Below are 72,089 nucleotides of genomic sequence, written 5' to 3' on the forward strand. Positions count from 1 at the left end.
AACCATGCTCATTTCAAACTGAGATTTCATCAAATCTGCAAACTCAATAGTCATGTCAGTACAGGTAGATCCATAAATGATATCATCAACATAAATCTGTACTATTAAAATGTGATCATTATGTTTTTTAATAAACAGAGTCTTATCAACACATCCCATTTGAAAATTATGGCTTAATAGAAATTTTGTTAGTTTCTCGTACCATGCCCTAGGAGCTTGTTTTAAACCGTAAAGTGCCTTTTTAAGGCGATAGACATAATCAGTGTTTTTGGAGTCTTCAAAACCCATCGGTTGTTCAACATAGACTTTCTCATGCAGATCGCCATTTAAAAATGCACTTTTCACATCCATTTGGTAAATCTTAAACTTTCTAAAACATGCAATGGATATAAAGAGTCTAATTGATTCAAGACGTGCTACTAGTGCGAAGGTTTTATCAAAATCAATACCTTCAATTTGAGTGTAACCTTGCACCACTAGCCTAGCCTTGTTTCGAATTATATTGCCAAGCTCGTCAGACTTAGTTTTGAAAATCCATTTGGTTCCAATGATGCGTTTATCTTTAGGTCTAGGTATGAGATATCAAACATTATTTCTCACAAATTGGTTAAGTTCTTCTTGCATCGCAACAATCCAGTTTTCATCAGCAAGAGCTTCTTTTACGCTAGATGGTTCTATCTGGGATGTAAAACATACGTAATTACATATATCCTCAAGTTGTCTACGAGTACGAACACCAATGAGAGGGTTTCCAAGAATCTGTGTGGTTGGATGATCTTTAATAGTCCTCAGTTCAGAATCAGTCTAATTAGATGAAGTATCAAATTTATCAATTACTAGAACTTCATCATTATCTGAATTGAGACTGGTGTGTTTAAGCGATCATCAATGACTACATTGATAGACTCTTGAATCACACCGGTCCTTTTGTTCAAAACCCTATAAGCTCGACTGTTTAAAGAGTATCCCAAAAAGATCCCTTCATCACTCTTCATCAAACTTTTCCAAATTTTCACGATCTTGTAAAATATAGCACCTGCTGCCAAAAACTCGAAAGTATTTGACAGTAGTCTTTTTATCGAACCACATTTCATAAGTCGTTTTATTATTACCTTTACTAGTGTAAACCCGGTTGATGATATAACAAGCTGTATTGACTGCTTCAGCCCAAAGATTCTTAGAGAGCTTTATACTATTCAACTTGACATTAGCCATTTCTTGAAGTACTCTATTTTTCTTTTCAACTATACCATTTTGTTATGGAGTTTTGGGTGCTGAGAATTCATGTAATATTCCCTGGTCGCTATAAAACTTCTCAAAACTACTATTCTCAAATTCAGATCCATGATCACTACGAATCTTACTGACTTGAGAACCTTTTTCAGTTTGAATCCTTTTAAGAACCTTTTTCACTTCTTCAAGGGTTTCTGATTTGTCCCTTAAGAAGACAACCCATGTATATCTGGTAAAGTCACTACTATTACCAAAATATATCTTTTCTCACCTCAACTTTCCGTCCTGGTAGGTCCTAAAAGATCTATATGGAGAAGCTCGAGTGGTCTTAATGTGGTATCGGAATTCACCTTTTTGTGTGAGTTCCTCGTTTGTTTGCCAATCTGGCATTCACCACATATTTTATCTAATTTTTGTAATTTGGGTAGACCTCTTATAAGTTCCCGTTTGCTCAATCTATATAGATTTCGGTAGTGTACATGTCCAAGACGTTTGTGCCACAAATCGGTCTCGTCTATATGGACCGTGTAACACAATTGATTAGATGAGCTGGATTGGCTAATAATATAGCAGTTTTCAGACGTTCTACGTCCAGTTAGTATTACTAAACCTTTGTTGTTTAGAATCTCACAGCTTTGATTAGAAAACCGTACACTATGGTTATTATCACAAATTTGAGATATGCTTAGAAGATTATGTTTCAGTCCTTCAACATACAAAATATTTTTAAACAAAGGAAGGTTATAGAGTTGAACTGTACCTTGGCCCATAATCTTGCAGTTGCTTCCATCACCAAAAGTAACTGACCCATCAATCATATCTTTAAAATCGGTGAATAAAGCCTTGTCGCCTGTCATATGCCTGGAGCATCCACTATCTAGGTACCACTTTAAATGACTTATAGCTTTGAAAGCAGTGTGGGCAACCAAGCAGGCAACCTTAGGAACCCATTTCAGAACTGTTTTGGGTTTGGAAATAAAGTTGGTCTTCTTCTGTCTGTTGTTATAAGAATGACCTAATGAGTTAGATTTTAAGAGCTCCATGAGTAAATCAACTATTTTTTCAGCTAGTGGGTTTCTGTTCTGATTTATGAAGTTGACATAACTGCTTTTTGGTTTTTGAAAAGCTTTTGTATTTTTAGAAAAACCTTGACTAGTATTTTTCCCTTTTAAGTTAGAGGACTCTCCTTTCACAAACTTAGGAGGAGTATTCTTTTGTCTAGGAGGAACATTTTTATCGTAGCCCAACCCGGATCTGTCGCCACATTTTTTAGATTCAGATAAAAGTTTTTCTAACTTTGGATCCCCTTGGACATACCTCCATGTATCCTTTAAACTCAGAGGAAAATATACTTCATTTTTAAGTTTCTCATTTTCGGATTTCAGATTTTCAATCAGGGAGGTTTTGAATTCTAAATCGCATTTTGATTTTTCAAAACAATCTGAAATATGAGATTTTTCTAAAATAAGAGATTCATAAATTTCTTTGAGTTTAGAAAACTTCTCTTTTTGAAGTTTCAATTTCACAGCAATTTTACAACTTTCCTTGTATAAGGCATTGTAAGCGTCTTAAAGATCATCTTCATTTTCATAATCACTATTCAGATTTTCTTCGCTAGTTGAATCATCATGATCTGAAAAAGTGAATTTGGCTAGAGTCATAAGGGCTTTAACTTCACTGCCCGACTCGATTTTAGAATCTTCTGATTCAGAAGAAGCTTCAGAATCAGACGATTCATCCCAAGTAGCTAACATACCCTTCTTTTTGGATTTGTCCTTTTTAGGACACTTGTTCGCTAAATGCCCATATTCTTGGCAGTTGTAACATTGACTATCTTTTAAAGACTTCCAAGTTTTAGGTTTAGGTTTTGATCTTTTCTTATCATTTGATTTTTCAAAATCATCCCTCTTTTTACTCTTGAAAATCTTGTAAAACTTTTTTTGCTAAAAGAGCCATATCATCTTTAAAATCAGAGTTGTCTTTAGAAGATTTAAAAGTGATAGATTTACTTTTAGGAGCTTTAAAATTTAACCGATAGGTTTGTAAAGAACCAACTAGTTCTTCTACCCTTATATTGTCCGTATCACGAAGTTCCTGGATCGCGTTTACCTTAGAGTTGAACCGTTCAGGAAGTGAGCGTAGTATCTTTGCACACACTTTACTTTCTAGGATTTTATCACTAAGACCTCACGTTAAGTTTACAATGTCATTTAATCTAGTGTAAAAGTCCATAAACATTTCATTTTCCTCCATATGAATTTCTTCAAATTTGGTTGTGAGGAGTTGGACTTTAGATTTTTTAACAATTATAGTACTCTCGTGTGTTATTTCTAATATATCCCAGGCTTGCTTTGCAGTATCACAGGATATGATTCTTTTGAACTCATCCGATGATAGTGCGCAAGTGATTGCATTTAGTGCTTTTGCATTGACACTACTCTCATTTTTCTGAAGGGTGGTTCAAGAGAAATAAGGAGTTACTTTCATTGATTTTAAACCATCGATATCAGTCACTTCAGTGGTAGGTGGGTTCCATTCAGTCACCGTGGCTTGCCACACACTCTCATCCATTGATTTGAGGAAGATCCTCATCCTGGCTTTTCAATAGGCATAGTTAGAGCCATCAAAAGGTGGAGGCCTAATGACTGAAAGGCTATCAAAATTTGACATCTTATATAAAGCTTAGATCGTTAGCTCAGAAATTAAATCCAAATAAGAAAGAAAGCTATTAGGCTTTGATACCACTTGAAATGGCCAAGCTTATATGTGGGGGGGTGAATAAGACTATGCCAAATTTAAGATAAATACAGCGGAAATAAAGAAAGTGAGATAGCCAAATAAATAAATCAATATACAATGCCGAATGTAATCTCAAAATATTGATTGTTCTAAGGACAACCGTGCACCATAAAAATGACAGGGCAACCTTACTAGAACAATTAGAGAAACTGAAGCTCAAACTAATAAAGAGATAGCAAGGAATAAGTTGCAGAAATATAAATCTAAACTATTACAACATTCCCCACTGAGCTTTGAAATAAAATGATTACAATCATTCACATTCACATATACATCCCACAAATGAATAATTAAAGATATGAAATATAAATCACACAACCACAAAACACAAGGGATTATAGTGGTTCACCTGTGTGTACACCAACTGTTAATAAACAGCCACACAGCGCTACTCCACTCCTAATATCCTCACACAGGGGATATCAGCGTTCACTATCAAAGATAGGTTTTCCAGGTTCACCCAAAACCTTCACAATTGTAGTTTTCTCTGTGGGCTTACACAATTAAAAAAAAAATGCTCTTCTGAGTTTTCTTGGCTCTCCTTAAATAACCAATACAATGAAATTTTTCTGGCAAATTCTAAAAGAAAACCAAATGACAGTAAATTACATAAACGTAAAATACCTGAATTTCTCCTTCGTTGTAGCAGCCCAGAAGAACCAAGTCGGAGTAGAGATTTGAATGTCAAAGTTCAATGTCCAATACTCACTTTATAATGGTTCTAGGTTCTAATAAATTTTAAATTAAACCAAATGGGGCGTAGCTCTATTTGATTTTGATTCCAAGAAGACGGAATACAGCAATTCCTCTTTTCAAATAAGATTGGAATATAGGAACAAAATCAAATAAGAAAAGCTAAAGAAAGAGAATATTAAATATGCATACTTAGCTTAAAATGGAGCACAGACTTATCTCTCAGAAGGCCGAATTAAATTAACTTGAATTTCATGTTTTATTCTGAGATTTGTGCTCTATTTATAGGTGAGCAAATCACGTCTTTGACTAGTCTAAAGAACTCTACGACTGGTCGTAGAACCAACAGATATTTGAAAATTCGGGCGCGATAAGATCTGGCAGTTTCACAACTAGTCGTAGGTAGTCTACGATTGGTCGTAGGTCTCCTTCGACTGGTCGTAGGTTGCTCACGACTAGTCGAAGCTAGCCGAATTTCAATACTGTACTTTGAGTCATAGGTCTACGACTGGTCGAAGTAACAGTCGATATTGTTTATACGACTAGTCGAACAGTCCCTAAGACTAGTCGAAGCTTAATAGAAAATATCCGAATTTTGCAACAAACTTACGACTGATCTAGGAAATTCTTAGACAGGTCGAAGCAGTGCTAGGACTAGTCGAACAAAGTCCAGGACTAGTCTTAGAATAGCCTAAACTCACTTATATAAAACATCTGAATTATGTATCCAGAATGGCCTACTATAAAGGTCAACCTAAGGTCAGTCATACCTCAATAGTGAAGTAAAGACATTGAAACTTAGAGACGAGTGACCTTTGAAAGTAATGAAGCTTGAAGTCTTGATGTAGCTTAAACTTGAAAGCTTCTTGAGATCTTGAGGTTGAACTTGAAAGCTTCTTGAGATCTTAAGGTTGAACTTGAAAACTTCTTGAGATCATGACTTGAACTTGAAAGCTTCTTAACAGTGTCTTTGGCATCACAAATTTAACAACAAAAATGGGCTATAAACTATAGCACTTACACACTTCAATAGCTGAGTATCGCTACTCAACCTGATCCGCTCCCCCAAATCTAGATGTGGGTACTACCCCAACTCGGTAATAGGTATAAATAGAAATGGACGGTCCTATCAAATGGCTCTACGTGGCATACCGTGATGTATATGTTTTATCTACACCGTCCATTCATTTTCCAAATCACTTTAGGGAAAAGTACAAAAAACAAGCCAGATCTAATGCTTAAGTGGGCCACACTACAAGAAACAGTGAGAGTTGGGTGCCTACCATGAAAAATTTCTTGAGGCCACATAAGCCTCTGATCAAGCTGATTTTTATGTTTTCCCTTCATCCAAGTTTGTGTGACCTTATGAAGAGTTTAGGTGCCAAATAAACTTCACAATGGACCCTAAGAAGGTTTTAACGGTAGTCATTCCATTCCCATTGCTTTCTATGGTGTGGTCGACTTGACGTTTGGATGTGCCTCTTTTTTGGGATCATGATCGAGGATGATATAGAAAAGTTGATGGGCGGTGTGGATCTAACACATAAATCATAGTGAGCCAAGAGAAGTGTCACGCATTAAAAGTTGGGTTATGTTTCACGCAAAGGAGAAAGTGCAGGTCAATTTTGGAATTAAAAAAAATACACGAAGCGCATTCTCCATTCACCATTAAGCTAGATCTTCATTGCTGAAAACATTCAGCCAAAATACGCGGAGCACTTTTCATGTTCCATGTTAATAAACAAAACTAAATGCCAATTGCTTTCCAATTCCACATTAAGTCAAAATTTTCAGCGTTACCAAATAGGCCCTTAATGCTGGATGAGGCCCCTAATAGTGGAATCCACCTTGATGTGTGTGTTGTATATCCATACCGGTTGGCCATTCTTCCAACTTGTTTTAGGGCATGAGCCCAAAAATGAAGCAGATCCAAATATCACGTGGACCACACCATAGGAAACAGTGGTGATTGAATGCTGACGCTGGAATGGGCGTGATGAGGTTAATCATCATCTTCCTCAAGGATAACTATTCTGAATCCACGGATCTTATCTGGACTCCTCCTGGAGACTTCTCAAATCCATGAGGAAAAAAAAGCAAGGAAAATAAAAAATAAATTCTGTAAAATTCATAATTTGATTGATGATTGAAATAAACGAGTCTACAACCCTTTAAATTGGGATTCCAAGCCTTAGAAGAATTTTCAGAATTAAATTATAACTAAAACTCCCTAAAATTCGTAACTTACTATAAATAGTACATTTACTATAAGTGTCCTATGTGGCTTAACCACGTCCTTCTCCTAATTTTTCTAAATACTTTTCATGTTGGACACAACTTCTAAAGCCCAACGGATGAAGAGTTACAATCAAACCAAAACTTACTAAAAATAGTAAAAACAGAAATAAACATGGAATTCAACTATCAATCTGATGAAATCTCGCAAATTCGGTGTGGGCAACCCGGCGTGGCCGAGTTGGTTGGCTAAAGTAGCTCGTCCTACCCAAAATCACATATGGTATGTCGAGTAACTCATTTCAGTTTGCGAGATATGCATGTTTTAATGTTCTGACGATCTTGATGACTTCTACCTCCGATCGGGCCTTCTCTGATCCATCTTGGACATGAAACTGTCTGCGACCTACTCTACATTAGTCCTTCCACTTCAAAAGAACTCGTCCTGCTTCGGTTCTTGGTACTCGGTTAGGTGCGCCATAACGATACGTGGATAAAAAGTTATGATCAATTTATGGTCCACCTTCTTTTGGTCCAATCATGCTAGGAATGTATTTGTGACACGTTCTACATCAGACCCCTCCACTTGAAAAAAACTCATCCTCGAGTTAATCAAGGGACTTACCTCATGATTCTCAGATAACTGATGACACCTGTGAGACCCGTATCCTAGCCCGTACTATTCCGTAGGCTTTCCCGGTCCTCCTGGTCGAATTTCGACGACCCACGATCTGTTATCGGCAATTGCGCCTAACCTTGAGTCGTGTCCCATATTCCAGAGTCGGCTCAACCCGAGACTTGTACCCTAGGGACCGCGCTATCACCACGGTTCCGATGCCGCGTATTACGCACCGAGGCGATACCCAGGCCAGGAGATGTGGGCCTGCGTTTAGTTCGAGGATAAACGCTGCGTGTTGCAATCCATAGAAAACATCACATCAATCTCATCAATTACATCAATCAAGTACACATTACTCCCATCACTCACACCCATCCCCAAGTACAACCACCCCCCTTAAAGTCAACTCTCTCTCTTACACAAGTATTTCCATCACTCACATCTCTCACCTATCACCTCTCTCTCTCATTTCTCTCTCATTTCCTCCCAAGCTCCATGAGAGCAACCCACGTCCAAGCTCCATGGGAGAGAGCTAGTGTGGCCCACCTTTCTACCACCCGATCCCACCATCCTAAGCCCATCTCAACCGTTGAAATTGTCCCTTTGGGACTCTATCATGCATTGGCGGAAGAAGGAAGAAGAGATCTCGAGGTGGGTGATCTTATGTTTTGATTTTGTGATTTAAGGGCCCACTTATGGTGGGACCCATCTTGATGTATGATTTGTATCAAAGAGGGGCCTATAGTGGCGGGGCCCCTCTGCTGCTCCAACCTCTCTCTCTCTCTCTCTCTCTCTCTCTCTCTCTCTCTCTCTCTCTCTCTCTCCTTTGTGGTGACCCTGTGGCCCACCTGAATTTTGTGTTTCATCCAGCCGTCCAGCTGGGACTGTGGAGTCCACTTGATTTATGTGTTTCATCCATACCGTCCAGACTGTCTGGACAGGGTTGATGGATGTGTTGTTCCATGCCGTCCATCTTAAGGCTATGTGGGGCACACCGTGATGCATTTGTGATCCACACCATCCATCTATCAAGTGGACCACACTGCAAAAGCAGCACTAGATTTAACGTCTACCATTGATACCCCTTTTGGGTCATAGAATTTCTGGATCCACATGAAGTTTGTTTTACCCCTTTACTCAGGTCTTTGTGACCTTATCAACAGATTGGATGAAAATAAGCATTATGGTAGGCCCCACGTGGGACCCACCTGTGTAGAAGATTGGTTGGTGTACGCATACACCGTCCATGTTTGTGGACCCCAGCGACGATGTATGGGTTTTAAATCCACACCGTCCGTCCTGGGCATCCAGACCCTCTGGATGCTGCTTTGTTTTTTTTTTTTTTTATAAATATAATATAATATTATATTTACTCATGTATGCACGTGGTGGTCCCCATATGGGACCCACCTACTGGACAGATTGGCTGAGTACGTCACACCACCTATTAGCTGCTGAGTGACGTCACCAACTTTGACGGTCCCACCATGTTGTGGTGTTGTGTCCACACCGTCCATTACACGTGGGCCGCTTGATGCATATGCCGTATATCCCTGCCATCCATCTGTCCACCACATGGGACCCACATGACGTCAACACGTGCTGGGTCTGATCACACCGTCCATTGGTTTTGGATGATGGGGCTCACCTTATGACGTTGTATCTGAGCCGTCCAGCAGCTCATGCTACTGTTGACGTTAGCAGCTGTGGGCTGACCTTGATGCATGTGTAATAACTGGACCGTCCATTCGCTGGACGGTCAGCAGCCTCAGCTGCTGTGTCATGTCAGCGGTTCCGTGGGTCATCCAAACCATCCAGGTCATGGCCCTGTGTCGCGTCCATCCCTCCCCGTCCATCTCTGTGAGGCCTACCATGTGGATGTGTTGTATCCACCGTCCAATTACTGGACGGTGGGAAGCAGCTTGGCTGGAGTACCTCACACCAGTTGTATGGCTGTGTATTGACGCAGCAGGTCCGATCAGGTGGGACCCACCTTGTTGTATGTATTTTATACCCACTCCGCCCCTTTTTGCACACCGTCTGTCTGATGGGTCCACCTTGATTCATGTGTTTTAGTCACGCCGTCCAGTCCGTTATACTTGTGACCCGCTTGATAGATGTGTTGTACATCCATATTATTCATCTGGTGGGCCCATTTGGGAGGTGCAGGCCCACCTGCTGGTTGTGCAGGGCCCACCTACTATAAGGCCCTTGTATAGGGCCCAATGCGATATACTATGCGGCCCACTTGATAGAGTTGTGGCCCAACCATTGAGGCCCACCTCGATGTATTTGTGGCCCATCCGTTAAGGCCCACCTTGATGCAATTGCAGCCTATGTGATGAGGCCCATTGTGGTGTGTATTAAGCCCATGGGCCGTGGCCCATCATGATGTATATTAGGCCCATGTGCAGGGCCCACCTGTTGTGTATTTATGGCCCATTTGGTGATGCTCATTGTGATGTATTTTCAGCCCATTCGGTAAGGCCCATTGTGACGTATATGCGGCCCGTGATTGAGGCCCGATGTGATGTATTTATAGCCCATGTGTCGAGGCCCATTATGATGCATATAAGGCCCATTGGTGCGGCCCAATGACGTGGCCCATTGTGATGTATTCTCGGCCCATATGGCGAGGCCTGACATGATGTATATGAAAGGCACAAGTGCAGGACCCACCTATTGTGTATTCAAGACCCAATGTGATGTGTGATTTTGCCATGGTGTATGTAATGATGTTTACGTGGGTCACTCCTTGGGAGCAATGTTAGTTAAATGTCCACATTGATGAGCAATGATGGTTGAATGTCCATATTGTGACCTTCCCTTAGGCCTTGTTAGGCTCATTCTCATTGATTCCGATTTTGATTGTCGATCCCGATCGTTGATTCCGGTTGTCGAGGCCGATTCCGTATGTTGAGGCCCATTCCGTTTGTCGAGGCCGATTGTCGAAGCCGAATTCAATTGTCGATTCCAATTGTCGAGGCCGAGTCCGATTGACGAGGCCGATTCCGTTGGTCGAGGCCAATTCCGATCGTCGATTCCAATCGTCGAGGCCGAGTTCGATTGACGAGGTTGATTCCGTATGTCGATGCTGATTCCGATTGTCGAGGCTGAGTCTGATTGACGAGGCTGATTCGAATTGTCGATTCCGATTGTCGAGGCTGAGTCTGATTGACGAGGCCGATTTCGTTAGTCGAGGCTGATTCCGATTGTCGAAGTTGATTCTGATTGTGGAGGCTAAGTCCGATTGACGAGTCCGATTCCGTTTGTCGAGGCTAATTCAGATTGTCGACGCCGAGTCCGATTGACGAGGCCGATTCCGTTTGTCGAGGCTGATTCCGATTGTCGAGGCCGATTTCATTTTTTAATTCCGATTGTCAAAGCCGAGTTTGATTGACGAGGACGATTCCGTTAGTTGAGGCCGATTCTGATTGTCAAGGCTGATTGTCGAGGCTAATTTCGAATGTCGAAGCCTAATGTAATGTATATGCGGTCTGTATTTGAAGTCCATTGTGATGTGTATTCAGCTCATATTTGAGGCCCAATGTGATGTATATTAGGCCTATGTGATGAGGCCCATTGTGATGCATTTGAGGGCCAGGCGATGGAGCCCATTATGATGTATCTTAGACTCATGTGAGAGGCCCATCGTGATGTGTATTGAGCTCTTGAGTAAGGCCCATGGTGTTATATATTAGGCCCTTGTGCGAAGCCATGGGTCCACTATATATTAGGCTCTATATGGGCCATTCCTTGGAGCAATATTGGTTAAATTTCCAAATTGTCGAGGCTGATTGTTGATATTGATTATTGATACCGATTATGATTATGTGACAGCATAACATCATGATATATGCGCATACGCATCATCTGCATGTTTGTTATAAGATGTGGTTGACCATTGCATATGTCATTGGGCAGGTTGTTATGAGACTCCCTGATAGGCGGAGGTTATCTCACATGAACGCACGGTATGCGCAGGATTAATGCATGACTGGATTGTATGACTCATGCATCTTGCATTGTGTGTTTTGATTACTGTACGCCTTAGCGACATCAGGGCCGTAGCCTCCACAGGCATATCGTGGATGGCTAGATGGGATACCGAATATGTTTGGTTCGAGCATTGGGCTGCCATAGATGGCCTTGGGTGAAAATTCTTAAACCCTCTTGGTATCAGAGGACGCCCCAACGTCGAGACCAAGTAGATATATATGAGCGCATGAGGGCTGTATACCTGTAGATCGTGTCTCTCACTGTGTCGTGGTCAGTTAAGAGGGAGTGTGGCCTTATCCGCCTGAGGGAGTAGGTAATACTAGACTAAGTTTAAGCAGCTCACGAATGGGTCTGCTATCGACGTGCCGGGTAGATATTGGCTGACTACTGGTTAGGCGGATAGTGAGGTCTCTTCCACTTACCCATTTGTGCGCTTGATGGGGTGGCAAACTGGTGTAGAGTGTACTAGACCCCAGTGATGATCCCAGAGATGTACAGTACTGATTTGTGGAGTAGGAGTTGTATATTCATTCATTCATTCATTCACTATCCACTCGAGCTGGTGGTGCACAACTATTTGTTACTTGTACTTTAGCAATGGCCGGGATTTCGGTTGGGGCGCGCAACTAACTTGAGATCAGGAGTTTACCACATCAAGTTCGACTATCCAAATTAGGTATGAGACTGGTTTGGATAGAAGTCCCTTGTGATGGACCCCATAGCTTGCGATATTACGTATTATCATCACGACTTCACACTTCAGCATGGTCATTCCATTCACACTGCATATCGCATTACATCCATGGCATATGACATTTTTTATTACTATATTTTTGTATTTATATGACCTAGATAAGGCTGATGGTATTCGTAGCTCTTCTGAATTGTATATTGTATTACATCTTCGATATCTGATATCTAGTTCATTATATTTTCGCATTACATAGTTGATTTACATTATTTTCTCAGTATATGACATTGACTTACTATGTCTTTTTGTCGCATATCCTAGATAAGGTTGATGATATTTTTATGGACTTTCAGTATTTCTGCTTACTCTGATATCGTATGATTCATGCCAATAATTCTGATATTGTATGATTAAGGCATTATATTGAATACTTGGCATTTATCTTATGCACACACTTACACCACCCTCTAAGCTTTCTATAAGCTTATGCACGATAGATGCGTGCAGGTGACGATAGGACGCAGTCGAGCTGAGACAGGAGCGTGCGGCAGAGCTTTTGGAGATTTTATTATATGAATATATTTTCTTTTTAGTATTGTACTCAAATGATTATATTAGTGGATATGTGGTGATGATGTTATTTTTATGATTTGGGTATACTTGTGGTTATGCTTCTTATGAGATAAATGTACATTCGAAAATCCTCCTTGTAGGATCTCAGGATCAGAATCCGGTGCATGTGCACTGGGAGCCGAGAATGGAGTATTATGGAAGCTGTCGGCATCAGATTCGGTGATCGAAAATTTTGTGAGCCCGGTTTCCGAGTTTGGGGCGTGACAACACCGATGTTTATTAGCCATTTTCTTGTACTTGGCATTGGGCACTCTTGAGCTGACACAATACATATACTCATGATCTCCTTGACTTCGCTAGTATGAATCAGTTCTTTTGCTTAAGATCGCAAAATCTAACATTCTCCCTGATAATGTGGGCAATTAGGCAGACTTGCCCCTGAGACAAGATAAATGTGGTTTTATATATCTTGTATGGGAGACAATTTATTAGGAAGTTCATTGAGTACAATCGCTTTGAACTTTTGCAACACTTGTTTCAAATCCTATAGGATGTTTACAAGCTCCATATATATATATATATCCTTTTCAACAATGCATCTACATCTCTTGCTTCATCATATTGTTTAACGAAATCATGTTTGGGTATGAGAGACCGTTCCTCAACTTTAGAAGTCTTGGTTTAGTTCTCCGTTCCCATAGGGACGATGCCAATCTTTCTAACATCTTTAATAAATATAAATACATTATCCCGACCTTTATACGTAACATCAATATTATTTTTCAATGGTTGACCAAGTAACATGTGACAAGCTTCCATATCGACTAGTCACAAAGTACTTGATTTTTATAATTTTTACTAATTGAAAATGAGACAATGCATTGTTCAGTTACCTTTGTTTTATTAACCTCGTTGATCAATCCAATCGTGTACAAAGATGTGTACCTTTCTGTTTTCAGTTGAAACTTTTCCACCATTATTTTCGACATGAGATTCCCATTACTCCTGACATCGATGATCACATTACAAACTTTTTGGTTTACAGTGTGCCTTATTCGAAAGATGTTGTGCCGCTATAAATCTATATCTACTTTTAGCATGTACAACTTCTTCACAATCAAAGTGGTGGCCTGCGATGCACCATCGTTGGATGGTGCTCTACGAAAATCGGTGTTGTGTCGTACAGCGACCACGGGCAGTTGAGCATTACCTTGGGCTTAAGGCGGAATTAACGCATTTGCAATACGGTTGAGGGTTGCCTACAGCCCTTGCATAGCTAACTGATTCTCCAGGTGGAAAACTTTCATTTTTTTTGAAAGATAAGGAATCCCTGTATCATAGTTCACGGGATTTCGAATCTACGAGGGAAAAAAGTAAGGAAAATAGAAAATAAATTCTATAAAATTCGTAATTTGATTGATGATTGAAATAAACGAGTCTACAACCCTTTAAATAGGGATACTAAGCCTTGGAAGAAGTTTTGGAATTAAACTATAACTAAAACTCCTTAAAATTCATAACAATTTACTATTTATAGTAAGTGTCATATGTGGCTTAATCACGTTATTCTTTTAATTTTTCTAAACACTTTTCATGTTGGACATAACTCCTAAATCCCAGCAGATGAAGAGTTACAATCAAATCAAAACTTTTTAAAAATAACAAAAATGAAAATAAACATAGAATTGCAGGATATTCCTGTCCCGCAATCCGCTCTATATCAAACGCCAACAATTGAAAAGCTTCCCCGGGCCCACTGTAACGTGTAATTGCTATTCAACTTGTTGATAAGGACACGCAGACATGGACGAAGGGAAAACACAGGTACCATCTTAATCCAAAACTTTTGTGGCCCATAAAAAAGGTTTAATGGTTATTCACCGCTGTTTCCTGTGATGGGGCCCACCGGATTTTTTTATATTCGCATGAGCGAAAATAACAGATGTACAGCATGGATATACAACACATACATAAAGGGTGGCCTCAACTGTCAGGGGCCTCATCCGCAAGCTGTTATCCGAACTCACCTAACCCATGGAAAAAGCTCAACCGTTCTACTGCTCATCATTCAATGCGTGACAATGAAATAAATCCTCAACCAACCATGACCCCACATCACAAAGACCGTTCGACCGTACTAATCACATCACACGTGATCCTAGAAGATTCCGCGAGTAGTATATATAAATATATGAGCTATCTGATACTCTAGCACATCATGAACTTTGATACACATGCACTAAGGAATTGCACGAGTTGCATGCATTAACTCAAGTTGACTGGACTAAATTGTGTAATGCACTGTAACCAAATCATTTAATCAGATTGGTTGGATGATCAGGACCTCTGATGCATGACTCTTGTTTTCAACCGTCCAATGAATGAACACCAGTCCCCAGAGATAATCAGTTGAGATTATTTCTCCGTTCACTGTACATCTGAACTAACATCCATATTTCCACAGTTTAATTGAAAACACCATGTACGCCACGGGAGCGGGTAAGTGCGGCCCTGACCGTGGGGCCCACCTTGATGAATATTTTGTATATCCACGCCGTCCATCCGTTTTTCCATATCAAAAATGAAGCAGATCCAAATCTCAGGTGAACCACAACACAGGAAACTGTGGTGATTGACCATTAAAAACTTCTTGTGGGCCACGAACGCTTTTTATCAAGCTGATAATTGTATTCTCCCTTCATCCAAGTCCGTTTCACTTTATCAACAGGTTGAATGGTAAATAAACATTATGGTGGACCCTAGGAAGTTTTAAATGGCAGGCGTTCAAATCACCACTGTTTCTTATACTGTGATCCACCTGAGATTTGGATCTGCTTCAGGTCTTGGCCACGTCTTAAAATGAGCTGGAAAAACGGATGGAACTCGGCAGGTCGACTGAATTCGCGCCCGATGCTCGGCCCACACGTGACATTCCCCACGGATCTGGACCGCCCAAACGGGAGGATCCACTAAATTGACCATACCCCAAAAAATCTGTTTGACTAGACAATTCTGGCCTCTTATATGGACACTTAACTGAATTTCGATCAGCTTTACCGTCTATTTGATGTCCCACCAGTTGGTCAGTTATGATTCATCTAAGGTAGGATCCACTATTTGGACGGTTATGATTTGAAGTACACGCAACGTGGCGAGTCACAGGTTCGACCCCCACCTTATCCAGACTCCACCTAGTAAGTTGTTGAGCAAACTGAGGGGGAGAGAGAGAGAGTCTTCCAACGATAAAAGCAAGGGAAAGTAGGTGGCAGGTCGAGGCATGCATACCCTCACCAGAGACGCTAAGGCCATGTTATCGTCACCGCACGCAGGGAGAAACTGTTCAAGAGGCAATTCGGAGCTGATGTGGTGCATGTGTGCAAGATCCGAGTCATTCATCAGATGGGGTCAACATCATCAATGCAGGCTGGTGCACGCTTCATGTTGAATATAGACCGCTTGTCATTTGTTTTTAAACAAGTGTGACCCACCTGATCATCGGACTGTCGTGATCTCTTGACTAGGTCATCATGTTCATCATGGGCCCCACCTGATGAACGGCCCGGATCCCACATGCGTGCCACGTAGACGCACTAATCACCTCCGCAGTCTCTCCCTCGCGAGTCTAGCGGCCAAGAGCTACCAAACAAGTCTATTAATGATAAATAATTTTCAATGTAAAGAAAAACTATTTAAGTGGACCACTTACCTTGCCTCCGTCTCTCCGTATCGTTTAACCTACATGCATCAATCCCGACCGTTCATCAGGTGGGCCCCACGATGGATTGACCATTATCTTCTTAGTGTCCGTATGATCACCACGGATGGAGCCCATAGGATCTCCAATTAGTTTTGAGCCACACCTGGGATGAGCCGAATAGATCTACCCACGTGGCAGACTATATGAATGCAAAATTACTGGACTTGGATTGCGTATTGGATTACACAGCACCGACGTTGGTACCGTCTGCTACTGGAGAAGCTATGTGGGCCCCACCATGATGTGTGTTTTATTATCCACGCCGTCCATCCATTTTTTTTTCTGGATCATTTTAGGGCATGAGCCCAAATATGAGGTGCACCACATCATAGGAAGCAGTAGTGATTGAACGCCTACCATTAAAAACTTATCGGGGGCTGCAAAAGTTCTGGATCAAGCTGATACGTGTGTTTTTCCTTCGTCCAGGTCTGTGTGACGTAATCAACAGGTTGGATGGCAAATAAAAACAAAACAGTGGGCCCCAAGAAGTTATAAATGGTGGGCGTTCAATCACCATGCTTCCTGTGGTGTGGTCCACCTGAGATTTGGATCTGCCTCTTCTCGGGCTCATTTCCTAAGATGATCCTGCAAAATAGATGGACGGCGTGGATAAAACACGTGCATCATGGTGGGGGCCACGGAACTTTCCAGTAGCACACAGCACTGATTCGCTACGCAATCCTAGTCAAATAACCCACGTCCTGTGGCACTGGATCAGCTCCCACTGCTACAAAAGAACGAAGCAGATATCTACCGGCTTTTTATGATACTAGGCGCATACTAGCCTGGTTCAGTCCATCCTCCCCCTCCCGGCGCACCTGAATAATTCCATCCCGCCTTAGCAGATGGTTCACCCCATCGCCGAGGCCGACGAGCGGAGCCCGTTTGGGCGTCTCTCAGAATCAGAATTCTATGCCCGGCACTCAGTGTCCCACTCATCATCCAAATTCGTCAATCCCAGAGGCCTCCAGATCTTCACCCAGTCATGGATCCCACTTCCCCCAAAGGAGATCATCGGCATCGTCGCCCTCGTCCATGGCTTCACCGGCGAGTCCAGCTGGTTCGTCCAGCTCACCGCAGTCCACTTTGCAAAGGCGGGATTCGCCGCCTGCGCATTGGATCACCAAGGCCACGGATTCTCCGACAGCCTTGATGGCCTTGTGGCCCACATACCCGACATCCATCCAGTCATCGATGACTGCATCAGCTTCTTTGATTCGTTCCGCGCTCAGTACCCGCCATCGCTTCCATCTTTCTTGTATTCAGAGTCTCTCGGCGGTGCAATCGCACTCCTCATCCACCTCAACGGTGGATCAAACCGCCCGTGGGATGGAATCGTGCTAAACGGAGCCATGTGCGGCATAAGCGCCAAGTTCAAGCCACCGTGGCCCCTCGAGCACCTCCTCTCATTCGCCGCCGCCCTAGTGCCCACATGGCGGGTGGTCCCCACACGCTCGATCCCCGATGTGTCATTCAAGGTGGAGTGGAAGCGGCGGCTCGCCTTTGCGAGCCCACGGCGCACTGCGACCCGCCCGAGGGCCGCCACCGCGCTCGAGCTGCTCCGTGTGTGCCGTGAGGTGCAGGAAAGGTTCGAGGAGGTGAAGCTGCCAATGCTGATAGTCCACGGTGGCGAGGACATTGTCTGCGACCCAGCTTGTGTTGAGGATTTACACCGGCGTGCAGCAAGCAAGGACAAGACGTTGCGTGTATACCCTGGCATGTGGCACCAGCTTATTGGTGAGCCGGACGAGAATGTGGAGCTCGTGTTTGGCGAGATCATTGAGTGGCTCCTGGTGCACGCTGAACGAGCCGCTGCTCCGAACAAGGAAGCCAATGCCACTTCCGGAGCATCGGAATCGTGATCGGACCCCACCTAAAATAAGTTCTTGATGCATGCCCCAGCGTGTGCATGAGTGCGGGCATGCATTTGTTAGATGGTGTATGAGGTTGCTTAAGCCTCTGTAATGTTTTTATTCCGCTATCTACAGACTGGGGATTAACATAGAATGCTTAGAATTTCTCGTGTTTGGTAACATTTGAATTGTATCTCTGTTTGGATGCACAGGTAAATTGAATTAGCGAAAATTCAATTTAATCAAGAGAAGCAGATGTCAAGTTGCTTTTGTGCTCCTTTGAAAGCCAACTCTTGCAATTTGGTTAATGCTAAGGTGATCGCAATACAATTTGATGGTGTACCCAAACACAATCAACATGGTGAAATTACAAACTTCAATTATCACTTTTAGAGAGAGAGAGAGAGAGAACCCTCGCTCTCCCATAAAAGTGAGCTAGTAAGCAGTTTGTGATTAAGTGAAAACACCACTGAGACAACTTCCCCAACCCCTTTCTTTTTCCTTTTATGATATATTGATGTCCAGCGATTTATTCAAATGACGAAAAAGAATCATCTTAATTATCAAAAACCCCTTTTTTTAACTTACTGTATCACTTCACAGCAGAAAATTCAATCAATGATGCAGATGTAGGTGCACATGCCAGCTTGGCACGTACTGGTCTTCGAAGCTGTCAGGCAAAACCCACCATGTAGATGATCTGGCCACAAGATTAACACCATCCAATTACCAGACATGCCAGAAATTTACAAAAACAATGGCCGCTTTAGAAGAATTGAAAACTTTTTCACTCTCATCTTATCTGATTTCATTGGGGGCTTCCACCTTGTACACAGCTCCAATGTCCATCACCTACCAGGTTGGCAGGTGTGGAGCCAGCTAACCTCCACGTATGCTATCGCAAACACAAGTAATTTTGCCATATTGTTATGATATGGAGAAATGGGAAAGATATCAAAATGCCATCATGGGTCCATATGAGTTACTTCTATAAGTCACTTATCACTTTCACAGCAATTCCTTGTGATTCTTGAAGAACCAAAGAAATGACTCGGATGAAGGAAACATATCATGTCAAGATGCCAATGCATAGGGATGTTGGAATATTTAAATTGAAAAAAAAGAAAAAAAAAAAAAAAAAAGAAGAGGCCTGCATAGTAGCATCCGCACAATAGTTACGAGGTATCTACCAACCACGTGTGCTAAGTGTCACTATTACTGGCCCCAGAGTCCTGTCAACAGCTTTGTTCCATAGATGTGCAAATTCTGACCGATAGTTCCTCCTGGGGATTGGCTCTCTGGGCTGCAAGATGTTTTCAAGTTACATGGCAAAGTGAGCAAATAGACCTTGAAGGTTATCATCAGCTGAAGAGAAACTATGGGAAGTCTTGATCATCAGACAGAAACCATGATTTTGTTTTGTGTGTGTGTGTGTGTGTGTGTGTGTGTGTGTGTGTAGAACCCGACAAACGCCTCTATATGCGATCACACACAGAATATCTGAGCTGTGCATTGGGTAGGCCACACGTACACGGGAAGTGAACCGTTGGCATTTCTTGTTATCTGTATGTGTGTTGACACCTGATCAGTTGACAGCCCTGATTCTTTAACCAGGTCGTCTACATGGTGGGGTCCACTTGCTGCCTGCATCTGATAACCCATGCAGAGGTGCTGGATGGTTTGGCAAAGCTCCAGAACACTCCAGATACATCATTAGGTGAAGAAAATGTGATTGGGTAATGCAGAAACCAACATTCAACAGCAGTTTGGGTCTAACAGTATCAATATGACAGGTGCAAAGAGACCAAGAGAAGATACGAAGAAAAATAATAAGGTGGATACAAAACCAACATTCATGGGCATTACTGTAAAGGGTACTATTAGGCCACTAGAAAAAAAAATTAAAAAAAAAACGCAATTATAAGACAGATAAACCAGCATTCAAGGGCATTAATGTAAAGTATACATTATTAGGTGACGAGTAGCTAATCTTTTGAAGGTGACATGACTAGGCCTGCAGTTTTTCTATGGCTGCAAACACTGAGATGGAAGGAAGAAAAATATATCTACCAAACTTCTCCACCACCATCAGCCCATTAAATGGACACTTATTATACTCACCTAAGTAGGGGTGTACATGAACCGCACTAGCTCGGTTAGCTCGCTCGACTCGACTCGAAAAAGCTCGATTCGAAGCTGAGTTCGAGCCGAGTTGAGCTGATTGTTTGAGCTCGAAAATAAGTTCGAGATGGCCCCAGCTCGACTCAACTTGGATTGAACCCAACTCGAATTGAACTCGGATCGAACCAGTTCGGTGACTAGGTTACTTTGATATTGATGTTGCTCACCAAGTGTTTGATGAAATGACTCAACGAAGAGTGGCTGGTGGCAAGGAAGGTATGTATATGAAACAAATACCCTTTTTTTTCTTGATTTTTAGGTTGCTTAGAAGGTGTGTGACAAAATACCTGTAAAACCTCTGCTGCTGTTTTACATACAGTGAGATTTTGAAGGTGCAGTCCATGTGTTTGTGAAAATGCTGCACAAATGAACTTGGCTCGATCTTGGCTCAAACTCGGCTCGAACTGGCCTGAGCTGTTGACCGAACCAAGCCGAGCTGGCCAATCAGGCTTGAGGACCGAGCTGAGGCTAGCTCGACTCGGTGTACACCCCTACCTTTCATGTACCTTGCTTGCATTAGTATGGTAAAAATTAACTTGAATCTAAAAGCATTAAAAAAAAAAAAAAAAACTCTTTGATCAAATAGACCTTGAAGGTTATCATGGATTGGCTCTTTGGGCTGCAAGATGTTTTCAAGTTACATGGCAAAGTGAGCAAATAGACCTTGAAGGTTATCATCAGCTGAAGAGAAACTATGGGAAGTCTGACCATCAGACAGAAACCATGATTTTGTTTTTTTTTTTTGTGTGTGTGTGTGTGTGTGTGTATATATAGAACCCGACAAATGCCTCTATATGCGATCACACACGGAATATCTGAGCTGTGCATTGGGTAGGCCACACATACACGGGAAGTGAACCGTTGGCATTTCTTGTTATCTGTGTGTGTGTTGACACCTGATCAGTTGACTGCCTTGATTCTTTAACCAGGTCGTCTACATGGTGGGGTCCACTTGCTGCCCGCATCTGATAACCCATGCAGAGGTGCTGGATGGTTTGGCAAAGCTCCAGAACACTCCAGATACATCATTAGGTGAAGAAAATGTGATTGGGTAATGCAGAAACCAACATTCAACAGCAGTTCGGGTCTAACAGTATCAATATGACAGGTGCAAAGAGACCAAGAGAAGATACGAAGAAAAATAATAAGGTGGATACAAAACCAACATTCATGGGCATTACTGTAAAGGGTACTATTAGGCCACTAGAAAAAAAATTTTAAAAAAAAAATAAAAAAATTTAAAAAAACGCAATTATAAGACAGATAAACCAGCATTCAAGGGCATTAATGTAAAGTATACATTATTAGGTGACGAGTAGCTAATCTTTTGAAGGTGACATGACTAGGCCTGCAGTTTTTCTATGGCTGCAAACACTGAGATGGAAGGAAGAAAAATATATCTACCAAACTTCTCCACCACCATCAGCCCATTAAATGGACACTTATTATACTCACCTAAGTAGGGGTGTAAATGAACCGAGCTAGCTCGGTTAGCTCGCTCGATTCGAAGCTGAGTTCGAGCCGAGTCGAGCTGATTGTTTGAGCTCGAAAATGAGTTCGAGCTGGCCCCAGCTCGACTCAACTCGGATTGAACCCAACTCGAATCGAACTTGGATCGAACCAGTTCGGTGACTCGGTTACTTTGATATTGATGTTGCTTACCAAGTGTTTGATGAAATGACTCAACGAAGAGTGGCTGGTGGCAAGGAAGGTATGTATATGAAACAAATACCCTTTTTTTTTCTTGATTTTTAGGTTGCTTAGAAGGTGTTTGACAAAATACCTGTAAAACCTCTGCTGCTGTTTTACATACAGTGAGATTTTGAAGGTGCAGTCCATGTGTTTGTGAAAATGCTGCACAAATGAACTTGGCTCGATCTTGGCTCAAACTCAGCTCGAACTGGCCTGAGCTGTTGACCGAACCAAGCCGAGCTGGCCAATCAGGCTTGAGGACCGAGCTGAGGCTAGCTCGACTCGGTGTACACCCCTACCTTTCATGTACCTTGCTTGTATTAGTATGGTAAAAATTAACTTGAATCTAAAAGCATTAAAAAAAAAAAAAAAAAAAACTCTTTGATCAAATAGACCTTGAAGGTTATCATGGATTGGCTCTCTGGGCTGCAAGATGTTTTCAAGTTACATGGCAAAGTGAGCAAATAGACCTTGAAGGTTATCATCAGCTGAAGAGAAACTATGGGAAGTCTGACCATCAGACAGAAACCATGATTTTGTTTTTGTGTGTGTGTGTGTGTGTGTGTGTGTGTGTGTGTGTGTGTGTATAGAACCCGACAAATGCCTCTATATGCGATCACACACGGAATATCCGAGCTGTGCATTGGCTAGGCCACACATACACGGGAAGTGAACCGTTGGCATTTCTTGTTATCTGTATGTGTGTTGACACCTGATCAGTTGACAGCCCTGATTCTTTAACCAGGTCATCTACATGGTGGGTCCCGCATCTGATAACCCATGCAGAGGTTGTGGATGGTTTGGCAAAGCTCCAGAACACTCAAGATACATCATTAGGTGAAGAAAATGTGATTGGGTAATGCAGAAACCAACATTCAACAGCAGTTCGGGTCTAACAGTATCAATATGACAGGTGCAAAGACACCAAGAGAAGATACAAAGAAAAATAATAAGGTGGATACAAAACCAACATTCATGGGCATTACTGTGAAGGGTACTATTAGGCCACTAGAAAAAAAAATTTTAAAAAAATGCAATTATAAGACAGATAAACCAGCATTCAAGGGCATTAATGTAAAGTATACATTATTAGGTGACGAGTAGCTAATCTTTTGAAGGTGACATGACTAGGCCTGCAGTTTTTCTATGGCTGCAAACACTGAGATGGAAGGAAGAAAAATATGTCTACCAAACTTCTCCACCACCATCAGCCCATTAAATGGACACTTATTATACTCACCTAAGTAGGGGTGTACATGAACCGAGCTAGCTCGGTTAGCTCGCTCGACTCGACTCGAAAAAGCTCGATTCGAAGCTGAGTTCGAGCCGAGTCGAGCTGATTGTTTGAGCTCGAAAATGAGTTCGAGCTGGCCCCAGCTCGACTCAACTCGGATTGAACCCAACTCAAATCGAACTCGGATCGAACCAGTTCGGTGACTCGGTTACTTTGATATTGATGTTGCTCACCAAGTGTTTGATGAAATGACTCAACGAAGAGTGGCTGGTGGCAAGGAAGGTATGTATATGAAACAAATACCCTTTTTTTTCTTGATTTTTAGGTTGCTTAGAAGGTGTTTGACAAAATACCTGTAAAACCTCTGCTGCTGTTTTACATACAGTGAGATTTTGAAGGTGCAGTCCATGTGTTTGTGAAAATGCTGCACAAATGAACTTGGCTCAATCTTGGATCAAACTCGGCTCGAACTGGCCTGAGCTGTTGACCGAACCAAGCCGAGCTGGCCAATCAGGCTTGAGGACCGAGCTGAGGCTAGCTCGACTCGGTGTACACCCGTACCTTTCATGTACCTTGCTTGTATTAGTATGGAAAAAATTAACTTGAATCTAAAAGCATTTAAAAAAAAAAAAAAAAACACTTCTTTGATCACCAAAAGGATAAATATACTAATCATATGACATGTATAGAACCCCTGTCTCTCACCTAATGACAACCAATGTTTTAGATATCAATGATATTGGCCGATATATCACACAATATATCTTGTATCCCACCTGTGCGATACGAAATGCATAGGTAGTGCCAATATATCCCACCTATTCAATTTAGTGAACATTTTCAATTTCTGACCCAGTTTTTTTTTGTAAATCACGTTAAAACAACGTCAAATGGTTACAAATCTGTGACTCTTCATGTTTTCCATGAAAAATAATGAATTTGGAGCTTTGATTTAGAGATTTAGGGAGATGGGCTAAGTTGCAGAAATTTGGGAAAAATCAAATTTTCAAAATTTCTCGCAAATTAGTTGCAATCTTTGTATCCAAACACAAAATCAAATATGTATATAACTTGATCTAGTGATTCTTCTTTCGCTTTTGAATGTATTACTTGTGTTTCCATATATGTCTTCTTACATTTATAAATTATATGAATAAACTTTGGATATACTTGCATCAGTTCAGTTGGACAAGGCATATATTAGGACTCCATGCAAAGGAAACCCCTATTATTTGCATTTTTATTTTTTTTTTGTAATGTTTTGATTTCTAAGTGTGTATTGATGTCTTTTTTAACAATCCCTGAAGTTTCATTGAAAAATTCCACCAATTTCCCAATGTTCTCATGTTTCCCAACAACAGCGATAACTGATATGTATCTATATCCCAAGGGTGCGATACATTACGCGATAACGATATTTAAAACATTGATGATAACGTTATCGAAGCATTAAACTAGTTAGGCCTGTAATTATTTTCTAATGAATGGCACTTTGATTTGTTGGAAGAAAAAGAGAACCAAATGGCCATGGAGCGAAGCCAAACAGCCACCACCAAACAAAACCAAATATAAAATACATCAGACTTTTAAATCTAAGACAAATAGCTCGCAAAGAAGGATCATTTCTTTTGCAAGAACATCTCCCCTGGAATTGGTGGATCCTAGGACATGAGAGCTGGTAGTTGAGATACTGGCAGACAGGTCGAGACCATGTCAACTTACATTGGATAGCTTCCAAGGATCATAACCGGCAGTTATCCTCATGTTTTTGCAATTGCAATTGCAACTGCCTTCTACAATTAGGCTGAAAGAGGCGGCAGTATAATGCTATAGGCCTTCTACAATTGAACCACCACACTTAGCCCCTGGCATAAAGAGGAAGCCTTGGGGAGGTTTGAGCCTTTCACACCCAGAGGGCCTGAGTATTCTAAGACTGTGACCCCGAATCACTAAAGAAGACACCTCCCATCCTTTCAGGCTTGGATTGCAGAGGTAGCAACCATCAAAATTGAGAATGAATAAGCCAGAAGGGGAAGGAAGCAATCTAACAGAGGCCGGAGGATCTAAAACCTCCTTGGATCACCTCTTTCCATCTTGCTTTGAGTAGATAGATTACCAGGAATGCTGTTCAAATGTTTACACTGAAGACCCCATCCTATTGTCACCTCAAAATCTTGTGACTAACAACAGCAGTATAATGCAATTAGCCCCTGAAGACTCCATTTCTCTCCAACCAGAGATTCCAAAGCATGGCCTTGGTAGAGAGACCAAAGACGATTCCTAATCAGGCCCCAGACATTACAATTCCAGCCGGCGAAAAGATCACCCACCTCTCTTGGATAACCCAGTGAACTCCAAACCTGTGAAAGATCTCCAGACCAGATGGTATGAACAAAGGAGCAATGTAAAAAGAGATGGTGCACATTTTTCCTTGCCTACCAGGACAAGCGCATCTATTGGCCATATGCCTTCCAAGCTGATTTTATCGAGAAGTCTCCATTAACAGAAGACTTCCAAATCAATCTATGGCCTCTTAAGGAAACAATAATGATGCTGTTCGCAATTTCCTGTTTAACCACATCTGGCAAACAGTAACCTATCTGTGAAATACCCCATGAACCATCTGACCTTAATAGATCCTTCCAACTTTAAATTCAGGATCCCATTTGTCTGAGCATGCATAAGATAAGTCGATTGATGATTTCCCCCCTTCCCAACAAGCCACCTAGATCTATCTATGATCTCAAGATTCAACCTCCATATCGATTTTCCATATAACTGATCCGTATAGAAGATAAGAAACTGTGCAGAAGCTATTGAGCAGAATGTACTTTGAATGCATCACCTTTGACCAGGGGCTTTTAGAAGAAAGAAAGCAACAGGCCAGACCTAGATTGAGATTTTTCTGAATATCTGTTAAACTCTCAGCCCGTCCTCCATCAAACAGTTTACAAGTTTGGGACCAAGCTACCAATGCAGCCTCTTCCCATCTTCAGATTCAAGCTACCAAAACATGGTGTGCCATAACGGCCATTACGTAAAACGTTACGGGGCCGTAACAGCTGTTACGGAAAAAATGACCCGTAACGCCATGTTAGGCCCCTCATAAAGGCCGTAACGGTCCATTATGAGGCCAACACAGGTTTTTCATTTTTTTTTTTCAGAGAGAGAGAGACCGTAACGGCCGTTATAGCCCGTATCGTAAAGGTAACGGTGGTGGCCGTTACAACCACCGTTACTGTTATGGAATACCTTGTACCAAAAGTACGCAAACATAATTTCAATTCTTTCTAAAACATAAGCACGAGCTTGCATAGCCAACAAGGACATGATGGAGAATAGGAGCATTAATTTTCCACGTGAAGAAAACAACTTTGCTTCCCAAACTGCTACTTTTTATTCAATGAGACCTTCGAAAAGGTCTTTAGAAGTATGGCCGCAATGAAGAGAAACACCTAGATATACAAGAGGAAGCCTTTTTTGTCTAAAATCCATGCAATTCTTGCAATTCTAAATAATCTGGAGCCTAGAATTGACAATCTTGAAGAAACAATAATGTAGAGCATCTTTTTCCTCTCCTTTTCTTGTGAGTTGCCCCAAACATTTCTCATACTGATTCAAAAAGGCCATCATCTCTAGCAAAGATTCTCTCCTACCCATGAGGAAAAGAAATGCATTGTCTACAAATAGAAGATGGGTGATAGGTACACTACCAGTTCCCAATTAAAGAATTCAGCCCATCCACACAAAAATTAAAAAGGACTTTCCTGATGCCTCTACTAAATACTTACTGCCAAACTCGTCGTACTCCTCCGGCTGACTTGAAATAGCCACATAATTCCTAATTAACCACAACCCGTGTATTTAGGAAGGTAGAAAACCATGGAAAAGAATACAACTTCCCCTAACTATATCCTCTGTTTGAGAAACCAAGAGGGGTGATCAATTTCCTTTACCTAGCTTTTCATCCAGAAAACAAGTAAAACCATTTCCAAGAATTAACTGTTTAATGTTGAGTTCCATAGTTAAACGAGGCAGCCCTTATTGTTTGACAGTTGATCTTTTAACATTTCCATGGAAAACAACATCACATCCAAACAATGGAATAACCATTGGATTTTGCAGTTTTTCCATTGCTTGAGACTTCCATAGGGGTTTTCCATGTTCACATAATGGATTCTTCCTATCCAATCCATTCTTCAAAAGATCCAAACTTTCTCAGAACCTTGAAGATAAAGCCACATTAAGTCCAATTATAAACGTTGGCCATGTATAACTTTTCCATGATACTGAGTGTAACTTTCTTGTCCACTTTGTGAACCATCTCCTGCGCCAATAAGATATTTTCTATTACATTCCTGCCTCTAACAAATGCACCATGTTCTTCTAAAATTAGCTTAGGCAAGATTGAACCCAATTTGTCAGTCATGACCTTTGATATTATCTTTGTAAGAAAATTACAAGGACTAATCAGCCAAAAATCCTTGAACTCAGACAGGCTTTCAAATTTGGCAATCAAAGCAGTATAAGGCAGTGAAATCCACTGGAAGCAAACCTCCTTTGAAGAATTCAAGGAAAAAATTGCATATATCTTCATAATTTCCCAGAAGCTGGAATAGAACACACCAGAGAAGCCATTGAGACCAGGGGCACCATATATCCATGCTGAATATTGCTTCACGAATTACCCCTTCAGCAGGAAGTAAAAGGATATTTGAGTTATCTTCATTTGTCACCTGCTTCGGTATGGCATGAAGGAGCTTAGCATTATCCTCAACAGCCTCGCTAGGCAGCAAGCTTTGAAAAAACCTCAACTGCTTCCTGCCTTATGGAAGTCAGATCATCAATCCACACCACGGTTACCAGGATCGTGATCACTTTGGTACGTTGTATGGGAACGGGTACGCAGTATGCTACTTCCTCCAATGAGTGGCACACTATGGGCATGAACTCGTATTCCAATTTATATATGAAATGATGAATTTTATTATAGACCCTGCACGTTCATATAACTAAATAAATCATCATCATCATTATAGCCTTATACCAATTAATTGGGGTTGGCTACATGCATCCTTTCACACCATTCCACTCTATCAAAGGCCATAATCAAGTCTTTCCTTACTATCTCCACCTACACCCTTTTCTTTTTTTCAGATGGTGCTTTTATTGGACACACACACACACACACACCCAATTAAAAAAAAAAAAAAAACCTATACAAGACTAAGAGCAGAACAACCCCAACGATAAACGGAACAAGCCCTCAATAATAGACATCCCAGTCCCTAACAAAAATAGCTACCCTATCTACGACTCTCCCTCCTAACTCCTCGTTACAAATACATCGATTATTGCACTCCAACCAAATAGCCCAGAGCAAAGCCAAAAGAGCCAATCTCCACTTCTTCTTGCCTAAACCTCCTCCCAAGATAGCTTGGAGTAAAGCGAACAAACTCATGGATATGAATATCAGTATCGTATCGGCCATATTGGCACAAGACGATACGCGATACAAGATCGTATTGGCCTGATTAAAAAAAAAAAAAAAAATGACCCCTATCGGCCTGTACGAGGCGTATTGGCACCGATACGGGGCCAATACAGCCGATATGTCCATAAAAGCCCAATTTGAAAAAATAATAATCAAATTTTCACTCATTTCTCTTCTTTTTTTCATTTAAACCATGGAAAAAGCTTAAAAACTCATTCTATGCTAGGTCTAGACATATATTTGGGATCAAAACAAATGATTTGAATGGAATTTGAGAAATCGAAGAGAAGTAGACCATTATGGAAAAAATCGGAAAGAAGGGTAAACCTTCACTTTCCTTTTTATATATTCATCTTCTTTTTGTTATATTTCAATGTAATGGGCCCTAGTACACCAAATCATGCTTCATTTGTGCTCAATTAGGGCCCATTTAGTTGACCTTCAACAAGTCAAACTAATAGACAACGTTCCCATCAAAGAATGGTCTGATACACCATCATATGCGTGTCTAAAATACAAAACAAAGATTGATTCTTGAATATCTTATTATTCTCTTTTTATCCTGATATTTTCCTTGTTTCTTTGGCTTAAAAAAATTTCTGACTGATACGGCCCCGATACCAATACGTGACACCGTATCGTATCATTTTTCCACCAGGTGGATACGCCTACCGATACCGACATTCAAAAGTAAGAATGGGCTGAAAACTCCCATTTCTTGGAATATCTCCACCCCAAGGAATCCAGCTCTCCCAGCTTGGGCTCCTTGCCCTGCAATAGGGAGAATCGCGAAAGTAAATCCAACAGCTCATGGTCACGCAAATCACTCTCAACGTGCAGTGTGGCTATGCTTGTGTGCGGATCCTTTGGTAAGTTGATAAGCTATTGGGCACCATTCTCATGATGAGGTTTTATGTAGTTTAGACGAGGTTTTGTGCAGTTAATTAACAGTTTCTGGTATTCGGAAGGCTATTGATGTAGGACGAATGAAATTAACTTAGGATGCAAGACATGAGATCAATTACGCATAATTTAAGCATTTAACATGTAAAACCAAACATATCCACATAATAGATTCAGAAAATTCTAATTTGCAATGCAAATGGCCTAGGCTATCACATACGCAGTGTATGAAAATATAAAGTATTACGAGAGTGACCCACTTGAAAGTAGAGACTTCCAATCTTGTGTGGGTAGTGCAACAACTACGTGAAAAGACAATGGCGCCAATAAAATCAAGTTTGGGGGAAGGATTTTAAAAAATAATAATCAGATTTTCATTAGGGTTTTGGGATTAAGATTTGGGGATTTAAGGAATTGGGGTCTAAGGATTAAGGGATCTAGAGATTAGGTAGGGTCAGGAAGGGAATCAAGGAGGGAAGGTACCAAAAGGGGGCCCACACGTGGCAGCCCGTACAGACGCACATGCATGCATGCGGATGGGTTGGGGGAAAGAGAAAGGGGGTGGATTGGGTTGGGTTTTGATGGGTTTAAAAAAGACATAAGGAGAAGTGAAGTACCTTGTTAGAGAAGAGAGAGGAAGAAACACATTTCAAGGCATGGGTAGTACAACAACCATGTGAAAAGATAATGGCGCTGATAAAATTAGGTTTGGGGAAGGGATTTATAATTTCTTTTAAAAAATAAAATAAAATAAATCAGATTTTCGTTAGGTTTTGGGGTTAAGATTTGGGGATTTTGGGAATTGGGATCTAGGGATTAAGAGATCGAGGGATTAGGTAGGGTTTGGGTAGGAATGAAGGAGGGAAGGAACCAAAAGGGGGCCCAAACGTGGCAACCTGTATGGATGCACGTGCGTATGTGCGTGTCCATGTATGGATGGGTAGGGGAAAAGAGAAAGGGGGTGGATTGGGTTGGGTTTTGATGTGTTGACGTGTTTAAGAGAGATGTAAAGGAAGGAGAAGAAGAAAAAGAGAAGAAGTGGAGTACCTTGTTTAAGAAGAGAAAAAGGAAGAAAACACATTGGAGGAATCCACCACCAAGGAAGCTTCTACCCTTCCACAATTCAATTGGAATGTAGAGTTTCTGACAAACCCTAAAAACAAAGAGGAAAAACACCATCTCAATACAAGAAAGACTTTTCTTTCTTTTTCTCTCAAGCTCCAATAGGGTTGGATGTCCCCCCCCCTCTTCTACTAGCAATATGAGTACAGGGTTAGTGTTTTCCACCACCAAGCAATCCCAACTCTTTCCTATTTCTTAATTTTGCTCCTTGATTTTGAATATATGAGTTTTTTCTCACTACTTGAATCTTACAAAAATTTTGGATCTGTTGAACCATGATATGAAGCCATAAAATGACAATTAAACCATCAGGTATATCAACAGAAACAGAATGTAGAGCACCAAAATACTGGAACTCCAACCATAAATGAGAAGGGGACAATAGTACACACATTATGATCGAGTAATTGGAAAAACTCGGGACTTGCACGATCAAGGAGCACGGTCACGAAAGAAGAAAGAGATGTAATTTCTCGGTTAATCAAAAGTACAAACCTAGGACCCATATATATAATATGAGTTGGGATCATTAATGAGTTGTCTCATTAATGAGATTCTTCTGATGCAGGACATGAAATTCAAATATGATGTGCGAGATTTCAGGCTTAAAATCACGTTAGTTCAGAAACAATTACACAAATTCCATATCCCACACAAAAGTCCAAGCATTCAATCAAGGGGAATCTTATGCGGATTTAGGCCTACACATGCTAGGGTTGAGTCAATCAAAATTAAAGACTAAACAAGAATCAAAGGAGGGTAAATTCATCCACACATGCATGGAAATAATTTCCCCAATCCAAGGGATTCACATGTTTCAATTCGGGAAAACCTAGGGTTAAAAAAAGGGCATAGATATTGAAATTTAGGACAATCTAGGGTTAGGGTTAGGGAAATCAGATGAGAGAGGAGTGAAGAAGATAAGAGAGAGCACATGTGATTCGCCCGCACGAGTGGACAACAAATTAGCTTGACGCACGTGCGTGGATGGTGGCTTGCACGTGTGTGGGGCCCATGAATCTGGGATTGGCCAACTAGGGTCTGGTCGGCCAAGGATGGGCCACCTTCCCTCCAAATTTCAAGTCAAACGGATGATCGGTTTAAACACGGTGCTCCGCCAAAGTTTCAGCCCTCCTGCATGACCAGATTCTTGAAATCTGTTGTATGGAGAAGAATTGCTGCAATAGATGATTGATTCGAAGTGTAGATGATGGAGTGAGATGAGAAGGAGATAGTGGAAGATGGGTAATAGAGATGGTGATGGATGGGGGCGAATCGGGATAAATGTGGCTTCGCATCACGGTAGTTAGCCCTTAGATGAAGGGAGGGTTTCGCACCCAATTAGGCTTCACAACTCAGAGAGTAGGAAAATACAGAATTTTTATTAATTTTCAATGAATCAAAAGAGCTACAAGGGGTGTCTATTTATAGGAAAACCCTATACCCCAAAACTCGCGCCATGTGCGCAACCTATAACCTGGCGATGAAGTAAACTAAAATAAAACCAAACAAAGAAATATAAAGTGTTCATGATGTTCTAAATAATATCAATAAGCAATACCTAAAATATGAGATCAATCCGACTAGTGGGCCATGATCATGAGATCCTATGATGGGCATTACTTGACTATCGGGCCCACTCTTTTGAACCAAACCTTGTTTTTTAACTAGGAGGCCCTCCCTGGACGTCGTCATTGAGCCAGATTGACGGTAGGGCCCTCATTCTTCATACGTATGTGTGTAGGGGGTGGCGTGCGTGCGCGTGTGCGCATGATGTTCCCATCAATTCTCCCCGGCTGCGAAGATTTCGCCACTGGCGAAATAAAACACCCGAACCGCTTCAAGATATAAGGATCAAGTCTCTGAAGCTCCTCCTCAGCGAGCCACATATTGGCTGAAGTTGGACGTGACTTCCACTTGACCAAGAACTTTTAAAACCCTCCGTCTGACGTTGAAACTATCTAATGGTCCAAGATATCATCTATTTCTTCTCTGGGTGTGTAAAGGTTAGGTATGGGAGGTAAAAGCTAGGAAGAAAGGTCAGAAAGAATAGGTATGGGAGGTAGAGGCTGGAAAAATGGGTTGGGACGGGTACGTATGGGACGTAGAGGTTGGAAAAATGGGTCGAGAAGGGTAGGTATGGGAGGTAGAGGCTGAGAAAATGAGTTGGGACGGGTAGTTATGGGACGTAGAGGCTAGAAAAATGGGTCGAGAAGGGTAAGTATGAGAGTTGGAGGCTGAGAAGATGGGTTAGGAGGGGGCCATGGATCATGGGATAAATCTGAGAAATCAGGATGGGTGGGCGAAGGGCCTGACAAAATATCAGTGGTCCCCTGAAAAGTAACTAGATCCTCCACATTGAATGTAGAACTAATTCCCATGGAAGGTGGAAGATCTACCTCATACGCATTGAGACCGTTTCATTTTATAATTTTGAAGAGTCCAACACTACGCGCATATAACTTACGAATGGCCTTCGGAAGATACCACTCGAACTTGATGCGGACCATCACAGAGTCCCCAATATTGAATTCTTTGAAACGCTCATGCTGGTCTGCAGAAAATTTGTAATGTTCATTATTTGTAGTGATTTTCTGCCTGATTTCTTGATGTTATAAATGAATGTGATGCACAAAAGACTCTGCAGGCTCTAACGGCCTATGGGACAGTGACATGGGGACAATATCAATAGGTTTTCCAGGTTTATAACCAGTAACGACTTTATAAGGACTGAGACCTGTGGACCTATTGACAAAACTATTAAATGCAAACTCAGCTGTAGATATAATGATGTCCCATGTTCTGGTGTACTCTATATCCGGTAGATCATCCATTTCCAGTAGATCATCAGGAAAGACATCACGTAACTCATCCATTACCGGAATTGCCTCAGTGGGGAACTCTACACTAGCCTCTGGTGCACTCTCCAGCCACAAGGCCGCACATGTTGTACCCCTCAAAATAGTGGTCTTGATGTCCCTTATAGGGTGGGTGCACCGGTGCACGCCCATAATTGATTCCTTGACCAACTCCATTCATTGGTCTATCCTCCAAGCCACTTGCCTGAGATTGGACATCTACCCCAATGGTGGGTTTGTCCTATCGATGGTCTTTAGTCGGGTAATGCGCACATCAAGTTATTCAAAGCATTAGTCCATTTCCAAGCCCTTATCCAAAGACTCGATCTGCTGGGACAGCTTGTTTAGTGACTCTAGCAGTTGTTCCATGTTTAGCATAGGGTGCAAACCAAATTTCAACAGTATAGTTGTCAAAATATAAGATAATTATTATTTTATTATTATTATTATTATTATTTTTTTTTTTTTAAGAAACAAACTAGTTTCTAAAAACAAAAAGGAAAGTTTCTGAAAGCAAATTAGGAAAGTTTCTAAAAAAGCAACCTAGTTTCTAAAAAATGAAAAAAGGAAAGTTTCTACAAAACAAATTAGGAAAGTTTCTAAAAAAACAACCTAGTTTCTAAAAAAAAGAAAAAAGGAAAGTTTCTAAAAATAGAAAGTAATCTAGTATCTAAAAAAGAAAAAGGAAAGTAAACTAGTTTCTAAAAAAGAAAAAGGAAAGGAAATTAGTTTTTAAAAACAGATTAAGAAAGTTTCCAAAAAATTAGTTTCTAAAAATAGAAAAGGAAAGCTTCTAAACCTAGAAATAGAAAGCTAAGTTAATTTCTAAAATAATTCAAATATAGGAAAAACAGAAAATTTCAGCAGCTTATGTCAGGGTTTATGGACCTCTAAACAGCCATATATGATGAGAATTGATGCATAATGGACATAAACAACTAATCCCTAAACATGTAATGCATTCCCCTATAAGAACCCTAAGCTCTGATACCAAATTTAATGCAGGACAGGAAATTCAAATATGATGTACGAGATTTCAGGCTTAAAATCACGCTAGTTCATAAACAATTACACAAATTCCATATCCCATACAAAAGTCTAAGCATTCAATCAAGGGGAATCTTATGCGGATCCAGGCCTACACATGTTAGGGTCGGATCAATCAAAATTATAGACCAAACAAGAATCAAAGGAGGGTAAATTCATAAACAAGAATCAAATGAGGGTAAATTCATCTACACATACACAGAAATAATTTCCCCAATCTAAGGGATTCACATGTTTCAATTCGGGAAAACCTAGGGTTTAAAAAAAAGGGCATAGATATTGGGATTTAGGACAATCTAGGGTTAGTGTTAGGGAAATTAGGTGAGAAAGGAGTGAAGCAGATGAGAGAGAGCACCTGTGATCGGCCCGCACGAGTGGACAATAAATCAGCTTGACGCACATGCGTGGATGGTGGCCCGCACGTGTGTGGGGCCTATGAATCTGGGATTGGCCAGCTAGGGTCTGGTCAGCCAGGGATGGGCCACCTTCCCTCCAAATTTCAGGCCAAACGGATGATCGGTTTGAACACAGTGCTCCGTTGAAGTTTCAATCCTCCTGCAAGGCTAGATTCTGGAAATCTGCTATAGGGAGAAGAATTGCCGCAATAGATGATTGATTCAAAGTGTAGATGATGGGGTGAGATGAGAAGAAGAGAAGATGGAAGATGGATAATAGAGATGGTGATGGATGGGGGCGAATCGGGATAGATGTGGCTTCGCACCACGGTCGATGAAGGGAGGGCTTCGCACTCAATTAGGCTTCACAACTCAGAGAGTAGCAAAATGCAAATTTTTTATTAATCTTCAATGAATCAAAAGAGCTACAAGGGGTGCCTATTTATAGGAAAACCCTATACCCCAAAACTCGTGCCATGTGTGCAACTTATTACCTAGCGCTGAAGTAAACTAAAATAAAAACCAAATAAAGAAATTTAAAGCATTCATGATGTTCTAAATAATATCAATAAGCAAGACCTAAAATATGAGATCAATCCGACTAGTAGGCCACGATCTTGAGATCCCATGATGGGCTTTACTTGACTTCGTCTTCTAACTAGGAGGCCCTCTTTGGATGTCGTCATCGAGCCAGATCGACGGTGGGGCCTCATTCTTCGTACGTACATGTCGGGGGGTGGCGTGCGTGCGTGTGTGCGCATGATGTCCCCATCATCTTCTCATGTTTCCCTTATGAAAGAAACCTTTCTTTCACATTTCCCACAAGCCTTACAAATTTATTATTTATTTTTGAAAGGTAACAAATTTATTGAGAAGCCGCAAAAAGTAGAAAAGAATAACAGAACACAAGACAACACAGAAAAAGAAACCAAATTACAACACCAATAGGGCCACAAGGACGCAAGTGTCCAAATCCTTATTGAGAGCGGCCCATTCAATCACCCACATAGTCACTTTGCGCTTGATCACTTCAACTGTAGCCGCTTTGTTTTCAAAACAGCACCTATTCCTTTCTTCCCATATGGCCCAAATGCACGCCATCATCGCCTTCCTACTCCCCCTTCATGACAAGCTGCTAAAAAGGAATGCATAGTCGATGGCAAGACCCAAGAAATGTTGAGAATCGCTAGGATATGCTCCCACACCTTCCCTACAAAAGGGCACTGAATGAACAAATGATCCACCATCTCTGCATCTTATTCACACATGATGCACATGTTTGGGAGTATCATTCCTTTTTTAATCAAATTGTCCACCGTGAGGACCCTGTTTCTTCCCGCCAACCAAACAAAAGGCACTAACTTAGGGGGAGCACCATACTTCCCAAAATGAAAATTTTGGGAAACGATGGATAGTTGATGTGAGGAGGTTATAGAAGGATCGGACCGAAAATCTGCCTGAACTATGAACTGTCCACACAATAGAGTCATCTAATGAAGCATCTATCATTATGCCATCTAATTTCTCCAACAAACTTAAGGACTCCATTTCCGCATCTGTCAATCCTCTACGACTTGGCGGAGTCCATACTATTCGATCGCCCTCAGAAGAGAAGCATCTAGCCACAAAAATATTTTTATCCAGAGATATGGAAGCCAAACCAGGGAAAGCTTCTTTAAGAATGCAATCTCCGATCCATAGGTCCTCCCAGAAATGGACAAGGGAGCCATCTCCCACCAAGAAAGAAATAGCTTCTTTGAATTTTGCTTCCACCGAGAAGATCACTCTCCAAAGGGCTGACAATTTATAACATGAGGAGCTTTTAATCCACCAACCCCCTTGGCCAATGACGTGTTTTGAGGCTATTATCTCTCTCCATAGCCGATTTGCTTCTGCTACAAATCTCTAAATCCATTTAACCATAAGCGCAAGGTTCATAGATTCTAGAGTCCTCAATCTGGCCCCTCTCTCCACCAATGGCCTACACACCTCTTTCCAATATTAAAAGATGAAATTTCTTCTTTGCCACTTTTCCACTCCACAAAAAGTTCCTTCGTAAATTTTCAAGCCTTGTCAAAACCACTTTCGAACACCGAAAGAGTGATATAAAGTATAACGGCATATTGGAAAACGCTATTTTGATCAATGTTAGGCACTCACCAAAAGAGAGATGCCATCCCTTCCAAGTTGATAGCTTCCTTTCGATCCTTTTAATGACCGAGTCCCACAGATGGTTAGGCGGCTTGCCGATGCAAAGTGGTAGGCCCAAATACGTTGAAGGAAAAGATCCCATCCCTCTTCGTCCATGTGAATTCCGAGCATTTCACAATTTGAAGGATTGACTTTTAGACCTGAAACTGCTTCATAGCACACTAGAGTTTTGCGCATATTATCAATCATTGTTCCATCGACTTCACAAAACAAAATAATGTCGTCCGCAAATTGTAATGTGTTATTGAGGGACCCAAGCGTGTAACTTTGAAACCTTGAATTAATCCAATATCTTGACCTTTCGAAAGCATCTTTCTTAAAGCTTCTTCCACTACAACAAACAGAAAAGGGGAGAGGGGATCACCTTGCCGCAGGCCTCTAGTCGCCCTAAAGAAACCTTTTGGAGAGCCATTCACTAGGATGGAGAAAGAAGCCGAAGAAACAAATTCCTTGATTCGGGATCTCCACTTGAGACTACAACTGAACTGCGCCAACATGTAATCCAAAAATCTCCAGTCAACATGGTCATATGTTGTTTCTATGTCAAGTTTACGTATTACCCCCTTCTTAACTCCCTTGTGTTTCGAGTCAACACATTCGTGCGCTAGCAAAGCACAATCCAAAATCTAGAGATCAATGACAAATGCACTCTGGTTTTCTAAAATGACGGTCTCAAGAACACCTTGAAATCTAGAGGCCAAAATTTTCTCTAGAATTTAATAGGGCACCCCAATCGGACTAATGGACCTAAAATCTTTAAGATTCTCAGCCCCCTCTACCTTAGGGAAAAGCACAATGAAAGTTGCCCCCATTTCTTTAGATAAGCTGCCCCTTTGGAAGATCTTGTTGATGAAGGCGAGCACATCGCTCTTAATTTCGTTCCAAAAGTCATGAAAGAAAGCCAATGGATATCCATTTGGGCCTGGAGCTTTGTCTTTCCCGAGAGATTCTATCGTGAATCGCACCTCTTCTACCGATACTGGTTTTGCAAGGGTAGTAGCCTGCTCCTCCAATAGACGAGGTAAGTCCAGATTGTCCAAAAGGGGACGTTCCCCCTCTTTTACCGATAACAACTTTTCATAGAATTGCACAATAGCATTGCAAACTATCGCCTTATCATTGACTCTACTCTCATTTATCTTCAAACCACCAATGTGATTGTTCCTAGCTCTTGCACTTGCCATATTATGAGAAAAAAAAATGGTGTATTTATCACCTACTTGAAGCCAAACTACTCATGATCTTTCCTGCCACTTCATCTCCTCTTCCTTGATTCTTTTAGCATAACTAATGGTCAGGTTATAAAAGGTTTTCCTCTTTCCAAAATACCACTATTGAGATAATGTTAACAATCCTGACATTATCTTTAGATAATTATAAAATTGCTCCTAAAATCTCAATTGTTTTGTGGTGCTAAGGTACACAATAATTTGTGCTCCTTCACATGCAAATTTAAGTCAACAATATCATAATCATAAAATTGACCCCCTAAAGGCTTTGACATGCTCAAGGAGAAATTTCATTCTCATTCAAGGTATTCTATAACGGTAACGGTAGCCGTAACAACCACCACCATTACCTTTACAATATGGACTATAACGGCTGTTACAATCTCTCTTTTTTCTTTTTTATTGACAAAAAAAAATACACGTAAAACTTGTATTGGCCCCGTAATGGACCATTTCGGCCTTTACAGGGGGTGTAGTGTGCCATTACTGGGGTTGTAACGGCCGTTGCGGGTCATTTTTTCCGTAACGTGTAACAGTTGCCACGTAACGACCGTTATGGCACACCTCTCATTCCTCAAGGCTCTTTTATCCAAATGTTGAATTAACGTAGACAGGCGTCAAGAAAACAGCTTCATCATCAATCATCGATTTAATTTCTACCGTAAAATGCTTATTTGAATCGTAAATCCTATGCACCTAAAAGGAATCCTTACAAAAGAAATAGATTTTCAAATCAATATCGAATAAGATCCTTGAAAACCTCTGAACATAGAGAATTCCTCACCACCCTTATATTTCAAATAGACCGATCATCATTAATAAATTCAAACTGAGAAGAGACCTAAACTAAACTAGATCTAGCCACATTCGGGACACACCTTCAAAGACAATTCTCTTTTCCCTTTAGACACCTGATTAAAGTTTCCTTCTTGATCATCATGGATGTTTTCTACATTACACTATCCTCCTTTATATATATATATATATATATATATTGGAAAATTTATATTAAATAACCCAAAACAAAAGAGCAACAAACAAATAGAAAGAAACAAAGAAAAGAGAGAAAAACCTACCAGCTATACAACACAATGCCAACCCAATCCCAAACAAAACCCAAACCCACCCCCAGCGAAAGGGAAATAGCAAAGCCAACACAAAAACCTTTTTGAAAAAAGCTATACAAGTAGAGAACACAAAGCTCAATTGAGCCCAAGACAGCACAGAGGCCCTACCTCATAAAGAGGATGCCATCACATTATCTTTGCCCAAGAGATTCGCAACCCACTCCTTCAAATCATGAAGAAGAAGAGAACTCTAGATCAAGGGATGGAGAATTATGAAAGCATCTGAGATTCCTTTCTCCAAAAGCCCATAAGGCAGCCATTACAGCTAGACGCCAAAGGGAAAGGAGATCGTCGTGCACTCTAAAATCAAACCAAATGAAGAGCAAGTAGGAGATGAAATTGGGCCGATGCAAGTTATCCATTGTAAGAACTCTTCCTCTTGCAAGGAGCCAGAGGAAAGCCGCCACCTTGGGAGGGGCTCCCACCCCCCAAAGGAGAGAAGGGGAGAGCCCCTCAAGAATCTAAAGGGAACAACCAATGCACAATGAAACTTTGAAGGCTTGTCAATCTTCAAGACTCGGCCAATGCAACTAGCAGTGGCTCATAATGCATAGATATTATTCATTGAATAAATTGAAGGTAATAGAGGAAAATAAATCAAAACCAGAGCATACCCAAATTCTTTTACAAATCAAAATATGGCGTCCATCTAAAAAGCTTGGATGGTTTCCCATTAACGGTGGATGAGTCTTTTGACCAAGCATTAAAAATAAATAAAAAATAAAAATAAAAGCTTCTACAATAGAGAACCAATGGAAAATATTGGGGGCATCAAAATGCCTACCACCACCTCTTAATCCAATGATCATGAAGCTCGAACATATTCTTCAGATGCATCCCCCCAATGGCCTTACCAAAGAAAACTTTGCAATCAAAGCAAAATCTGAGAGGAATGAGGGATTTTAGATGTCTTCTTCTGAAAAGGAAATCACAGCTCTCTTTAGTATGAACTTAAAGTCTACTCTTCCAAAGGGATTACATTCAAACAAGCATTATTGTAGTTGTGAAGAAAGATCAGAAGGTCTAGAAAACAACCCTCCATGCACCGATCCCCTAAGGATCTCCATGGAACCCCACACACCCCCAAGTTTTTCTCCCCCATAAAAACCATTGTTTGTCTCCCTTAGCAAACCCTAGCCTGTTGGTGAATTACATCCATGAGGGATGTAACCTATGTTATATGGACAAATAAAGCAGTTGCCACAAACATAGTAAGGCCCATTAATTAGACTTGTCGACTCATAGATTAATATGTTCACATTTTGTTATCGTAACGCCATCCCTTGTTTCAACTAACTAAAATTCATCTATGGAGGAGGTGGTCTTTAATGGTTCTACCAATCATTTCACATGTCATAGCATCATAAACCAATCGCGAATTGGCATATCAAGACTTCCAACACATAACTAAATGTCGCAAGAATTAAAGGATGGCCCCTCCCAACATGGGAATCATGCTTGATAAATGATCAGACGACACCCACAATAGAAGACTCAAGGAAAGATATCGCAAGTAAAATGGCCCCAGCTGATGGTGACAGCATGCGCACTACAAACAAAGGTCATCATGAATTAGCACAACGGCAGTCTCTATTTGTGTGCCCTGCAAAGCGAATATCGATCTTGTCCACTGATAAATGATGATCTTGACCATTAATATTGATGATCTGGTGCATTGATTAGGATGACCATGGGTCTTGTGTGGACAAATTATCAATGCCATATTTAATATGTAGGTCTACCCCAAGCGACTTTTTTTTAAAAAGGTAGATCTACCCCAAGCGTGTATATGAACATGGGTTAAAGAAGAGGGTTTTCCCCCCTTTTCCTTAAGAACTTGAGTTTGGGCACTATGGTCATTGGCAAAGGGATATTTGTATTCCATGGATCTCAGTAGGTTGTCGTTCAGTGACCACCTAGTAGATTTTATGACGAACCTACGGCTATTCTTATGTGATTATCCTTTGTGAGGGGAACGATAATGAGTCAAGATGAAAAGTCTAGACCATCAGACTCAACAAGTTGGAGCCTTTGCCCTGCCCCACATATGAGTGTGAGTGTTCATGGCTATGGGTTCTTGTTATTAAACCCATTGGACACTTACATTAGAAAATCAATTCAAGCCTCCAAAACGGGAGACTTGTCATGCCTAGATTAGATTGACTTGCGTATGTACCAACTTTAGCAACAACTTAGACATGAGGGCATATGGAGAGTTCAAGTTTCTAATATAATGTGCTTTGGCTCACTTTATGAAGTCAATTGTCATGGCTCATGTGTGGGTGTAGTTGGTACATGCACTAAGATACGATTGACAAACATATGATCCAACAAGGGATACTGTAAGTGCTATTAATTTAATGCACATGTTATACCTGGTATGTCAAATTTCGTCTTGTCAAAACAACTTAGCATAGTGTTATATTCAAGTTAAAGTCAAGATTCAAGTTGAAGTCTAGCTCATGTTCAAGTAGAAGCAAAGCTAAAGTTCAAGTCACGTGGATCAAGATGGAAAGTTCACCTTCAAGTGTAAGTTCAAGTTCTACTAAAAATGCTAGTAGAAGATCAAGCTTCATCGACAAGTTCAACTCCTACTAATGAATCAACTAGTAGAAGATCAAGCTCATTTGAAAAACTTCAAGTTTTTAGTCCTATGAAGTTCAGTCCATACAGGTATTTTAAACCCTAAAAAGACCTTAGGTTTAAAGACTTTCAAAACATATTTAATTTGGGTTTTTATACTTATAATTGACTGAGTTTCGACTAGTCTAAGTTCTGCCTCGACCAGTCTAAGAAATTTCTTGACTAGTCCAAGAAACAGCGGAAGTATAACAGAAATTCTGTTACGTCTTCGACCAGTCGAATGACCCTTTTGACCAGTCGAAGGTTCCTCGACTTAAAGTCCAGCAACTAAAATGAAGTCAGATTCTGCTAGCTCGACTAGTCGAACAGACTGTTCGACCAGTCGAAGGTCACCCTCGACCAGTCAAGCAGGCTCTTCGACCAATCGAAGATCTGTTAGATCTTATCTCGCTCGAATTTGAAAATTTGTTGGAACTGAATCCGGAATAATCTTTCTGACTATAAAGAGAGGTTCTTTCTCAATCCGAAAATACAATTCAAGCCTATCAAACCTCTTATTCAAGAGAGAGAGAAGCCTCATTTATTGTCAAGCTATCAAGCGGTATTTATAAATTTATTTTATAGGTTTTTCATTAATTCTTTTATCTCAAAACTCTGTCATTCTGATTTTAAAAAGAGTATTTACTCTTATTAAGATTTGAGGGAATTAATGCAAGTAGCCTTTGGGTTTAAATCTAATTAAAATCAAATAGAACCCTGGACCTTTTCTATCGGACTGAATATCGAACATTCGTCATTCAAGAAAAGAGATCTACGACTACAGCATCTTCTTCGGTGAAGATAAATATCAATTTACTTTATGTATTTGGTTTTTTTTATGAGATATCCAGAAAATCTCATTACAGGTTTTGCTTGAGATAGCCTGAAAATCTCAGAGAGAGGGGTTTCTTTGTTTGTGATAGCCCGATAAAATCACAACTATATCAGGTTTTAAGGTGAACCTGTGAAAACCTTGTTCATAGTAAAAGCCAAGATTACGAGGTTAGTAACCTTAGGTGTGGCTGTTTGAGAATAGTTGTTGTACACACCAAACCACTATAATTCTTGGTGTTTGTGGTGAATGTTTTCTTTTTTGCATTTGTGGAGAATGTTTGTAATTTCATTTATGCAAAAGTAGTGAATGTTTGTAATAGATAGGCTTAGTTTCTCTTGCTTGGTTTGAGATCTTGATTCTTACAAATGTTCGTGAAATAAAGTTGTCCTACCTAAACTTTGTTTTAGGTGTAGGTTGTCCTACGAACTAGTTTGAATCAATTTTTCAATACTAGTGCGATTGAGATTTCAGATTTGTTTATTATTTTTGCACTTTAATTTTTTATTTAGTATAATCCTATTTAAACCCCCCCCCCCCCCCCCAAAAAAAAAAAAAAAAACTATTAAGCTCGCCTTTTAAGATAGATTGGTTGCCTAGGAACACTTTAGCTTAGGTATTATTGATCTGATCATCCATCAAGTTGTTTCCTAGTTAGGCCCAGCATAAAAATGGTTTTAGATGTTTTTATAAATGTTATCATCATTTATCGTTTGTTTAACTATTAAAAAGGTTTTCGGCACGCTTGATCTAATGGTTAATTTGCATTAGTATTGGATTGAGAGTGGATAGCCATCATTAGCAGAAGGATTGGGTCTATTTGGTACATGGATAGGCAGAATTATAAACTTCAAATGTAGTAGGGCATAACAAAGTCTAGAGGGTGGTGGAGCACCATATATGGTCTCTTCCTAAAACCCTAACTCCTTTATTAATAGATCATATGCTAGAGTGAGATAGAGAGAGAGAGAAGCCTTCGAAGTCCAAACCCCTTGGTGTCACCACTTAGAAAAGGGGGAGGGGGAGGAGAAGAGAGAGAGAGAGAGAGAGAGAGAGAGAGAGAGAGAGAGAGAGAAGATGAGAGTTTCTCATCTCTCCCCATCCTTCACATTCACGCATCCACTTGTGCGAGTTCTGCCTTAGACGGCTCTCCTTGCACTTTCCTAGCCCTTCTCTAGGGATTGTTTGTTGGCTCTTCCTCCTCCATTTGGTATAGATCAGGAGAGGCCTTTTTTTGTTTGAAGGAGCAGCACCGACATTCGACATAGTTTTGAGAGGCGATGATCAAGAGGTGATCCTAGCCGTAGGATTTTGTTTTTCATTGTAGAAACTTGATAATATCTAGATGGGGATCCTTAGAATTAATATTAATTAAATCTAAATTTTTAAAAGTTTTGAATTCCGTTGTGTTTCGAAAAACCCTAACACTCTCCACTTCTTATTTAGCAAAATTAGGTATATTAGTTGAATAACTTTGTAAGAGGATCAACGACCCCAACAAATACAAGATTACTCATCTACAATATGGATGCCTAGAGATGATACTTTTCCAATTACAAGTTGCAAGAAATGGGCTAGATAATACAGCCCATATCAATGGTAAATGGGCAATCTCTATTCAATTTCCTGGACAATGATGAATTAGAACAATTTTCCACTTTTTTTTTTTTTTTTTGAAAGGCAACAATTTTATTAAAAGGCGCAAAGAGCGGAAAAGAATACAAAGAAAAACAAAAAGAAAAGCATACCAAAAATTACAACCCCAAAAGGGTTACGAGGACACAAACGTCCAATTCCTTAGGGCGTGTTTAGATTCACGAAAACAACAGTAATGTATTGTAATCTATGGTAAAAAAGTAATGATTATCATTATTACCGTAGTCAAAAGTAAAATAAAGTAGCGACCGTATACAATACTTCCCTTGCAATCTCACTTTAGAGACGTAAAATACTTTAGTTGGTTGGATATACTTTAGATGTAATTTTATCAAGCAGTATTAAATCCACACCATTAATCCATTTTGCAATATTATTTTAGGGTGTCCCCAAAAATGAGCTTGATCCAACACTTTTGTAGATCCCAGCAAGTTTTCACTGGCATGCGTTCAATACCCATGCTAGTTGTGGTGTGGTCCATTTCCGCTTTGGATTTGCCTCATTTTTTGTCTCATTCCATTAAATGATGATGTAAGAGGGATGAACAGGTGGATGTGACCCATACATCATGGTGGGGCCTATGAAACTGTCACCTCAACACACGTCCGCCTATCTATATGATGTTGTGATTCAAAAGGATTACCGTGATTTGACATTCTGCAATATCCGATCAAAGACGAGAGTAATTATGTGAGTTTTACATCACATTACAGCGGTAGTCCATCATCTAAACACGGCCTTAGTGTTAGCGGCCCACTCAAGTACCCAATAAATTGCTTTACTACGCTAGAAGCCGATTTTCTTTCAAAGCAATGCCCAATCCTTTCTCCCCAAATGGCCCAAAAATTAGAAGAAGAAAAAAATCCTCTTCACACATAAATTGCTAACTTGAACCCATTTTCTCGTTAAATGTCGATGGATGGACATCAACGACAAGATTTGGTTTTGGGAGGACTAATGGTGTGGAGATTTGCCCCTACCCAGATCTACGATGATTCTTTTCAATTACAAGTTGCACGAAGTGGGCCAGATGATACGGCCCATATTGATGGGAAATGGGCAATCTCTATTCAATTTCTTGGACAACGATGAATTAGAACAATTTTCCCCTTCAAACATAAAGTACTAACTTGAACCCATTTTATCATTAGGTGTCGATGGATGGACATCAACAACAATATTTGGTTTTGGGAGGATTGATGATGCGGAGATTTGCTCCAATGGAGAAATTTTCACCCATTGTATTCACTAATAGATCATAGAGAGCCATTCGTCCAGAACTTTTACCAGTGAGTATTGGGGGGTTGATTATTTGGGAGCCAATATTTAAGTGAAACCTTCGAGATGACGAGATTCAAGTGCTAGCTCAGGACTCAGGAGACTTTAAAGAGTCTGATTACATTTTAAGCTTGGGAGTGAATAAAAGAATATGGATTGTAAATTTGATAGTTGTTGGGTTGTTTCGTTCTTCCAAGCATTATTGGATGGGCCTAGAGCTCATATTCTAGCCTTTGGTTCACTGTTGTCCAGCTAAGAGTGAATGCCTTCTAATGGACAGAGTTGTTGGACAAAATCCTTACCTTAAATCACCTTAGAAGCATAGGCCATTCCTTTTGCAATAGATCCACAATATGTTTTGAATCGAAGGAGAAAAACCCTCATCTCATGTTGCTCTGTTCTTTACCTAGAACATTTGGTCCTCACTCTTTCCACGTTTTAGCATTGAGTGGGTGATATCTAAATATCTACAAGCCCTTTCCACTAGTTGGTGGGCTAGTTGCTTGTCAGCGAAATTAGGAGCTTCTTTTATCACATTATTCTGAAAATTGAGGGGGCGTTTGGCGCATGGAATTAGATGGTATTAAGTAGGATAGAATTGCTTTTTTGTAATAAATGCACTTGAATGTGGATTGTCTCTTAATGCCATGGGAGTGAGCTATTCACTTTGGTGTTTGGATCATTTAGGATTTAGAGCTTAAATACATGTTTTGATTCATGTAGTATTTGGTTGTACATGGAAAACACCTACCAATCTCGAAAATCATGTTTGAAAACTACGGTGAGAAGTAAGGTGGGGCCCACCTTGATGTTTGTGAGTAATCCACCCCGTCCATCTGTTTTGTGGGATCATTTTAGGGCATACTACCAAAAGTCAGGCAGATCCAAAACTCAAGTGGGCCGTACGAGAGGGAAGAGTGGGGAAAGAATTTCCTACCGATGAAACCTTCCCAAGCTCCACCTTGATGTTTATATGTCATCCCAACCGTTTATAAGTTCATTCTTGCCGAGATGAACTAAGAACATAGAAAACTTTATCGTGATACAAAAATTTTGTGGGCATATGAATGCTTCAATGGTAGTCACTCAATCCCCACTGTTTTCTCCTGTGTGGCCCACTTGAGTTTTAAATCTACCTCATTTTCGGTCGTTTACCCTAAAATGATCTTGTAAAACAAATGGATGAGGTGGATTCCTCACAAATATCAAGGTGGACCCCACCTCCCTTCCCGGCGTAAGAACTTCCTAGCTCATGCTTTTAGGAGGAAATCCCATGGATTTTTTTGCAAATCCTGGTTGAATTGGGGAAAGCCCTCCCTAGCCCTTCCTACTCCATGCATAGGATCCAATGTTGGAAACCTATGGTGAACCAAACAGGGATGATTTTTCAAACCAAGGGATTTAAAGTTCCATCCCACTTAATACCATCTAATTCCATGCACCAAACACCCCCTAAGGGAGCGAAAACCCTTCGTGATTTCTACCCCATTAATCTAATTGGAGGGTTATACAAGATTCTTGCAAAGATCCTAGCAACAAGTTTTGAGCTCTTTGTTGCTAGTAGAGCTAAAAAATTTATGACTAAATGGGTTGCTAATGTAGACTCCCTAAGGGGATGTAATCTTCTTTTCTTGGGATCTTAAGTGGTCCGCCCTCTCAGCGGCCCCTCTCTTCTTTTGTTTTTTTGTTTCTTTTTTAATATAATCTTCGTGACTTTAAAAAAAAAAAAATTAATAAATAAATAAACAACTTTTGAGTGGTTCTAAACAAAGTTATTTCAAAGACCTATGGAGCTTTCATAGTAGGGAGACGGATTCTGGACAGCACCTTAATAGCCCATGAATGTTTAGATGTAAGAAATAAGGGAAGAAGGTAATTGTGTGTAAGTTGGACATTGAAGAGGTATATGATCCTGTAAATTGGGGGTTCTTAGACTATATGTTGGGGAGATTGGGTTGCGGGCCAAAATGGAGACGCTAAATGAAAGGATGAGTTACACCTGCAAAGTTCTCAATTATAGTGAATGGGTCGCCTAAGGGATATTTTCGGGCTTCAAGAGGGCTAAGGTGAGGGGATCCTCTCTTCTATTTGTGGTGGTAGTAAAAGTGTTTAGCAAAATGCTAGATAAGCAGTCACTCGGGTTGATTAGAGGTTTTGACATGGAAAGAGGGATGCCTCCGATTTCTCACCTTTAGTTTGCAGACGATACTATCCTCTTTTGTGATGCGGATATAGAAATGGTAGATAATTTGAAAGAGTTGGTAAGGTGTTTTGAGTTGGTCTCAGGGTTAAGGGTTAATATCTACAAAAGGTAGTTGCTTCGGGTGTGTTCTTCAAGTGAGGAAGTGGTGGCTCTAGCGAAGATTTTTTTGGTGCAAGGCGAGATCTCTTCCTTCAACTTATTTGAGGCTTCCCTTGTGTGTGGGCAAGCCAGCAAAACATATTTAGGATTAAGTTAAAGGAAAATTAAAAAGGAAATTGTCACAGTGTAAAAGTAAACATCTCTCTTTAGGAGGACAACTAACGTTGATAAAGCCAGCATTGTCAAACTTATCAATTTACTTCATGTCACTTTTCAAGTGCTAGGGGTATTAGTTCTAGATAGATTGGAGAAATTGTGAAGGAATTTTTTGTGCCAAGGAGCGGCAGCAGAAGTTAAGCATAAATTACATTTATCAAAATAGGATGAGGTTTGTAAACCATTTAGGGAGAGAGGAGCAGGGGTAAGGAATTTGGAGTAGATGAACCAAGCCCTTCTAGGGAAGTGGCTTCGGAGATTTGGAGTTGAGAAAGGAAGGCTATGAAGGGGAACAATAGCATGCAAATATGGCTTTCGGGAAGGAGGGTGGTGGGTAAAGAGCTCCTCTCTTTAGTCTTTACAGATCTTCTGGATTGTGGAGGGAGGTTTCATTAATAAAGAGTAAATTCTAGGGGATCCCTTTCTATTGGGGTGACGGTAAAGATTCGATTTTGGAAGGATGTGTGGATTGGTGAATGTCCTCTTCAATCTGCTTTTCCAACCTTAGATAGGTTTGTTGTCAATGTGGATACACCCCTAGAGCAACGCTTCTCATTTGTCAGTGATTTGGTGGTATGGTCTATCCCTTGTCATAGGAACCTTTTGGATGAGGAAGCGGAGGAATTTGTTCGGCTCCAAGAGTGGCTCCATCGTCTCAAGTTTTATACATGCGAAAAGGACTCCTTGGCGTGGCTCTTTGAAAAGCCAAGGCATTTTTCGGTTTGACCATTTTAAAAGCAATTGGGTCATCCTTCTTCAAGGGTAGTAATAGATAATCTTTTTTTAATGGTCGTCGGATGCCCCTCCCAAAATTTCAGCATTAACTTGATTAGCAGGTAAGAACAAGATTCTCACCATCGACAACCTCCAAAAGAGGTCATTGCCAATTCCAATTTGTTGTGTAATGTGTATGAGGGCTGTGGAATTGATGAACCATCTTCTCACTCACTATGATTTCACTTGAATGTTTGGATAAAATTCATTACTCCTTTCGACTTGCCTTGGGTGATGTTAGGGTCCATCTCAAGCTTGATTTTATCTTGGATGGGTGGCGGATCAAGAAGGAGATCATTTTGAGGAAATTAGGGATGATGGAAGGAGAGCAATGATTGTTGTTTCCAAAACAAGAAGGGGTCAGAGATGGATGCATATAAAAGGGTCAAAATGGATGTAACTGGGTGGGTCTCTTGTACAAAGGGGGTAGACCAAACGATTGGTATTTTTTAGCTAGTATGTAATTTTTTATGGTATCTTTGAGCTTTTGCTCTTTGCAATAAATCATTGTCAATTTTCAAAAGAAGAAAAAAATTTGTGGGCCCCATAGCATTGTTTCTTTGGAAGTTATAGATTAAGCTGATTCTTTGGTGTTTGTGGTTGGAGAAACAATAGAATCTTCAGGCAGATATCATGTAAGGTGAACTCAGTCAGAGAAAAAATTAGTGAGAATATGGCCGACAAAAGAATGAATGGCATCCCCATTTTTTATTTTTTAAGGTCAAAGAAAGATGGTGTTGCCCCCCTGATGATTGGTATAAACTGAACTTAGATGGTTGTTCCTTGGGGAATCTGGATCCAATGGATGCTGGAGGTAGCGTTAGAAACTATAGCAGCACTACAGTGTGAGAATTCTCCAGGCCTTGGGTTTCCATAACTCAAATTATGCTAAAGCTATGGCCTTTACTTCAGGATCAGACTTGTCGCCATTGTAAAGTCAGCCAGGTCATTATTTATGGTGAATCAACCAATGAAATTAAATGGGCAAAAACAGGTCAGTACCCATTAAGGATTGCTAACCTGATGTTCGTCATGATGCATACTCTGAGGCAGACTTGTTGGCTAAAGCAGTTGCCAGTAGAGGGTCTCTTTACAGAATCAACAGATGATAGGACCAGCTTTTGTCTGAGTCTCAGTTTGACTTGGAATGGGGTTTAAATAATGTGTTTGCTTGATGCTGTCTTGGAACCTTGGTTGTTTTTTTCTCTCTTGCTTTTTTTTCCTTTTTTTCAATAAAATTCCTCGATGTTCATATTAGAGAGAGAGAGAGAGAGAGAGAGAGAGAGAGAGAGAGAGCACCCTATTTGCATCAATATATGGTGGAGGAAGAGTTTTGTTCATGTGAATGGTATTTTTCATGTAAAACAGCCTAGAAAACCTCGTTAAATAGTTAGAGTCTCACAATTTCAAACTTTAAAGCAAGATAGGATCCAAAAGGTTAGATGATCAATCATTGGGGTATTCTAGAAATAACAACTACACAGGTCATTTTCCACCATCACATTGCTTATTCCTCAGCCTTTGCAACTGTCCATGTTAAAATGCCATCCCTTATCAGCCTTTCTATTTAGCTTCAACAAGATGTGAGTTTACTTTGTAAAAGTAGCTGAGTCCAGCACTTTGTTATATATCACACATATGCACATGCATGTGCATTGTACACACACAGGAACACAATTCATTTATTTATAAGCAACAAAATCTTCATTGAACAGATACATAGGAAATAAAACATGCCTCAAGAATGATAAACTTTTCAAGTATATATCTTCTCAATTCTTCTCTTCCAAATGACAAAGCTTTTAGTTGCATCTCTTCTTCTCCTCCGATGCTAAGTTGGCTTTGAAAATCTATTCCTCCTCGCAACCTATGAACCGCATTATATCACCAATGGAAGTATCTTCTAACACCTTCCCTAAACTCCACATTAACCATCCAAGAAAAGGAAAGGGAAAAAAAAAAACCATCGATTCCAAGGAAGGCATAAACACAAAGCACTCCTGTCATTCCTCAAGGGCTTTTACATCCTCAAGTCACGAGCTGGAAAATAAAATCAGTCCCATTTCATAGGTACAGACTAAGGTGACATTTATAATTCAATAATTAAGAGCCCGACAGCTCCTCAAATGCATGAGTTTGGTCTAGTTCCAATGGCCTGTAAAAGGTTTTCATCATACTCTCACCAGTCATTTCATTAAAGCTCTACATTGCAGGAATCATAGAATAAATGACTTGTATGTTGCAATACATAGTATCTAAGGTCCCTCAGCAATGCAACTCAATCTCTTGGAAATCACTATTGGATCTTGCATTGTTTCACCTTGTGGAGTTCTGGATCCATCTATATCACCTTGTGCAGACGGATTTTCCATTCCACAATCTATAATGTAAGAATCAACGATAGAGCACCATACATATCACCCGATATGTACCGGTACAACACATGAATGGTATGGCTTCATCGGCCCAAACCAGCTGGATATGGGGACCGATATGACCCGAATCAGTGGTGAATGACACAATAGACTAAAACAGATTTCTAACTGTTGGCCTCAAATTCTACTTTATATTTAGAGATTGCCTTAGAAATCAAACCCAAAAAAAAAAAGGGAAAACCGGACCACCAAAGCTGTGTAAAAAGAAAAGAACGAGAAAAGAAGCTCCGATCGGAATTACTGCCAAACGAGATTTGGTTGAGACTGAATTTCCAGGAAAATTTGAAAGATACAAACAACAATCATGTGAAAAGAGAAGAAACAAAGGTTCGAATTACCTCTTTTTGAACTTCGATTTGGGGCTGATTTTGGGAAATTAGGCTATAAATGCTCCTCCTTTGCTCGAAAACAACAACGCCCGTGAAGATAGCTCCCAAGGCAGCGCCGAGAAGACGCTCCTGCGGAATCAAATGGTCGAGAAAATCATTCCCCAAGAAAATAAAATAAAATAAAATATATAATCCAAACATTTCAAAAATGATGAAAGAACAATAAAATTCCAATCTAGGAGTGAAGTTTGTGCGAAAAATCTCCAAGGAAATGATTTTCTTCTCTTTTTCTTTTTGTTCTTTTTTGGTTTGGTTTTTTTCTAACCTGAGCGAGAATGCTAACCATCTCGAGATTTCTTTTTCGTGAATTGAAGAAAATGAGTCCCCGTACCCGTCGAAATACAGTTTGAGGAAGATTGTTGGATCCTCGACCCCGAACTTAGCACTCGGCTTTTGTAGTAAGAGGAGTTGGGGTGTATGGACCGGTAATACAGAAACTCGGTGAGGCCAACCATGGATGTATTTGTCTTATCCACGCCGTCCATCCGTTTTTAAAGATCATTCTAGGGTATGAGCCAAAACTTAAATGATAACATAAATCTCAAGTGGAACACACCACAAGAAACAGTGGGAATAAAGATGTCCACCGTTGGAACCTTCATAAGGCCTGCAGTGATTTGTGTTTGTGATCTAACCCGTTCATAAGGTCACGCGGACATGACATGGATGAAGTAAAACACAAATACCGGTTTGATCCGCATTTCTGTGACTCCCAAAAAGTTTTCTCAACAGTAGGCGTTCAATTCACATTATTTCTTGTTGTGTGGTGCACTTGAGATTTGGATATTCGTAAACTTTTCGGTCATGCCATACAAATAAAATCATCTGGTAAAATTGATGGACGGCGTGGATAAAATACACAAATCACGGTTGGCCCCATGTAAGGCTAATTGAGTTACTCAGAAGACAATCCGCTTCCGTAGATACCATTGATCTGTTCAGTTCTACCATGGATGGACCATGTCCTCAATTTGGTTTTCACTTGAATGTGGAGCGATGCTGCTTCTCTTCAACCACCGTGCCAGGGAATCGGATCCATCCATATAGCAGGCCATTTCACGGATGGCTTGTGTTTCAAAAATCACAACCATCAGATGATCCTATCCTCTATTTATTATCAATTTCCTCGACGGATACGTGACCATTAATTATTTCGTTTTCTATCGATGCTTTGTGGCGCCACCGAAAGGATCGCTTTGATTATCTGATCCAATGCATTTTGAACCATTTTTTCCCTAAAGCGGATTGCGTGGGCCTCTCCAAGTTCCATGGTGTTTTGACCTGACGAAGTTCTTGGGGCTGACCATGATGTATGTGTTATATCCACACCGTCCATCAATTTTGGGAGATCATTTTAGGGAGTGCCCAAAACATGAGGTAGATCAAAAGCTCAAGTACTCCGCATCATATAAAGCAACGGGAAAATGACACCCTCGGTTGAAACCTTCCTAGGGCCCACCATGACAATTATTTACCATCCAACCTATTCAAAAGGACACGGATACCTGGATGAAGGGAAAATGCAAATAACAGGTTGATTCAAAACTTTTGTGATATGGAGAACTTTTCAACAGTAAGCATTCCTTTTTCTTATTTTTTGGGTATGGTCCACTTGAGCTTTGAATCTGCCCCATGTCTTAAATTGATCTTGAAAAAATGGATGAATGGCATGGATATAACACATGCATAGGGGTGTACATGAACCGAGCTAGCTCGGTTAGCTCGCTCGACTCGACTCGAAAAAGCTTGATTTGACTCAGTTTGAAGTTGAGTTCGAGCCAAATCGAGCTGATTTTTTTAGCTCGAAAATGAGTTCGGTGACTCGGTTACTTTGCCATTCATGTTGCTCATCAAGTGTTTGATAAAACGACTCAACGAAGTGTGGCTGGTGACAGTGCCATCAATATGGGCCATTAAGTACTTTCATGTGTGTTGGTTCGTCAATGCGATCAACAAAGGTGTGGTCATTATCTCCGCCTTCCTTTCATGTATATTACTCACCAAGTACTTTACATATGCTGACAGTGCCATCAACTAAGGTGTGATCATTATATCCACCTTCCTTTCATGTATGTTGCTCACCAAGTACTTTACATACGCTGACAGTGCCATCAATATGGGCCCTAGGAAGGTATGTACATGAAACAACTACCATTTTTTCTTGATTTTTCTTGGTTTTTATGTTGCTTAAGGTGTTTGATAAAATACCGGTGAAACCATTGCTTCTGTTTCACATTAAGATGGGTTTTAAAGGTGCAGTCCAGGTGTTTGTGGAAATGCCTAAATGGCGAACTCGGCCCGAGCTGCTAACTGAACCAAGCTGAGCTGGCCAGTCAGGCTCGAGGACCGAGCCGAGCCAAGTTCAAGCTGAGGTCAGCCAATGGCCGAGCTGAGTCGAGCAAAGGCCAGCTCGACTCGATGTACACCCCTACACATGCATCATGTTGGGGCCACATAACTTGGTAAGGTGAACACACTACTTAGGTAGTTAGTGTGTGGTGCACCATGCAATCCGCTTACATTTTTTGGTGTGGATCCCTAATTGTACGGCCCATTGTGATGTATGTTCCCTACATGATATAATCCATCCATTTTGAAAGCTCATTTTAATGCATGATGTCAAAAAACGAACCAGATCCAAATCTTAAAAAGACAATATGACTGTTTGAATCCTTGCCATTCAAAACTTTACGGAGTCTACCAAAATGTTTATTTGACATCCAATTTGTTGATAAGGTCACAAAGACCTAGATGAAGAAACCACATTGATCCAAAACTTTTTTGGCCCACAAGAAATTTTAATGGTCAATTACTATTATTTCTTGTATTATGGTCCACCGAAGATTTGGATCTGCTTCATTTTTGGGATCATGCCCTAAAATGAGTTTTCAAAATAGATGAATGGCGCGGATATAAGGCACATACATCAAAGTGGGCCTGATGGTCGAGGATCCACTAAGCCACGCCCCACTTTTTCCCGCCATGGGTGAGTATAGGAGTGTACATTGAGTTGAACCGAGTCGAGCTGGCCTCAACTCAACTCGGCTTAGCCACCAGCTGACCTCAGCTCAAACTCGGCTCGGCTCGGTTTGGTCAATAGCTCAGGCCAGCTCGGGCCAAGTTCAAGTGAAGATCGAGCCAATTTCGCCATTGAGGCATTTTCATAAACACCTAGACTGCACCTTCAAAATCTCATTGTATTTGAGATAGCAGCAATGGTTTTACAGGTATTTTATCAAACACCTTCTAAGCAACATAAAAATCAAGAAAAAAAAAAGTGTTGGTTTCATATACATACCTTCCTTGCCACCAATCGCACTTCTCTGAGTCATTTCATCAAACAGTTGGTGAGCAACATCAATATCAAAGTAACCGAGTCACCGAACTGTTTCGATTAGAGTTCGATTCGAGCTTGGTTCGATCTGAGTCGAGTCGAGCTGGGGCCAGCTCAAACTCGACTCGAACTCATTTTCGAGCTCAAAAAATCAACTCGACTTGGCTCGAACTCAGCTTTGAACCAAGTCAAATCGAGGGTTTTCGAGTCGAGTCGAGCGAGCTAACTGAGCTAGCTCGGTTCGTGTACACCCTCAGGTGAGTAGATCGACAGTGTCGTATGATAAATCACCCCTCTATGTGGAACTTTGGCCTTTGGGTTTGTTTAGTTCCACATTTACCACCCTAATTACAGAAAAATATGGGATTTATTTTTCCCACGTTGTGTTTGGTGCAAGCGGTAAAACGCGGTTCAAAATTACCTCCGGTAATTGGATGACATCACCATCATCAAGCAAAACCCTCGAGGATTTCATCCTGCCTTCTTGAGGTAAATGACACGAGTATTCGAGCATTTTAGTGTCTCATGGGGAAACAGACTAGCTACTCACCCTGCCATTAGTTAATGGCAGGTGGTCAGTGCTCTATGGTCCCAACCATGCTGTATGGGTTTCACCCATTTTGTCCATCTATTTTTCTAGATCATTATATGACATGAGACCAAAATTTAGGTATATCCCAATCTCAAGTGGACCACATTACAGGAAGGAAATAGTGTTGAATGAACGTGGACCATTAAAAACTTTTTGGGGGCCATAAAAGTTTTGGATCAAGCTGATATTTATTTTTTCCCTTCATCTGTTGTATGACCTAATCAATAGATTGGAAGTGAAATAAACATTACAGTGGGCCTTAGGAGGATTTTAATGGTGGATATCCAATCACTATTGTTTTCCTACGGTGTGGTCCACCTGATGTTTATATCCCTCTCATTTTTTATTTTAAGCACTAAAATGATCTTTAAAAATGGATAAAACACATACATCATGGTGAGCCCACGGAGGACCGACCACAGCCACCAAGCTGGTGGTAGGGGGAGTAGCCAATCCATTCTTGTCCTGTGGGCTATTTGATCATTTCAGTGTCCTGTGGGTGGAAGTGGACTGGCTGGTTCACTGACTTTGCTGGTGTGCGTACATGTCAAGGCGAGTCCCAACCCTCTTTAATCTTCCCGATGTACTAACGGTTCAAAGGAGATTAAATTTACATAGCCCCAACAACGATATATTTATTATATCCACACCATTCATCCGTTTGGGGAGATTAGTTTAGAGCATGAGCCCAAAATCAATTATATCCCAGGTTCAAGTGGACCACACCACAAATATTAGTGGGAAAATGATTCTCACCGTTAAAACATTCATAGGGCCCACTATAACATTTATTTTCTGTCCAGTCTATTCATAAAGTCACACACCTTGATGAAGAGGAAAAACAAATATCACATTGATCCAAAACTTCTGTGACCCCAAAAGTGTTTCAATGGTAGACGTTGAATCCCTTACTGCTTTCTGTAGCGTGGTCCACTTAATCTTTAGATTTGCCTTATTTTACGGCTCAAGCCTTACAGCGAGCTCTCCAAATGGATGGACGGGTTGGATATAACAAATACCTCATGATGAGACCCACATAACATGGTGACGTCAACACACCAGCCTGGTCAGTGGTGTGTGGTACACCAACCAGTTCACTTCCCTCGTGGGCAAAGGCCACTTTTTAATTCTTGAAAGGTTTGGTGAGACTCACATATACAACCCGCCCAATGACCATCTGGTCTTCGTCTTCTTCTGGTTTCATCCATGCCGCGACGACGGCCAACTTCAGCCATCTAAAGATCTTATCGGGCAAACCATAATCATGGTTTCATATATATGCCCAACCTTCCATCCATGCTTTCACCACTCACTCCAAATCATTCATCAACCCACTTTTTCATTTCGTAGGTTAGTGTTGTGAGAGTAACGAAAGAGCACTTACCGTACTAAGGTGCAAGGCACTCTCCGTTCTCACCGTTCTGATTTTAGTTCCTCTATTTGTCAATGGATAACATTGCATTTACATATATCGATTGAATGCATCCTTAAGCAATGATTGAAACAAATGTTTGTGGATTGGGTCCATCTTCTCTTTTTCAGGTACTTGTTGTTATCAGACAGCTTAAATTTGTACATGTAACAGGGTTTGATCGATTGACCACTTCTTGCGATCATCAACGTTCTCCCTGAATTATATATATATATATATATATATATATATATATATATATATATATATATATATATATATATATATATATATATATATATATAGATTGGTCTCTGAACAATTTTGGATAATTGATTGATCAAAGTCTCAACTCAATTAATTGACGAAATTCAAAAATTACTTGTAAACACTCTGGACAGTTTTGAGCATATTCGATCACTCAAACATGTGAGCTCAATTAGGGGGTCAATGGGCCGGGCCAAGCTTTGTCCAAGCCCGCCTTGCATTGTATAACTTAAACCCAAACCCGGCCAGGCCTGTGTTGGGTTAAAATAGTCCAGCCCAAGCCTAGCCCAGGATGCTAATATAGGACCCGGCCCGAATTTGGCCTAAGCCTAAGCTTGAAAAATGTTTTGTAAATGCAGAACGTTTCGATGGGTCCGCACATACCTCAACTAATCCATTCATTTGGTAGACCCCTCAAGAGAGAGAGAGAGAGAGAGAGAGAGAGAGAGAGAGAGAGAGAGGCCAACCTGGTGTAATGGCCAAGAAGCCTCCAATAGCTGATGGATCCGCTGTTGCAATGGTGGCAATGGCTTGATCAATTAAAGCGAGTTAAAGCGATGGTGGTTTGGAGGTGAAAGAGAGACAGGTGGGACTAGTGGGTTGAGAGAGAGAGCAAGAACTGGTATAACGCCCCGGGTTTTATAACCCTAGTTTAATACTACCTTTATGAAATCCCGAGTGTTAACCTTTATAGATAGCCCACATTTCACAATATATATCTTTTTTTAAAAGTGAGCATCGCAACAAAAGAAAGACAAATCAAGCATAAAGGAAAAGTCCAGATATACATTCTAGATACACGAGATGTACAAGTGGTTGGCCACCATGCTTATACAAACCAATGACTCAAGTCTTTCACAAATACAAAAATAAACTAGATCAACTGTGAAAAGAAATCTAAATGCAACTAATCTTGATCTGTTAAATTATCTAACTCCTCAGCCTTCATGTCAGCGTCAACCTGCAAAGTACCAATCTCATGCACTAATTGAATATGATTTGATATAACATCAATGGTTATCGCAGTGAGGTATACCCCTTAAGATTTACTAAACCATCACAATAGTTAAACATAGTTTGCCAAGATAGGTTTACACTAAACCATTCATAATAATCATAACAAATGAGATTACACACCATCACATTAGCCAAAGATAGTTTTAAAATAAGAAACATATAAAACAATTTATAATACGATCTTATTTAAATATATGGATGCATGCACATGCACATCAACTCGGGAATGGACATACAACTAGCTTTGGACAAAAACTTATGACTAGGGCGAAACCCATATGCAATCTCAAGTGGCTAGTCATCAACAAAAGTACAACAAATACGGGCTCAAGTGACTAGCTCACATAAATTGGGTCGATCGACAGTGGTCTGAGAGCTAACGAAAATACTTCTAAAAAGAATACATGCTACCATAACATCCAGATTAGCCACTTGATATCACTTGTATGATATGAAATGTATAATTAGCCCAACAATTATTAGTCCAATTACATACAACCATTTAAAGGAAGCTTAAGGGTCATTATGGGGGTTCATAACTAAGCATAGGCCGATAACTCAAGTATAGTGTCCCATACCACTATGCTTTCGCTGATGAGACTTCAATAAGTAGGATGCTAATAGTAACCTTTACAACTAGCGGCCTATCATGATCCATCAAATAGTCATTACCATCACAAATTCATAAATATGTCCAACAAAAAGGGTTCCTCTCAATAAGCCACATTGGGCATCAAGTCCATTCAAGGACACACAAAATAAGTTCAACTCACAAGCCACATGGCACAAATAATTCACGAGATGGTAAGTCTATGGAGATTTGAAGACAATGAATTCCCTACATTCAAAATAAAATTAAGGATCAATTACATCTAAGTTATCACTAATTCAAATTCTAAGTGCAACCTATGTGAATTTATGTAACTAAAAGGCCTAACTTGGATTAATTCAATACAAACCTTACTTGATTGGAATAGATCTACATAAGAGGTTGGGAAATTAATTTTCCTAAATGATAATTAAAGTCTAAAACCAAATATTCTCAAATTGGATTAAACTATAGAATTAATAGTCCATATATTATTTCACTAGAAATTTAATTAGAGATAATCCATAAGAATATCAATATACCTCAATTACCTGAGTCGATTCGACCCAATTTTGAACCCAATCACGACTCGGACTCCACAATCTAGTTGTCATGTGGCGGAGCTAGATTAGCCCTAAAATCAGGTCTCTACTAAAACTAACTCAGTGGCTGAGCCAACTCAAATCGACTGCATGCAACACAACCCACAAAAACTCAATTCAAACTTGAAGTCAGCAATATGACAACTTAAACCCAAACTAGATCTCCAATTGTCTGAACATCTGTTCTCCAACAAAACTTCTGGTGAGATTTAGATTAACACATACTCGAAACCATGCCTGTCACATCCCAAACTCGGAAACCGGGCTCACAAAATTTTCGATCACCGATTCTGTCGCCGACAGCCTCCGTAATACCCCATTCTCGGCTCTTGGAGCCCATTCACCAGGTTCCGATCCTAGGATCCTATAAGGAGGATTTCTATAACGTAAGTTTGATTCATAATGAGCATATCCAAGATCATAACCACAGATAATAACTATAGGAACACCATTACAAAATCCACTAAGAATTTAAAACTTTTTACAATATAAGGCTCGAAAAGAAAAGATACAAAGGCTATAAAGCAAAACTCCAAAAGAACCGCGGCAACTACTGCTCACTGCCTAGAATCACCTGCACACATCAATCATGCATAAGCTTATAGAAAGCTTAAAGGGTAGTGTAAGTGTGTGTAGGACAGGTGACATGAATGTAATATCAGAGTATGCAGAATGTGAGGCAAGATCATGAATACCAATGCCGTATCAAGGCTATGCAAATGCGGGCCTATATAGCCAAGTGCCATATGCAATGTGTAATGAAATCATGTCAATCCTCATATCAAGTCCACATATCAGTACAGTTCCTCTCTGAAAGATCATCGGGGTCAAGTATACTCCACATGAACTGCCGCCTCCCTAGCTGCACAGCCCAGTGAGAATAAGAGACCTCACTATGTGGATAGCAAATCACCAACAAGGCTCGACGGTAGCGGACCCATTTACGAGCTGGTCAAACTTAGCCTAGCTTAAATACCCCCTCACTCGGGTGGATAAGGCCACATCCTTTCCAACCAACCACGATATAGTGGGAGATGCGACCTAATAGTAAAGGCACCGACGCTCATGTTTTCCACTTGATCTCGGCATTTGAGCATCTCCTGGTATCATGAAGATTTTGAAACTTTCACCCAAGGACATCATACATGCCCACAGTGCTCAAACTAATATTTTTAGTGTCCAAATCTGGTCATCCACGATATGCTTGTGGAGGATACGACCCTGATGAAGCTAGGGCGAATATCAACCGTGCTATGCAATATCAGATGCATGAATCACACAAATCAACCATGCATCAGTCCTGTGCATACAATGCGCTCAAGAGGAGCAACTCCATCACTTAGGGAGTCCTATAACAGCCTGCCCAATGACATAAACCATGACCAATCACACCTCAACCAAGCACACATATGATGCACATGAGAATGGGTTATGAATATAACTAAGTATGACATGCGATGATGTTGTACTCTCCACATAACAAGGTAGGTTCTAGGTATTTAGACAATTTTACATGGAATGGAAAGAGCACAACTACTAGTGGGGCCCAACAATTTGGGGTAGCCCATAAAGACTTAAGTAAGAAATGTTATGGGCCCAATAGGTGAGAATGGGCCTACCAAAGGGTCTAAGGTGGACATTCAACTACTAATAGATGAGAATGGGCCTAACAAATGGGCCTAGAGGGGTCCATAATGGGGACATTTAACCACCATTGTCCCTTAGAAGAAAGTCCAACAAAGATTCTACCTAAAGCAAGGCTCAAGGCCCAAGTACTGTTGAGATGTGAAGCCACGTGTAGACGGCAGCTCGACCGGTCGAGTGGGCCACTCGACCAGTCGTGGACTGGCTCGACTCAAAGTCCAACGAGCATCGGTTTTTTGGTTCCGTGGTACTCGACCAGTCGAGGCCCATGCTTAACTAGTCGAGGGTCTGCTCGACCAGTTGAGCACCCTACTCGACCAGTCGAGGTTACACAGATTTGTTTCCGGATTTTATGTGGATTGCGGATTTTTGAGTTGATTTTCGCAAAGGTACGAAAGGGGAGTTGCCTAAATTATAAATAGGGGTCCTTAGGGCTTTACTAGATATAATGAGAGTTATTCCAAGGTGTGGATAAAGGGTTTTCTCTGTACTTTTATGGGAAGAGGTTAGTATATTGCCTTGTAATCTTTATTTTCTTCACGGTGGAAGTTTGCATCCGTGGTTTTTTTTTACCCTTGTTAGGGTTTTTTCATGTATATCTTGTCTTGTGGTTTGTTTAAAAAGCTTTGATTCTTCTTTTAGTTTATATTTCTTCTTGTTTATCATTTGTGGATGAGACCTAAGACTGGATCTCGGTTCTCTATTCACCAGTATCAGAGCTATTAGTTTTAGTTCTATTGGGAGCGATGACGGAGGAAGGGAAGACTAGAATTGAGAAGTTTGATGGTTCAAACTTTGCCTTCTGAAAGATGCAGATGGAGGATTATCTGTATCAGAAGGACCTCTATATTCCTCTAGGAGGAAAAGAGAAGAAACTAGAGAAGATGACAGATGATGAATGGTTTTTATTGGATCGAAAGGTTTTAGGAACGATCCGACTCTCTTTGTCTAAGAGCGTCGCCTTCAATATATCTAAGATGGAAACCACAAAAGAATTAATGGAAGCCCTAGCTACTATGTATGAAAAACCCTCAACATGCAACAAGGTTCATCTTATGAAATAACTATTCAACATAAAGATGTCAGATGGTGGGAGCATGACTGAACATCTAAACGAGTTCAATATAGTCACGAGCCAGTTGAAATCCGTTGGCATTATTTTTGAGGACGAGGTCAGGGTGTTATTGATCTTGTCTAGTTTGCCAGACAGTTGGGATTGTTTGGTGATTGCTGTGAGCAATTCTTCAGGGTCGGCAAAGCTGAAATTTGATGATGTGGCCGGTCTAATTCTCAGTGAAGAATCTAAAAGAAAAACACCAGGAGTTTCATGGGACTCAGGGAATGCTCTAAACATTGAAGGAAGAGGAAGATCACTGAACAAAGGAGGTAATAAACATGGACGTTCTATGTCAAGGAAGAATTCTAAGAGACAGAAAGACAAAGACGGGTATTGACATTACGAGAAGAAGGGGCACATGAAATGTGATTGCAGGGTGCTCAAGAAATAAGAAAGAAGCTCTCAAGGCAGGAAAGATTCAGTGAATCTATCTGAGAAGAGTGACACAGAGGCATTGATCTTGTCTCTTGATGCAAGAAATGAGTCTTAGGTTATAGACTCGGGTGCTTCATTTCATGCCACTTCATGTAAGGAAGTTCTGCATAATTATGTATCAGGTGACTTCGAGAGAGTCTACCTGGGTGATGATGAGCCGTGCAGTATTGTTGGAAAGAGAGACATTCATATAAATCAGAAAGATGGAATGACTTTGAAATTGAAGGATGTCAAACATGTACCAAGTTTAAAACGGAACTTGATCTCGATGGGGAAGTTGACCGATACCGGATATGTGACGACCTTCACTAGTGATTCCTGGAAGATCACAAAAGGTGCCTTGGTGATATCTCGAGGCAAAAAGGAAGGTACTTTGTACGTGACTTCAGGATCGTATATTTCACTCGCAGTCACATCAATAAGAGTGAATGGGTAGTTATGGCATCGAGGTTGGGACATATGAGTGAGGAGGGGATAAAAGTGCTATTGTTAAAAGGGAAGCTACCAGGGCTGAAGTCTATTGACTTGAAATTCTACTAGGACTGCGTGTATGGCAAGCAGAAGAGGATAAGCTTCAAGAAAATAGGACGCGCTCTAAAGATGCATATGTTGGAGCTTGTACACACTGATGTGTAGGGACCGGCACATGTATCATCTCTTGGTGGTTCATGTTATTTTGGTTCCTTTATTGATGATGCTAGTAGAAAACTGTGGATTTATTTCTTAAAGCATAAATCTGATGTATTTGATGTATTTAAGAAGTGGAAAGTAATGGTAGAAAATGAGATATGTAAGAATCAAATATCTCAGATCTGATAATGAGGGAGAATACTATGATAAGAGATTTGAGGAGTATTGTGCAAAAAATAGAATCAAACATCAGAAAATGATTCCAGGGACACTACAGTAGAACGATGTGGTTGAGTGCATTAATAGGACCATCCTTGAGCGCGCCAGGAGCATGAGATTATATGCAAGGTTGCCTAAGACCTTTTAGGCAGATGCTGTGAATATTGTCGCATATCTTATCAATAGAAGTCCCTCAACACCATTGGATGGTGGGCTACCAGAAAAAACGTGGACTGGGAAAGAAGTAAACCTTGCACATCTCAGAGTGTTCGGTTGCACTTCATACGCTCACATTGATATAGAGCATAGAAACAAGCTGGATGCGAAGTCCACGAGGTGCACGTTTATAGGCTATGGGCAACATGATTTTGGCTACAGGTTTTGAGATGTAGAAAACAGAAAAATCATCAGAAGCAAGGACGTAGTCGTTAATGAAAAAGTGATGCATAAGGACAGTGTGCAGGAAAATAAAGCCGAGGAGAAAGAATTCGTAGAGTTGGAAGAGTTACTGGACATGGGTGTTATAGTGCCACAGGATGATCGTGCACAGGAGCATTATGAGGTAGAGCTACAGATACCGGTTGTGAGGAGGTCTACTCGGAAGAGGAGACCCATGGTCCGATACTAACCCTCCTTACATTATCTACTATTGACAGATAATGCTGTACCAGAGTGTTTTAAAGAGGCATTGCAGTCAGATACACGGGTTAAGTGGGAGCAGACCATGGATGATGAGATGGACTCTCTTGAGTCTAATCGTACATGGGAGCTAGTCACTCTACCTAAGGGAAAGAAAACTCTTCATAACAAGTGGGTTTACAGACTGAAAGAGGAGCACGATGGTTCGAAATGGTACAAGGCTAGATTGGTTGTGAAAGGGTTTCAACAAAAGGCAGGTATCGATTTCACCGATAGTGAAAATGTCTACGATTCGCATGGTCTTGAGTATAGTGGCTACAGAGGACTTACTTCAAGAGCAGCTAGATGTTAAGACAGCCTTTCTTAATGGGGATCTTGAAGAAGAGATATATATGCATCAGCCGATAAGATACGTGACACAAAAAAAGGAAAACAAGGTGTGTAGACTGAAGAAGAGTCTATATGGCCTGAAGCAGGCCCCGAGGCAGTTGTACAAGAAGTTTGACAGTTTCATATTGGGAAACAGTTTCAGGAGATGTCATAGAGACCACTGTTGCTATTTGAAGAAGTCTGATATATCGTACATCATCATTCTTCTGTACGTTGATGATATGCTTGTGGCCGGTTCAAACATGAAGGACATCTCAGATCTCAAAAGACAACTGTCTAGAGAATTTTCCATGAAGGATTTAGGAGTTGAAAAATAAATCCTAGGCATGAGGATAAAGCGTGACAGGAAAAATAAGAAACTGGTTTTGTCACAGCAGAGTACATAACCAAGGTACTTGATCAATTCAATATGGGAGGTGTTAAGTCGGTTAGCACTCCATTAGCCAACCACTTCAAGCTTTCTAAGGAGAAAGGTGCAAAGACGTAGGAGGAACGAGACTATATAGTTAAAGTCCTATACGCGTTAGCTATTGGGAGTCTCATGTATGTTATGGTGAGCACGAGGCCAGACATTGTTCAAGCAGTGGGAGTTGTTAGTAGGTTCATGAACAACCCCAGGAAGGAACATTGGGAAGCTGTGAAGTGGATCCTCAGATACCTGATAGGTACTATGGATATAGGGCCGTGTTATGGTGGATTGGAAACCAAGCTATAAGGCTACGTAGATTCAGATTTGACAAGAGATATCGACAGCAAAAGAAGCACTACAGGTTATGTCTTTACTCTCGGCAGTGCTGCAGTTAGTTGGGTCTCTCAATTATAGAAGATAATATCTATCAGTATGATGGAAGCAGAATATGTTGTAGCTACAGAAGCGTACAAGGAGATGGTGTGGATGCAAGGTTTCATGAAAGAGTTGGGTAAGAAGCAAGCAGATTGCAAGCTGTACAGTGACAGTCAAAGTGCAGTACACTTGGCTAAGAATTTAGCCTTTCATTCAAGGGCCAAGCATATTGATATTAGATATCACTTCATACATTCGTTATTGGAAGATGGATCGATTACTCTGGAGAAGATCTAAACAAGTGAGAATCCTGCGGATATGCTGACCAAGACGGTCACACAGGAGAAGCTGAAGCTCTGTTAAGCTTTCATTAGTTTTCAAGCTTGAAGATGGGGAGGTGGTGCACTCCGGATGAAGAAGACGAATGTTTATGGTGATGTGTCTCAAAGTGAAAAATTATTAAGATGTGGAGCCACATTTGGATGGCCGCTCGACCAGTTGAGTGCCCTACTTGACTGATCGAGTGGCCCACTCGACCAGTTGTGGACTGGCTCGACTCAAAGTCCAGCGAGCATCGGTTTTTTGGTTCCGCGGTACTCAACCAGTCGAGGCCCATGCTCGACCAGTCGAGGGTCCGCTCGACCAGTCGAGCACCCTGCTCGACCAGTCGAGGTTACGCAGATTCGTTTCCGAATTTGATGCGGACTGCGGATTTTTGAGTCGGTTTTCACAAAGGTGCAAAAGGGGAGTTGCCTAAACTATAAATAAGGGTCCCTAGGGCTTTTTTTAGATATAATGAGAGTTATTCCAAGGTGTGGCAAATGGTTTTCTTTGTATTTTCAAGGGAAGAGGTTAGTATATTGCCTTGTAATCTTTGTTTTCTTTATACTGGAAGTTTGCATCCATGGTTTTTTACCCTTGTTGGGATTTTTCCACGTATATCTTGTCTTGTGATTTGTTTGGAATGCTTTGATTCTTCTTCTAGTTTATATTTCTTCTTGTTTATCGTTTGTGGGTGAGACCTGAGATTGGATCTCGGTTCACTGTGCTCTTGGTGTGCTGCGCAACAAGTACTACCTTAAAAATAAAATGAGCAGTAATACATATATATCATATCACATAATGGGCCCCAAGAAAATGGCCCAAAGCCCTCACATAACATCATAGGCCCAAAAAGGCAAACTATGGCCCAAGAATAATGGCCACCAAATTCATGCATTATGTTGGACCTAGTGGGCAGCCCATAAGCCCAAGCACATAGGCAAAAACATATCCAAGTTGGGTCAAATGGGCCCTTCAATATCAGCCCAAATCTGGGTAAAATAGGTGGGCATTCAAGGACTTAATCACACATACTATTCAGCCCACCAAGTCCAGCATAATGTGAAAGCAGTTCATGCACATGGACTAGGCCAAGGCTGGATGTCCCAGCCCTTCTAGGCTTGCTGGACATCCCAAAAAAATCTGGTCCAATTATTTGGGCCCAAGCAATCAACTAAAAGTGGGCCTAACAAGGCACTAACTAAGCTCAAAAGAATTCTCAAGGAAAAAAATATCTACACAAGGAGTATACAACACCCCCAAATCTGGTGAGCCTCACCATATAAAAATTTCCAGCTACATCCAAAAAATATTTTAAGGCCCTTGTTGGAGTTTCAGCCCACCCAACTTCCTAAGTCTGCTAAAGTCCAGCAAATGGAAATTTTGGGAGGAATAAATCTTATAATGGCCCTTAGTTGTTATAGTGGGTCCCAACAGATGAGAGGTGAGGATACATCACAAGAATCAAGGTGGGCCTGTTGCTGGACTGTAAGTCAAGCAGCACCAAAAATTTGGACGTCCTAGTGGGTCTAGGTGTCCCTATGGGCCTAGACGGCTGGCCATATACAACACCAAGGTGGGCCCCAATTGGGGACGTCCCACTAGAGGGTGGACCACGTCCCAGTGGGCCACACCCCAGGGAAAATAGCCAGGATAAAACATACATTATGGTGGGCCACAAGGAGGAGGACGGTTGGCCCATTGCTGGACGTCAGCCTAGTTGGACGTCCAACAGATGGGCTGCTGTCCAACCACAATAAATCCTAGAATTTAGTAAATCAAGTGGCCCCCATGCACCTGAGGTGGTTCCTCACAAAGTGGACCACAAGATGGATAAAGGGGGAGGCCACAATCATACACAATTTGGAGTTACAAAAATGGACAGCAAGGTCCAGAAACAAAATTCTACAGAAAGAAAATATGGCTGTACCTGCATGGAAGATCCAATGGAGTGGGCGCAGGCCCACCCAAAAGAGGAGAAAATAGGTGGTCAACATATCTTCACAAGTATACAACAAGGTGGGGTTGTGTTTTCCCTGCACATAGGGTGGCTGGATGGTCCAGAATTTTGGACCGTCCCACCCTTTGGCCGACTTCATTGGTTATCCATCCATGGACGGTTGGAGGTGGGATTTAACATACATCAAGGTGGGGTGCACACCTCCAAGAATCATCTCTTAATAGGCGTAAAACATTCTACAATAAGTCCAATCTTCCATGCCAAGATCAATGAAAAACAACCTAGAAAACAATCCAGAAATTTTTTGGACAGCAAGATATAACTGGACACAACTGTCCATAACTACTGAATAAAGAGGGAAATACCCCACAAAATTAGTGATATGGTCCACCTTAGTGGGCCCCACAAACATCCAGACCAAATCTCCAGCCCAAAACTTCATGCATGCAACAATAAAGCAGTAAGTGAGACACCATTGTCCAGAAAATGGACAGCAAGGGGCGTCCCACTTTGCTTGAATGGTCTGGATATTCCAGGGCCTCTAAGTGGGCCACCATATCAGAAATCAAAATCAGAGGAAGGGGAAATAAAATCCAGCCATAGGAGAGGGGCTCTGCCACTATTGAGGCCCTCTCCATCATCACAACCATACACATCATTCATTATATCAATTACAAGCTAGATCTTGCACATGCATGCATCTAAAAATTGAATCTAAGGTGGGAATATCATCCCCACCAAGGATCTAGGGTCTAGATGGCCCCATACACTATACATCAAAGAGAAATTGCCATGATGGGGTCCATGGAGAATGGCCTCATTAATGGATCATGCATGCAAAGGGTGGCCCATTAGCCACACCCATGGAGATATGGGGGACCTCCACCATCATTTGATGGGCTCCACAAGTTCCTATGAATGAGAATAAGAAGATCTAAAGATAAAATCAGAAAAACCTATGCTAAATGAGCACCCACCTCAAGGGATCTTCAAGATTCTCTTAGCAATGGACTCCTTAAGCTCCAAGGGGGATCTATGGTTGAGATTAAAAGTTAAGGGTTAGATGAGGAGGGAAATGAGGGAAAAGGTGCTGGAATTTTCAGCTAGGGTGGGACGGCCATGGGTGCTCTAGCAAAGGAGAAGGAGAGAAATGAGGGAGAGAAAGAGACATGAAGACTTGTAACATGGGAGCAATGATTTGTTTTATAGAGAAGGTAAGTAATGATGGCCTAGATAAAAGAAAAGTCATGCTTTGCTTGGGAGAGATCTCCCATGCTTCGTTAGGGGCTAGAGCCTAGACTAGCTATAGGGTGGCTAGGCAATTATGGATGGATGATGTCATGCATGCATGGGAAAATGTGCCAAGCTAGGTGGGTCCCACCAAAACACAATCAATGGTCCAAATAGAGCGTGGCCTATATCTTTTGATGTACACATCGGATTAATGCATGAGACACGGCTTGGAACCGCGACGTCGATGCGGTCATAACGGTATAGGTTTCAGGTAGATCCGGGCTGGGTTTACATGATGGGACTTAAGGATGATTGTAAATGAAATTTACAGGTCGCGGGTCTTTAAAATTTGACCGGTAGGACCGCGGGACCTAATGGAACAAAACAGACACTAAGGTTAAGGGTCTTAAAATGCCCAAACTGGGTTGAACTTGGTGGAACTTGCCGAGTTAACTCAACCACAACAATCATACCCTCTCTCTCTCTCTCTTTCCTTTTCTTCCTCCTTTTCCTTCCTCCAATGTCATGTACTGTAACGCCCCGAATTTTGAGGGTCGAGCAAAGGCTCAACTCCCGAGATTCGTCACATCGCTTAGGCAACATAGATAATGATGGTTAAATGTTTTTCGTGTTAGTGCATTAAACATGAATGAGATTACACTAAATCAGCATATCATACTCTAGAAATAAATAAATTAGGCAAGCGGAAGACTATGATAGATATATAAAGTGTAATAGTGGTTATAAACCCCTAGAGTATGATCATGTCACCAGGCTAAATATATACATGTTTGTTCTAAAATATACAAAATGACAAAGTGTAATGTCCAATTAATTCATATAATCCCTATAATCCCATCGATCAATACATGGTCTACATAGACCCGCTTGATAGCTGTACATAGGAGAACTCCTCATGGTCATAAAAGCCTGACTCTGCCTCATATGCCTCACCATCATCTGTAGCTAAAACAGAGTCTAGTTGGTGTTTTAAAACACCGTCCCAACGTAGGAGTGAGTGATCAACTCAGTGGTATTATAAGGCAAATAAGGCAAAGGTTAACATGTTATCAATTCAGTCAAGCAGTAATGATAAAGCAATACAACAATCATTTCCTAACTACTCTAGTTAATGCAAGGATGATATGTGGTAATGATGCATGCCCTCGCTTGTACTCCCTCAGGGATACCATCTCACGGTCGCACATGTTACTCCCACTGTGTCTTCATCGCCAAAGCACATGCAGTGTGGTGCATGCACGTGTTAGTCAAGTTCTTAATTAGGCCTATTCATATAGTAGATTCGGAAAGCTAAGGTACCTTCCTTTATATCATTTACCCAAACGATGATCCATCTAGGGTCATTAATCCTAGTTATTCACATACGATAGGTAAGTTATAGGGCAACATCACCCCTGATTTGAAAAGTAGTGGATAGGTAAGTTTAGGTTGCTATGGAAGGCTCGTCACCTTAGCGTAGGCCTATTTTATACTCGAGGTCACTATGGGAAGGCTCGTCACCTTAACGTAGGTTGACAACTCGAATACAATGTCCCATACCACCATATTCGACTCATGAGTTTGGGTTGCTCACTGATCACTACGGGGAGGCTCGTCACCCCAGCGTAGGCCGACAGCTCAACCACGGTGTCCCATACCACCATGCCCGGCTCATGAGTCTTAGCAGATCATGGTACCAAGGTTAAACAGGCTTTACATTGGTAAGTGGTACCTTAGATTCAAGTAGGAGCGTCCATATATGGTAAACATACAATATGCCAATCGGGTTATTTAACAAGTTCAATTGGTACGAACGCATGTTGATTTAACCGACAAGGAGCGCATAAGCACTCCACGTGGCCTAACCATTGTCGACAATCTTCGTACGACTCAGATTCATCGAACATTCCAATGTGGCGAATCTAGTTCAGCCACTCAACCGGGATCCATTACCGATTGCCTGGACTATGTAGCAGTCCCAATCATATTCAACATAATAAACAGTCACATGTGATAATTATAACAGCATTTAACAAACAATTCAAATGCAATAATCATTTGAGCATGTATCAAATACATAAAGCATGTTACTATACATAGGATATTTTTTTCATAAATCACATATGTGAAATTAAGGTTACGTGAAAGAATTTTATACACATAGATAAGGTAGTCGAGAATCCTATCTCGAAACCCTTATTAATTACAATTCAACAAAACAATTACTCATTCAGACATTTTATCAAACACTTAGCCTACACATTTATACATACATGCCCTAACTTAGTTATAACATATATTATAGCAAATCCTTTCGCAAGAGAGTTGTTATGCATACAACGAACATGTATTCTAGATTAATAGTCATGGCAAGTACAAATCATGATAGTAATTTCATTCAAACATTTTAACAAACATATGGAATGCATTATATATTCACTCAGTTCATACACATG

General features: G+C 40.8%; 2 protein-coding genes across 3 annotated transcripts; one reads left to right on the top strand and one right to left on the bottom strand.

The window, feature by feature from the left end:
• Positions 1–17,112: 17,112 nt before the first annotated feature.
• LOC131245964 (caffeoylshikimate esterase-like) lies at positions 17,113–18,717 on the top strand. Its single transcript, XM_058245783.1, has one exon. The coding sequence runs from the start codon at positions 17,445–17,447 to the stop codon at positions 18,459–18,461; it is 1,017 nt and encodes a 338-aa protein (XP_058101766.1). The 5' UTR covers positions 17,113–17,444; the 3' UTR covers positions 18,462–18,717.
• An 875-nt stretch (positions 18,718–19,592) lies between these two features.
• On the bottom strand, positions 19,593–52,872 carry LOC131245965 (uncharacterized). 2 transcript variants are annotated; one of them, XM_058245784.1, is made up of 3 exons: positions 52,715–52,871; positions 52,399–52,518; positions 19,593–19,755 (listed from the first exon to the last, which is right to left on the bottom strand). In XM_058245784.1, the coding sequence occupies exons 1-3, from the start codon at positions 52,733–52,735 to the stop codon at positions 19,639–19,641; spliced, it is 258 nt and encodes an 85-aa protein (XP_058101767.1). In that variant the 5' UTR covers positions 52,736–52,871; the 3' UTR covers positions 19,593–19,638. The 2 variants fall into 2 exon arrangements, with proteins under 2 accessions (XP_058101767.1, XP_058101768.1); XM_058245785.1 differs by lacking the exon at positions 19,593–19,755 and adding an exon at positions 29,458–29,824 and having other exon boundaries at positions 52,715–52,872.
• Positions 52,873–72,089: the final 19,217 nt, after the last annotated feature.

Source organism: Magnolia sinica, chromosome 5, assembly GCF_029962835.1.
Source record: "Magnolia sinica isolate HGM2019 chromosome 5, MsV1, whole genome shotgun sequence".
NCBI lineage: Eukaryota > Viridiplantae > Streptophyta > Magnoliopsida > Magnoliales > Magnoliaceae > Magnolia > Magnolia sinica.

Bases quoted from the DNA above. Each gene is read 5' to 3' on its own strand.
- LOC131245965 (XM_058245784.1), bottom strand. From the start codon at position 52,735: ATGGTTAGCATTCTCGCTCAG. The intron at 52,519-52,714 runs GTTAGAAAAAAA...TTGATTCCGCAG, and splicing joins TGGTTAGCATTCTCGCTCAG to GAGCGTCTTCTCGGCGCTGC. The intron at 19,756-52,398 runs GTAATTCGAACC...AACATCTTGCAG, and splicing joins AAATCGAAGTTCAAAAAGAG to CCCAGAGAGCCAATCCCCAG.
- LOC131245964 (XM_058245783.1), top strand. From the start codon at position 17,445: ATGGTTCACCCCATCGCCGAGGCCGACGAGCGGAGCCCGTTTGGGCGT.